The sequence below is a fragment of the Gopherus flavomarginatus genome, chromosome 9 (genome assembly GCF_025201925.1).
Source record: "Gopherus flavomarginatus isolate rGopFla2 chromosome 9, rGopFla2.mat.asm, whole genome shotgun sequence".
Lineage (NCBI taxonomy): Eukaryota > Metazoa > Chordata > Testudines > Testudinidae > Gopherus > Gopherus flavomarginatus.
The window spans coordinates 70,490,872-70,562,960 of record NC_066625.1 but is presented as its reverse complement, the minus strand read 5'-3'; the positions used below and the strand labels follow the sequence as shown (position 1 = coordinate 70,562,960).

Here is a 72,089-nt window from a genome sequence, read left to right as displayed (position 1 = left end):
CTAGATAGGCAGGATGGAATTTGTTTTGTACGATATACATAGCCTGTCCCTGTTGTGCGGCACACGTGATACAGCTCTCCAAAAGAACACCCTGTCCCCAACTCTGAAATAAACACTGCTCTTGAGTTACTGTGTGTAGTCAGTTGAAATGGTCTGAAAAGCTAAACTTGTGCAAGGAGCCTAGCAGGAGGAAAAATATCCAGATTGCCAGCTCCAGATACTGCTTTTTGCGTTTCACTGTTTGCATTTAAAAAAAAAAAATCCCATTTTTCTCTAATCTAGCAGGTGCAATGTGAACTGAGGTTTCTCCCTTTAAATCATCAGAAAGACATGCCTTATTTTACAATCCTTGACTTGTGAAGTTATCCTTCAGAGGCAATTTTATTGCATAATGCCAGTAAACAAATGTCAGTCTCTAAGGCAGCAATAAAACAAATAATTAAATAAATCAGGGATTTGGAGCAATAAATAAATTTGGAGCTCCAGGCAAAAACCTACTGCTCTGCACTCCAGCTCTGGGCTTCGCACCAAAGCCCTGAAATAAATAATTTGCAGTATTTTGGCTTTGCTTGAAGGATCTCAAAGCATACTGCAAGCACTAATTAAACCTCATAACACAAAGGTCCATTACGAATAATAAATTTGTATTAGGTATATTGGGTAAGTGGCATACAGAGGTGTTGTGATTTCTCAAGGTCAAATGGAAAGTCAGGGGCAGTTGCAAGGGTAAAACTCATTAGTACAGAGAATTCACTCTCTCCATTTTGTGAGACAGACTCCATGTTGGGGCACTAGGGAGGCAGAGAGATCCCAACCTTTAACAAACATTAGGTGTCTTGGGGGATTTTCAAAAATGCCTAGGTATTTAACTCCCTTCAGGGAGCCTACTCCCTTCACTAGGCACCAAGCTGTATGTTTAGGCATATAAATACCTTTTAAAAAAATATGGCCTGAAATGCTTACTGCTGCGGACAAATAACGGTACTACTTACAGAAATAAGTATTTTACCTGGGAAAAAATTATTTGCAGGACTGGACCCTAAATTTGTAACAGTCACCTGATTCCCCGGAAGGAGAATATATTACAATCCAGCAGCAGAGTAAAGGTTGCTGGACAGCTGGATGGGATGACTGATACTTAGCTACTGAAAGCTCCTTACTTTTCTGTGTCTATTGAGCTAAATGAAATCTTTCTTTTCTCTTTGGATCTGCTTAGCTGAGGTAGATTTCCTTGTTTGAAGTAAGCCAGGGTGATAGCTAATTAACCTAACTGCATCTCTCATTACCATTAAAACTAGCTGCTACATTGAACTGTCTATCTTGCTAGTCTTAAATATATAACTAGATATAAAATCTATTTGAAAACCCTCTTTCTTTTGGATCATGTTCTAACAAACTAGCACCTCTTGCACTTGTAAAAGTGATTTGTTTTATTTTGAACAGATATATGTTGTCCTAAACAAAGGGTAATTTGAAATTACTAATTTCTTATGGGTCAATTTAGTCACATGGGAAGACATCTTGTTTCACTCAGTAAGTTTTATCAGCCGAAGAGTGTAACATTGGCAAAAGAAAGGCTCCTTCAGTCACTGCAAGAAACATGTTTAAAGAAACAGAGCATTAAGAGTCAGACTCTGATAGTTGTACATATTTTCTTAGTCCACATGTAAAACATCTAAAATAAATGCCTGTTATTTTTCATAAGGGATTATGATGTTCCTATGTATTTTTAATTTCTAATTAGCTAGTGCCTTATATCCAATGTAGATTTTCCCCAAGAGAATTACAGAAACCTACTAAGACATTGGTTTATATTCCAAATATATGCAAGTCAGTCAAAAAAGAACTTCACATACTGTACTGGTAGGTTTTGTTATGAATGCCCAGAATAAGCCTTTAAACTCAGCTCTGAGAAAGGACTAGTGCAGAGTTGAACTGCCCCAGGAAGGATCTTGATTCAGAGAGTCACAATTCCTCCCCTGCTCCCCTCTTGCTCTAGAGCCAGGGCTGGCTCCAGGGGTTTTGCCGCCCCAAGCAGCCAAAAAAAAAAAAAAGCCGTGATCCTGATCCGCAGCAAGTACTTCTCTCTGAGTGGGAGTGAGGGACCCTCCGCCAAATTGCCGCAGAATACCTGAACGTGCCACCCCGCTCCAGAGTGGCCGCCCCAAGCCCCTGCTTGCTAAACTGGTGCCTGGAGCCAGCCCTGTCTAGAACAGGTGCAGGATATAATTTATTACAGTCCTGAAAAGGGAGCAGTTTCCTTCGCATTCAGTTCTGGTAGCTGGTGAAGATGGGAAGGTAGAGTCATGGCTCCATTCTCTCACTTCTTACCGAGAAGAAAGCAAGATTTGCACTCCACAGGGGCACTAATGCAGCCACACAGAGGAAGGCGTGGGGCGCACTCCTACGCACCTAAATGGCTACATTAACATTAGTGACAATTTAGCATTACAAAGGTATTTTGTACTCTGAAGCTGGATACAATGTTATGACAGTGATTGCCAAGTCAATGATGCTTGAGGAAGACAAAAATTCTAACTGATTTAAAGTTTCCTGAGAGTCAATTCTATAAAGTAATTCCTGAGCAATAATGCCCATAATCATTTTAGATTAGGCTGGGATTAAATGCAATGGTTTCTAATTGTGCCCCATGTTCTCTTCCATACAAGTACATCATGCCCTGATCACATTTCCCAGAGAGACACTAATACATACACTCGAGTGCCAGCTGTTGATAGCTATAAGAAATAAAATTGCTGTTAAAATGAAACACAACTCTTGGTGTAAAAGGATGACAGCTCTTCCACTGCTCAGCTAGAATGAATTTAACAAGTTTTTCAAGTATCACATTTATACAACTGGCTGAATGCTAAGCAGACTTCACATGAAGATTTAACTAATATTTTAATCAAAATATAAGGATACTTGTAATGAATGTTAGTCATAGAAGTTGCAGATATGATTGCATAAAGCATTGCTAATCACAAAATTTAAAAGTCATAATTCCTTTGGATTGTGACTCTTATATTGTGTCACAATGGCATTTTTTACTCATATATTCAATCAGATTTTGACATGAGTTTGCATTGTTCACTCATTCCTTTTGTCTTCATTTCAGGAAACATTTCTCTTTTAGGGTGTGTCTGGACTAGAGTTTTTAACCAGTGTTTTAACTTGAGTTAGTTGATTGCCAGTTAACACGAGTTAGTGAACGTTTTGGTGAATGCTGATTCATAGATTTCAAGGCCAGAAGAGACCACTGCCATTCTAGTCTGACCTTCTATAGGACACAGGCCAAAGAAATTCCCCAAATTAATTCCTAGATCAGATTTTTATTAAAACATCCAATCTTGAGTTAAAAATTGTCAGTGATGGAGAAACCACCATGACCCTTGGTAATTTTTTCCAACGGTTAATGACTCTTACCATTAAAAATGTACGCCTTGTTTCAAGTCTGGATTTTTCTAGCTTCCATTTACAGCCCCTGCATCATGTTATACCATTCTCTGCTAGATTGAAGAGCTCACTATTAAATATTTGTTCCCTGTGTAGATACCTATATGCAATAATCAAGTCACCGCTTAATCTTCTCTATGTTAAGCTAAATAAATTGAGCTCTTTGAATCTATCACTATAAGGCACGTTTTCTAATCTTTTAAACATTCTCGTGATGCTTCTATGAAACCTCTCCAAATTATCAACATCCTTCTTGAATTATGGACACCAGAACTGGACACATCTGTAAAATAATCTCTCTACTCCTACTCAAGATTTCCTTGCTCATGCATGCCAGGATCACATTAACTCTTTTGGCCACCGCATCATAGTGGTAGCTCATATTCAGCTGAGTATCCACCGTGACCCCCAACCTTATTTAGATTCACTGCTTTCTAGGATAGAGTTCCCCATCTGCTAAGAATGGCCTGTGTTCTTTGTTCCGGTCTAAGGCTTGTCTTCACTGCATTGTTAGCTCAAGGTAGAACCTGAGTATGGCCCCTAACCTGACTTGTCTATAACACTACAATATCTAGTTTAGGTAAAGTGGTGCTTTAAACTCAAGCTAATTTTCCCATCAGGGGATGTGTGCTGAAGCTTGAGAGCTGCCGATCCTCAAGCTAATAGTGCAGTGGGGCTGCAGTTACAGACTACAGTTTGAGTCAGCACAACTCATCAGCTACTTAGCTAATCACTTTGCCAAGCCAATCACTGTGTGTATCTGAAATGCTTCACGGTGTGGCCTCTCATACTTGAGCTAGCTGTTGCAATGAAGACAAGCCACTAGACGCTCCACAAACATTTGTTCCAGGCTGAACCCTAGGAAAACCACACACATTTGTGCGCTGGGATAAATGAGTGGAGGGTGTCTAATGAGCATTTACAAACCTGTTCACTAACTCAAGTTAAACAGCAATCAGATAACTTGAGTTAAAATGAGAGCAGAACCTCTAGTCTGACCAGTGGTTCCCAAACTTGTTCCATCGCTTGTGCAGGGAAAGCCCCTGGCGGGCTGGGCCGGTTTGTTTACCTGCCACGTCCACAGGTTCGGCCAATTGCAGCTCCCAGTGGCCATGGTTCGCTGCTCCAATGGGAGCCTTCCATTGGCCTGGAGCAGCAAACCTCGGCCGCTGGGAGCCGCAATCAGCCGAACCTGCAGTCACGGCAGGTAAACAAACCGGCCCAGCCCGCCAGGGGCTTTCCCTGCACAAGCGGCAAAACAAGTTTGGGAATCACTGGTCTAGAATACCCTACATTTCAACTTAAATTTGAGTGATCAAGTTAACATTGCTGCAGGACTTAACCTTTGCACTTCCCGACTTTTTCTTATTTTAAATGTGCACCACTTCTCTTGCATTGACATCTTTTCTTTTTCTGAATTCAATTTCTCTTTTGTTTAGAAAAAAGAAAAGAAACTACAAGGACATACTTAATAACTAGACTTTGAAGTTGCATTGAAATAACTATAATGAAATTCTATCTACAAGTCAATTAAGCATGGAGGAGACAAAAGCAGGAGATGAAAAATCAAAATGTCAAGATTCTTGGATGAGAAGAGAACTGGATGATGGTTCAGGGGATGACAATGGGATACAGAACCTGTCACTTCTAGGTCATGACTGTAGAGCTGGTGCAGCTTAGACTGAGGCCAAAAGTTCTTACAGCCTAACATTTGTTCAGCGGCCTATGTAAAATGAGTTGGCAGCTCCAGTCAAGTTCAATAGACAGGTGTCCACATGACAAAATGCACTACTGTAATTGGCACTGATTAGCATCTCTGTTGGCAGTTTCACCAGAGAAACCAAGGAATGAATAGGCACAGAGTCAAAATCCTGCCTTCTCTCCCCTGCAGGTTGTCTTTCCACATCAGAATTGAGGTAGATCGGAAGAGTGGTGCAGGCAAATTCACACAACTGCTTCCTAAGTTGTTCTTGTTTTATGGGAAAAGAGGAGGCTCTGAATTTTCTTTTATTTTTTGAGGGTTGGTCTATTTTCTAAGCTGTTTGTATATAAATTCAGAAGAAGATATCTAATCTGGAAGTGAGCTGTAATTTGTTCTGAAATACTGAGAAGTACATTAGAGACAAGGAAGATATCGTGTAGATTTAGGGAGGCAAGATTTCATAACAACTATAACTCACATGTGAAATAGAATAAATAATTTGACACAAATGTTGCCTTGTTTATGTTCACAGATTGTCTGAAAACCAAACAGAGTTTTCTCATTGGAAAGGAGGGCAGGAGGCTGAGATGCCAGAGTGTAATGCACTCCAGCCAATCCTAATCACCCCTCGGGGCCATTACAAACTGACATAGATCTTAAATTGCTCTAACTTGTGCCCATAGACAGTTTGGCTCCTAGCAAACTCCAGGACCAGGAAGGCAGAAAAGTGTCTCACTTCTTCATCCAAGGACTAAGATTTAGTTATTTCAGACCCAATGTTTAGACCTTTGTCCTTGCAACTACCATCTTGGACAAGTCAAAGCAAGAAAAGTCCACCAAAATACTTCTGAAATTTTGTCTGAGAAAACAGATTTTTGCAGATTACTCTTCTGGAGTATAAATGTCTGTAGAGTGGCCAGACAGCAAATGTGAAAAATTGGGACAGGGGGTGAGGGGTAATAGGAGCCTATCTAAGAAAAAGACCCAAAAATTGGGACTGTCCCTATAAAATCAGGACATCTGGTCACCCTAAATGTCTAACAGTGCATGCACATGCTAATCATTTAAAAAAGCGAGGTGGGGGTGTAAAGACTTACTGGAAAGAGGAAAAGTGCAGGTTGAAAAACATAATGGATACCAAATTAAAATAGTTGTTCAGAACCAGCACTCAGGAACCAGAAGGGCTGATTTTATGCAAAATCGAAGCCATATGAAAGATATCCATCCCAAGTATTGAATAAAGATGGGAGGAGATGGGTACAAGTGGATTTTCTGCAAACGCTAAACTGGATTTATTGTATATGGCTTGGAGTCAGAAGAGGACATCTTCACATAAGTGGTGCTCTTAGAATAACTGTAAGGAAATTGCATATGCTACAGATTACAACAATGGAGCTTTTATCTGAGTGTTGTACCCCATGAATGGATAAGTAGAGAACTTTATTTCCAAGTGTTGGCACTTTCCATGAGCAATATAAATTTACTGTTAAATTACAAAACAGACAGTATTTAAGCATAGAGATACAAGAAGCAATTTACATTTTTCTAATGGTATCTGACACCTAATAACTTTAGCGTAACAGTAAAATATCGGTCCCAGAAATTTGAGATGGAAGTCGATAATGGTATAATTTATTCATTTTACTGCTGAAAGTAATTTAAAGGAAATGTTTGATTTTGATATATGTGAAAAAATAATCTAGAAGGCCAATTTCACTGAATTCATTTCCACAGCTCTTAGCACTGAGGTGCTTTCCTCAAATCTTTTATAAGATGTCTGAGGCTAGTTTTTAGGCTGAATAGTACATGAATAATATCTCCTTTTTGAAGAAGGTATGAAGGTTCTTTGCTAATTCAATTCCTTATACATACTGTATGTTATAGATGGGGCCTATCTCACTTAAAATAGGATGGCAGTGGGGCTTATTTTACACACACTGATGGCTCCATCTGGACATAAATGTCTTAAACTTGTATTAGACATTGCATTGGGCATTGCATTAGGTCCTCCATGAGTAACTGGACTCCATTGATACAAGACAGAGTGCTTTCAAGAGAACAAGAAACTTGATTGTCCTATAAAGCTCAGAGATGCACCCTGGCAGAAGCTTCCAGAGGAACACAGTTGGAATAGAGAGACAGCTGTTGAGCTGAGTAACTTAATGTACTTTTTTCCAGACACACCAGAAATAGCAGGTGAAATCCTGACGTACTGAAGTTAGTGGGAGTTTTGCCATTGACTTCAGTGGGTTCAGGATTTCACCCAATACTTTCTGCCTAGCAATATTAGTCTTTGTTTAGCTACCTCTAATTTTATATTTTCCTCAAATAAACTTTCTTTGTATTTAAGATACTCTCCCTGGAGTTCTGTCATATACAGTTAGGCCCTGATTTTGCAAAACATTCCTCATAAAAGGAACTTCAAACTGACGCCAATGTGACTACTTGTGTGATTAAGATTTTGTAGGATCAGTCAGTGAGGCACTATCACAGCCAGGTACCTCCAAGATAAAGAAGCAGAAGTGAAGTGATTGAACACCTGATCAAAGACATAATGCTTCTTCCCAAAAGGTGCATGAAAGAAGCAGGCTAAAGTCAATGTAGACATGGGAAGAAGAATAGGAGATGCTCGGTCAAGCAATGGTTACACCATAGAGCTATCTCAGCTCTAGAAGATTCCACTCTAGAAAAGCATGGGGCAAAGAGGACAATGCATCAAAAGAAAGACTCCTATTGACCTCAATGAACTTTGTATCAGGTCCATAAAACATCAACGCTGGGTTCTAATCTCACACTAATGAGTCTAACGCTCAGGAGTTTTAACTCCACTGATTTGAATCAAGTTACTCCTGATCTACACTGGAGTGAGATGAGAACTAGGACTCTGCTGTTAAAACAAACCCTCATGCATCAAAAGTTAGGTTTCTATTTTATCATTATTTTGAGGCATACTGTCAGGGAGGAAAATGTCCTCCTGTTACAATTACAGAAAACCTTTTGCATCTTGTTTTCACAAAAGTCTATTGTCAAATATTTAGAAGTGATCTGCATTATTTTTAATGTTATAAAAAGAACTTTGTTAATTCACTGAATGCCTACTCAGACTGAAGAATTTTTAGTGTTCAGCCAGAGAGTTTTGTAGTGAACAACAAGTCCAATTATTCTGGTTGCATTATACAAAGTTCCGGGAATTCTTTGGCATGAAAGAACTACAATACATTTTCTCTGGCACATTGTAACAACATTTGATTTCAAGATATATCCCACACAAGTAACTCTTGCCTAAACCTAGTTGCATTAAGAAATTTCACATTATTTAACCTCTTCTGTGCTGACCTTTTACAACTAATTCATAGCGGTTCTTGTCCCCTGTGTCATCACAGTTCATATATAAAATACTTTTCATCAATTAGTAAATACAGGGCTCAGATAATATGGAAAGAAAAATCAACATTATTTATGTCACCAAAAAGTTCTATGTCCTGTTTAAAAGACTGTTGGGCTGTCCATTTTTAGAAAATAATTTGACATCTGTGACACTATCCTTTCAATCAAGCAATTCTCAGTAAATCACTATTGATATTTATTTACTCAAGATGACAGTAATGTGTTCTTAGCAATATTCATGCATTCTGCCACAGCCTGAAAGACATTGTCATTTTTAGCAGCCTTTTCAAACACAAGTCCCAAGAGGGCACATGAAGATAATAGGCTAGTTCATGTAAGTGTTATGCATAAAAGCAGCTGCAGGGTTGTGCCTAGGAGTATGTTTAGGAAGAGATATGGCCATAGGGCACTTAAAAATCAGATAGGCCTGCATGTATGCAAAAGTGACTTGGAGTCACTCTTGGATTTCCCTAATCCAGAGCCAACTGGGTACTAGCTAGTCCTGTTCCCCAATGTACAACATTTGCTTTTCCTATTATACTCTTCTATTTCTGCTCCCTTGAAATATACTTATACCAAGGGAAAGTCCCTTAGATTCAGTGGGGGAAACTGAGGTGAGTTTTAAGAGGTTTCATTTACACTCATACCCACTTGCTGATGTATAATTGAATCATAGTCTCTGGAACTCGCTGTGGGTGTAAATTATATGCCGAGGGAAACAAAAGAAGGGGGAACTCCACCAGTTTAGTCTCCCTTGCATTCACCTCTGGATTTGGCCCAATAGCTTTTCATTTTGATGCTGTTCATGTAGCAAGAATAGCTAAGTAGCTTATTTCCAAATGCTTACCATTCTGGTATACTGGAAGTTAAAACCCCATCCATTATTACTATTACTATACTTGTTTGTATGTTAAGACAATCATGGTGTCCTTTAAGGGCTGGTCTACACTATGGGGGAAAATCGATCTTAGATATGCAACTTCAGCTACGTGAATAACATAGCTGAAGTTGAAGTATCTAAGATTGAATTACTCACCGTCCTCATGGCGTGGGATCAGTGTCCGCAGCTCCCCCTGTTGATTCTGCAACTCCGTTCGGGTTGGTGGAGTTACGGAATGGATATAAGCGCGTTAGGGGATCGATATATCGCGTCTAGATGAGACGCGATATATCGATCCCCGAGCAATCGATTGCTACCCGCCGATACAGCGGGTAGTGAAGACGTACTCTAAGATTCAACAATAGAGAAGCTGATACTTCACAGTGTTCCCCTTTCTAATAAGTACTATTACACTTACAAAATATTAGAGATTGCTCCAGGATCGATAAAATAATGTAGTCACTCTTAAAAAGTCAGCAATTGCCAATAGTAACCACACAATGGTATCTGAGATCACGTAATTTCCCCCTACACTCAGAATAGAAAATAACCATAATAAATGTGTATTACCTATCAGCAAATGGTGACTTTTTAATGGTGATTATGACATATGGAACATTCAGAGAAGAAGAAGAAAATGGAAAAAGAGAGAACTAGCAGCTGGCAAAGTCCAAGATAAAATATATTAAAGCTACACAGTCCTGCTGACAACAATTCCAGGCCCCAGGGCAGAACAGGCACTGGCCCCCTAGAAAGGTATGTGTCCATTCGGCTGCCTTCGCTGCCGGTACCACCCCATATGTGCCTAGGAGCCAGGGCCGGATTAACCTTTTCTGGGCCTGGCGCCAAACATTTTGTGGGCCCCCCTGGGGGCAATTGAGCATGGTGCGGGGAGATCAGTACCCGGAGCGAGGAGCCACTAAGGGGCAATGGGGCATGGCATGGAGGGGGCACTCTGCTGTGCCCAGCCCAGTGCAAGGGCACTGTTTATAAACTGGCAGCCACCAGATGCACGCAGGCCCACCTAGCTGTGTGCTGCCAGCATGCCCCTTGCCCTCTGGGGTGGCCCATGCCACACCACACAGCCCTCACACCCAACACCCCCCAACTCCCTATGCCCAGTCCCCCCCGGACCTGCTATGCTGAGTGCCCCCCTGCCCACAACCCCACCACAACTGCCCAGCGCCCTACACATCACCATCCCTGCCCAGCACTCCCCCCACTCACAGCCCCATCACTACCACTACATAGCACTCCACACAGACCCCCCACTGCCCAGCACCCAACACACACAGATCTCCCCCACTCTGCACTACCTAATGCCCTTCCCCACAGCCCCACCACTACAACTACACAGCACTCCACACAGACCCCCCCACTGCCCAGCACCCCAACACACACAGATCTCCCCCACCCTGCACTACCCAATGCCCTTTCCCCACAGCCCCACCACTACAACTACACAGCACTCCACACGGACCCCCCCACTGCCCAGCACCCCAACACACAAACCTCCCGCACTGCCCAGAGCCCCCACCGCCTCACAGCCCAGCACCCCCCCACACACAAACCCATTCCCCCATGCCTTGCCCCCCGGCTGCACTCACCGGCCCTGCTGAGCCAGCGCAGAGCAGGGATCCCCCCTCCCAGCACAGTCCTAAGGGGCAGAACAGCTGAAGCTTGGGAGCAAAGAGCAGTCTCATCCCCCAGGGCCCCACCCATCGCTACCTGCCTGGCACTGGAGGAGGTGTTTCCTTGCAGGGCTGGGGCAGCTACCGACATCCTCAGCCTGCTGTTTCTGCAGAGCGGGCCCTGTGGCCCGCCTGAGCAATTTAAAAGGGCCTGGGGTTCCCAGTCACCAGGCCCTTTTAAATCACCTGGGCGCCTGACAATTTCCCCCTTTACCCATCACAGTATAAGGATCATAGTTCTACCCTTATTTTTAGAAGCTAGTTTATAGCTGTAATGATATTCTGCATATAGATGCCCACTTCTTTCCAAGAATCTGAAGCAGAAAGCCTGCCAAACAGGCAGTGGGGGCACTAGATGACAAATGTGTTAAAGGAGAACTCAAGGCAGACAATGCTATTGCAGAGAAGCTAAATGAATTCCTTGTATCAGTCTTCACTTCAGAGGATGTGGGAGAGATGCCCAAAAAAGATAGCTCTGATGTAGGCAACAGAGCTGAAGTACTGTACCACACTGATATGTCAGTAGAAAAGGTTTTTTAGAACAAATTGATAAATTAAACTGTAATAAGTCCTCAGCACCAGATGGTATTCACCAAGAGTTCTGAAAGGAACTCAACTAAAAAATTGCAGAACTACTAACTGTCATATGTAACTGTTGCTGAAACAAGCCTCTGTACCAGATGACTGTAAAGTAGCTAACAGACCGTTAGTTTTTAAAAAGGACTCTGGGATAATCCTGGCAATTTCAGGGCAGTGAACCTAAATTCAGTACCGGGCAAGCTGGTAGAAACTACTACTACCATGCCTCACTAGTCAATTAAAATTATTTGCAGGTGTCAACAAGCAATTGGATAAGGGTAATCCAGTTGATATAGTGCACCTGGATTTTCAAAAGGCCTTTGACAAGGTTCCTTAGCCAACACTCTTCAGGAAACGGAATGGTCATGGAATAACAGGGAAGGTCCTCTCATGGACTGGTAACTGGTTAAAAGATAGGAAACAAAGGGTAGGAATAAATGATCAGCTTTCACAATGGAGAGAGGTAAAACAGCAGGGTCCTTCAGGGATCTGCACTGGTATCAGTGGTGTTCAACATACAGCAGAACCACAACAATGGAGGTTGTTCGTAACTCTGAAACATTCATAACTCTGAACAAAATGTTACGGTTGTTCTTTTAACTGAACATTGACTTAATACAGCTTTGAAACTTTGCTATGCAGAAGAAAAATGCTGTTTTCCCTTCATTTTTGTAGTAGTTTACATTTAATACAGTACTGCATTGTATTTGCTTTTTGGTCTCTGCTGCTGCCTGATTGCATACTTCCAGTTCCAAATGAGGTGGGTGGTTGATTGATCACATCATAACTCTGGTGTTCATAATTCTGAGGTTCTACTTTATTCATTAATGATCTGGAAAATGGAGCTTCCTGTAAAGTGGCATGAACAGCAGTGGCAAAGTTTGCAGATGATTATTATTCAAGATAGTTAAGTCCAAAGCTGACTGCGAAGAGTTACAAGGGAGATCTCAAGGGTGACTGTGCAACAAAATGGCAGAAGAGATTCAACACTGATAAGTGCAAAGTAACGCACATTGGAAAAAAATAATATCAACTACACAAATACAGTGATAGTTTCTAAATTAGCTGTTACCATTTAAGAAAAAGATCTTGGAATCACCATGGATAGTTCTCTGAAAACTTCCACTCACTGCACAGCAGCGATCAAAAAGGCTAACAGAATGTTAGGAACTATAAGGAAAGGGATAGAAAATAAGACAGAAAATATCATAATGTCACTACATAAACCATGGTAATCCCATATTTTGAACACTGTGGTTGCCTCTTCTCTGAAAAGGTATAGTAGAACTGGAAAAGGTTCGCAGAAGGGAAACAAAGAAGATCAAGGTTACGAAACAGCTTCCATACAAGGAAGATTAAAAAGATTAGGGCTGTTCATCTTAGAAACAAATTACAAAGGGGGGATATGATGGAGATCTATAAAATCACAAATGGTGTGGAAAAAGTGAATAGAGAAACATTATTTACTTTTTCCCACAATATAAATACCGGGGAGTCACCTGATGAAATTAATAGGCAGTAGGTTTAATACAAAGAAGAGGAAGTACCTTTTCACCCAGAGTATAATTCACCTGCGGAATTTATTGCTTTGGGATGTTGTGATGGCCAGACATATAACTGGATTAAAAACAATAGATAAATTCATGGAGGATAGGTCTATCAATGGCTATTAGCCAAGGTGGTCAGGGACGCAACCACTTGCTCAGGGTGACCCCAAGCCTCCAACTGCCAGACACTGGGAGAGGAAGACAACTGTAGTATTCTAAATGACCTGTTCTACACGCTCCCCCTGAAGCTCTGGTACTGGCCTGTCAAACCTTAGTCCCAGATTTGGACCTCAGCGTCCAAAATATGAGGGTTAGCATGAAAACCTCCAAGGACCTGGTACTTGCTGCCACCACCCAAAAAATTAGAGTGTTTTGGGGCACTCTGGTCCCCCCTGAAAAACCTTCCCTGGGGACCCCAAGACCCAAATCCCTTGAGTCTCACAACAAAGGGAAATAATCCTTTTTCCCTTCCCCCCTCCAGGTGCTCCTGGAGAGATACACAGACACAAGCTCTGCGAATCCAAACAGAGTGACTCCCCCTCTCCGTTCCCAGTCCTGGAAACAAAAGCACTTTCCTCTTCACCCAGAGGGAATGCAAAATCAGGCTAGCAAATCCAACACACACAGATCTCCCCTGATTTCTTCCTCCCACCAATTCCCTGGTGAGTACAGACTCAATTTCCCTGAAATTTCCCAGAAAAGAAAACTCCAACAGGTCTTAAAAGAAAGCTTTATATAAAAAAGAAAGAAAAATACATACAAATGGTCTCTCTGTATTAAGGTGACAAAATACAGGGTTAATTGCTTAAACGAATATTGAATAAACAGCCTTATTCAAAAAGAATACAAATCAAAGCACTCCAGCACTTATATTCATGCAAATACCAAAGAAAAGAAACCATATAACTTACTATCTGATCTCTTTGTCCTTACACTTAGAAACAGAAGATTAGAAAGCAGAAACTACTTCTCCAAAGCTCAGAGAAAGCAGGCAGACAGAAAAAGACCTGTAACAGCTCCTTAATGGCTTCTTGCTTAATATGCAAGCCACAAACTGCCAGAGAGAGCAGAAAAAAAAATTCTCTCTGGTTTCTTTTTAAAACCAAACTCTCTCTGCTAAAAAGTCCCTAGCAGAGAAAGAAAAATATAATATTCCTACTGGCTTCTGGATTCTATCTCACCACTGCACACCATGTCAAACCTTACCCCCATATTTTGGACGCTAAGGTCCAAATCTGGGACTAAGGTTTGACATGGCCACTGTCAGAGACAGGATACTGGGCTAGATGGACCATCGGTTGTGACCAATGTTGAAGTTCTTATGTTCTGAAACAGCATTATAAAGATGGTTATGTTTTCATATCTTCCTAGATGGATAAAACTAGGTGGAGAAAGTTTAAGGGCTGCATTTTCAAAATTGGCCTTACTTTGGGTGTCACCATGTTTAGGTGCCCAACCTACGATGTTTATAGCCTGACTCTAAGTTGCCGAACACACTTGCTCTTCATTGATCCAACTGGAGACACCCAGCACATCTGAAAATGGGCTCTAGTGGCTTGATTTTCAGAGGTTTTGAACACTAGAAGCTCCTACTGGGGACCAGAGTAAATTGGCCCATTGTATGTAATAACATAGTAGGACTGAAAGGGAACGCGAGAAGTCATCTAGTCCAGCCCCCTGCACTCAAGGCAGGACTAAGTATTATCTAGACCATCCCTGACAGGTGTTTGTCTAACCTGCTCTAAATTAATCTGGAGAGGTTATAGGTAAACTGGCTGAAAGCCCAAGTCGTGTGAAGCAACAGTGTCTGCTGGAAGAAAATATTATGCAACAAACAGAAAGAAAATATGCACATTGTCAAATTGCAATGTATATGTGACAACATTATTTCATACAACCTAACCCAAAACAGGCCCACTCTCCTCCCAGTTCTTTGATTTGAATATGAAATGTATTTATTACCAAGGTACGTTTTGCCAGTCTTAGTATACCACTGTACTGATGACGTACTCAAGTATGTTTTCACCATCGCCTGTCTCTGGACTTTTTAACTAGGGTGACCAGATGTCTCAATCTTATAGGGACAGTCCCGATTTTGGGGTCTTTTTCTTATATAGGATCCTATTACCGCCCAGCCCCATCCTGATTTTTCACACTTGCTGTCTGTTCACCCTATTTTTAACTGCCCTCTATTCCTCTCTGAATGTATGTGTGATAATTTCAGGTTGAAATGTCAACCTTTAATGCACACAAAAAGTGCATGCCTCTCCCTGGAGACTTTACTTACCCTCTCCCTCACCCCAGTGATAGGGAAACTACCTATTACAGTCTTGACTCAGCAGAAACACTTGCCTACTTTTTACCGCCTCAGCACTTCTCTGCCCGATACCTAGCAGCCCCACTCCCCAACTCACCTACCTCCTGCTGCCCAAGGGCTTCTCTTCTGCCTGGATCCCACTTCCCCATATTCACCCTCCCCTGCTTCCCACTGTCCCAGGACCCTCTCTCTGTTATAGGGTCACGAATGAAGGGAGGGAGCAGTAGCAGGGCAGATCTAGGTCCTCAGCCCTGAAGCTCTCTCACACAGCTCTGAATCTCATGAGTTTGAAGGCGCTTCTTGCATCATCAAACAGCTCCCCCCTGAAGACACCAAAATCCCACCACTTATGATCAGCTCATGAGAGCTGGCAACACTGATTCCTGTAGCTGTTTCGTGCTGACTCCCCTTACCCAGGCTGGGGGGAGCTGCCATTTTATTCCCTCCACATCCTACCCCCATAACTGTCCTCTGCATCCCCCTCAGCCTCCCTCCTGTTCCCACATCATCTGCACCCACCTCAGCCTCTCCCTTGCTCCCTTATCTCCCTGTACTCCCCCAGCCTCCTTCCTAGCCTTCAGCCTCCCCTGCCCCCCATAACTCCCTGGAACTCCTAACTCGGATTCCTGCTCCAACATTCCCGAAACCTCCCTCCTTCCTCAGGCTCCTCTTGGTCCCCACGTCCCCCTCCAGCCCCTAAATCTGTCTTCTGCTCCCTCCACTGTCTGCTCCCCCTCACTCTTCCACCTTTCACAGTGTCGCTGCTGCTCATCAAGTCCCTGTGTTCTGTCTAGATCCCTGAACCATAACAGGACAGTGGGCACGGCTTCAATCTTACTGAAAACAGTGGGAGGTGGCAGCCAACTTTATTAAGGGCAGCCTCACTTCTACATGGAGATAGACTATACGGCAATGGCTGCCATCTTGCTGGCTTCAGTCCCCTTGTCAGTAATAAGGAAAACCAATGAGTTGAAAATGGCTCACAGCAAAGACTGGGCAGTCACAGAGCACAAATCCCAGTGATGATTGAACCTGGTGATATTTTGAACAAAAAGAATCATGCTTGTAGTTGTTTCCATTACTTCACACTGACTATACAGACACTCTAGGCTTCATAGTGATACACTACACAAAGTGACAATCCTGGAGTCTTCTTATATAGATCACTGGCAGCGGCCACTAATTGACTAAGGATTTGCCATTCTTATACAGTCTGAGTAGAAGTTGGGAGGGTGACCTCTGCGTTGGATTTGAGAATAATTAATTGCTGTAGGTATATTATCCTCAGGTATTATTTTTAATCTTGCCCTCTAACAAAGCTGCAAATCTTTTTCCAAAGCAAATTGGGCTTGTAGCAACATCTTAAGCAACTGCAAAATAACTCATTTGTATTTCCATAGGGTAAATTAGAGTTACAAAGTTGGCCGCAGCTATACAAGTAACTAGGAGCACTATAAAACAGAAGTTAAAAGAAACAAGCAGCGTATGCAATTCCTCAAAAGAATCATTATGACAGTGTAACCCGTGTGTGTCGTTATGTGTATTGTATCTGTAGACAGTCAGAAACAGGATAGATCTTTAAAAGACCCATTAGTTATCCAACTGCCAATTCAGGATTGCTCCATACAACACATTTTATATTGTTTTGTCCATTCCAGTTTTAAATATCCAAAGTACTGCAGCTTCCATTTCTTCGCATTTATGCAGGAAATTATTTGATTGCTTAATACATCTCAGTGTGAGGAAGCTTTGTTTCTAAAACTCTCCCATTTTCAAGGAATTAACATCATCTCATTATTCCTCATTCTGCTACCCTTTTTAACACACTTTCTTCCCCAACCTATTGCAAAACACACAAAAACCAAAAAACCTTCATCTCTAAGCAACTGATCTCTTAGCAACAAGAAGCACCTTCATAAGAGATGCCACACAGAATGGTCATCAGAAAACCTGTTCTGATCTTTAAAAGGAGTGCACCCGTTAACACAGGTAGCTCTCATCAGGAGCTGAACAAAGTGATAACAAAAGGACACAGGTAATTTATTTAACATTCATATTTTAGCATTTTTTCCTTAAAAAATGAAGCCAGAACAACTGTGAAAGAGAAATAGATTCTTTTTGATGAATTTTAGAGTTGCTTTGATCTTAGTTTATTCTGGCTAACTTTCTGTAAATGATATAATGTCTAACTAGCTTTTTACATAAAGAGCATAAAGCATTTTTACTCAAATATGTCTTGCAATTTAAAACAAAATAATAGAAACTCATTTTGTAAGTATTTATTATGGGATGTTTCACTTTTTTAAAAAAAAAAAAGAGCACATTTTGGCAGAACTATTGCAATATGAAATTGTTCATTTCACTCAACTTTTGAAACCATTTAGACAGTACGAAAAGTATTTAATTACAAACTTCTTGCATTTTTGGTGCAAATTCCATGGGCAAGAAATATGCTCTCTGTCTAATGTTTCAGTGCCTTCTGGGTTCCTTCTACCTAGAATAACCTTTTCTCTGTCCATATGCACTGCTGGAGAGAAAAATTTGCTCCATAACTAGAAATGGGAGAGAATGGATATTGTCAACTGTTAGCCGGATTCTCGAAGTAAAGCTAAGCAGAAAGTGACTGGAATTGGGCAAAGTATGGTTTCCAAGTAACACAGCCATAGCAGGGAGAAATCAACTCTCAGAATTATGAAAATTGAGGTGAACAAGAAGGCATTGGGTAGAACAGTACACATCTAAAACTGATCTGGAGAGTTGGTTAATTGTCTCATGGCCACTGGTGTTTTCTGTGGTAAGGATCTGTCTTTACTTAAACGGCTAGAATTTCCTCCTTGTCCACTTCTGATACATACAGTTGTTTGAACAGAAAATTATGTCTGGAAAAACTGTAGTCTAAATGAGTTTTGTTATTTCCAAACCAAAGTTGTTTTTGCTTCTCTAAACTTTATTAACATACTCATTGGAATATATGCAGTGGTTTTCATATTCGAGGTAACATTTGGTGAGGTTACAGACAGAAAAGTCACTATGTGAAAAGTGATGCCACTTAAAAAAATAGCTCCCTCTATCTTTATAAGTCATATCTGTTTACCAACAAAAACAGGTTTCTACTACTATTAGCATTGCCATGGTAGACATATAATCATGACAAAGAGATCTGGATTCTGTTCTCTCTATATATGATAAAATAAATTGTCTGCTCAGTTATAATTGTATAATCTATATTACTAGTATGAAGTAAGAGGCAAAAAGAACACAGCTGGATTTTCAGATAACAGGCAGAGTTTTCAGGGCTGCTGGCAGTTAAGAAAAACAGTTGTTGACATGTAAACTGAGCAAATTTGATACAGAAATTAGAGATATAAATACTGATCATCCATTCGCCACTAATTTTTCTGTCACTTTTGAAGGTATAATTGACTTTAAGTTGTCCTAAAAGTTTCTTTTGGACAAGATATGGGAATAATATTGTTTACAAGACTCTCAAACCAGAAATAAAAAAAAACAAAACAAAAACTTGCAAATGTCCCTACAAATTAGACCATTGTTAGTATATATGTTTGAATCTGCTTTGTCTGTTAGTATATCTGTCTCAATCTGATGGCTAGCATGAATTGATATACTCTCATTCTGCATCAGCCAGTGTTTTGGATTAAAAGGTACAATGCAAAAATCATCATCTATCTTCAATAGGGGATGCTACTTTTCATGAACACTACTTTGGTCTCTAAGCAACAAAAAAGTCCTATTGTAAAAGCGACACAATTGGCAAGGTATTTTTCAGATCATACGTCAGAATGTAATTAAAATCTCAGGAAGGGCCATTGTCCAAATTCTAATTTCAGAACCTTCTTATTTTTCATGGAAATTGTAATTTAATCAATCACGGATCATTGTGGAAATGAAGACCCCTATTGTGCAGTCACTGGGACACCATATAGTGTACCTTCCCTCGTATTTTCATCTAATGTAAATAACAGCCCCCAAGGTACCATGATGATTGGCATGAAAGAAAGGTGGATGCAACGCTCCCTATAAAGTTACACAAAGCAGGTGTGTTTTCTAGTCTCATTTACTATGGGCAACTAACATCACTCTATAACTGAGTAGGTCTATTAATACATTAAGGCAAAATTTGCAGAAGTTACTAGTGATTTTGGGTGCCTCTGTTTTTGGGTGCACAACTTGGGTCTTGAATTTCAGAAACCACTGAGCAACCACGCTCTGAAAAATGAAGTTGGCCACCCAAGAACTGAGGCATCCAAAATCACTGGTGACTTTTGAAAGTGTTGGCTTAAGTTCATACTGGTGTAATACTGAGCCTGCCATTTTATACCACCACAACTAAACAAGGCATCCACATGGCCTTGGTCATGTTTTGACACTGTCCTCTAGGTCATAGTGATTGTGCTGTAATGTTAAGAGATTCTATTATCCTGTTGCGTCATCCCGAAAGATATTTGGGACCATTTTAATACCTTGCAGGGTACAGGACTGTCCTGTCAAAGTGAGACTGCTCTTTCGGCAGGGGGAGGTGGGTGGAGAAGAGATGAGTGACGATTTGCACAGTATTCCAGGAGAGAATACACTGAAAGGATCATGACAAAATGTCCTTAAAATAAGAGCATTGTGCAAAAATATGCCTGTTCTGGAGAAATCATTGCATAGATTTGTACCCATCCAAAAGGTAGAATATATATCGACTCAGATACAGGAAACATTGCCTGTAGTACTCTACCCCAAAGGGGTATTGTGAGGATACATATATTAAAGATTGTGAGGTGCTCAGATACTACAGAAAGGGGGTCACATAAATGCATTAGATAAACCTGTATTACTTAAGAAAATATATCATAGACATAAAAATGATAAGAATTGTGAGGAAGGAGGGAGCACTGCTGTGTTTGGGGACATTGGTTAATTGGAATATGGTGACCTGCTCTGACCAAAGATGCATACTAACTACATACACTAAATAGAGCACAGTAGTGTGCTGAAGCTCTGTCAGGTAAGCCTGAAGGAGGGGTGCTGCTAGGCTAGGCACCCACCCAAACAGAGATTATAATTATCCCCCCTACAAGGGCAGTTTTCTTGCTCTTTTTTAGTGATGTTTGTAACCTGAAGCTCTTATTGGCATTTCCATAATCCGACAAGAAGCCAGGTATAAGCAGTAGCCAAAAGTACAACCTTTCCTCTTGGAAGTGGACCTCCTTGTAGACAATCCCACTGCTGTCACTCCAAGACTAGATTTTGGGTAATGCTCTCAACATGGGGCTACACCAACAGACCATTTGGATACTTCAGGTGGTACGGTGACCACATTACTCCAATACTCTCATCTGTACTGGCCTCCAATTCATTTCTGGTCTCATTTAGAGGTGTGAGTTTTGATCTTTTAAGAGTGGTAAGTAGTTTGAGGATTCTCTGTGACACAGATGCAGCAATAGCTCAAGCAGCTTTGCTGATCACAAACAGCCATTTGGAATAAACAGGAAAGGGATGGCAGAAGCACATTTTCCCCAAGAGGTCTTCAGTTATGGAACTGTCTCCTTGCTCCTACGGCTTTCATCTATCAGAGACCTAATGTGCTGATCTCCAGGTCATATTGCAATGCATAGCCAACGTGACGTTGCAGTCTATACAATTTTATAAAAATATGCTAATGAGTGAATATAATGTAACTGAAATATGCTTCATGCAAAAGGTCTCTGGTAAGGTATCAATACAAAGCTTACAATCTACTGAGTGTGTTCATCCTATTAGTATAAATGTACCACTCTTGTATCTGAAACTAGAAATATGAAATATAACTCTGAGGGCCTATTGTAATTATACAAAGTGTGGGCCATTAATGGTGGTTTGGAATCTCTCATTAACCAGGACAGTTGTTTGCAGATGGCTGTGTTTTACCTGTAAGTCTTCCCTGTACATGTGAGTGCTGGCAAGTGGGTAATGAAGTCTTGCAGTAACATGTGATCATGTCACCTGAACTGGAATCCATCTTTAACCTGTTGTCTTTCCATTGAGAAGCAGGGGGTGGGAACCCAGAGAGGGACAAAGGATTCTTGCCTTATGCAAAAGATATATAAAGGGGTGGAACAGAACAAAGGGAGGAGAGCAAGCCATCATGAAGAATCCCCTAGCTACCACCTGAGCTGGAACAAGAGCTGTACCAGGGGAAAGAATTGTGCCCAGGCCTGGAAGGTGTCCATTTAGAGGGGAAAAAACTTACTGAAGCACCTCTGAGGGTCAGATTATCTGTATTCAGTTTGATTAGACATAGATTTGCGTGTTTTATTTTATTTTGCTTGGTGACTTACTTTGTTCTGTCTGTTACTACTTGGAACCACTTAAATCCTACTTTCTGTATTTTAATAAAATCACTCTTTACCTATTAATTGACCCAGAGTATGTTATTAATACCTGGGGGATCAAACAGCTGTGCATATCTCTCTATCAGTATTATAGAGGGTGAACAATTTATGAATTTACCCTACCTAAGCTTTATACAGGGTAAAACGGATTTATTTGAGGTTAGACCCCATTGGGAATTGGGCATCTGAGTGTTAAAAACAGGAACACTTCTGTGACCTGTTTTCAGGTAAACCTGCAGCTTTGGGGCAAGTAATTCAGACCCTGGGTCTTCGTTGGAGCAGACGGGAGTGTCTGGCTCAGTAAAACAGGGTATTGGGGTCCCAAGCTGGCAGGGAAAGCAGGGCCAGAAGTAGTCTTGGCACATCGGGTGGCAGCTTCCAAGGTGGATTCTGTGATCCAACATGTCACAGTGGCGTAGATTGTTCCAGCTCAGGTGGCAGCTAGGGGATTCTTCAAGATGGGTCCTCTCCTCCCTTTGTTCTGTTCCACCCCTTTATATATCTTTTGCATAAGGCAAGAATCCTTTGTCCCTCTCTGGGTTCCCACCCCCTCCTTCTCAATGGAAAGACACCAGGTTAAAGATGGATTCCAGGTCAGGTGACATGATCACTGCAAGACTTCATTGCCCACTTGCCAGCACACACGTATACAGGAAGACTTACAGGTAAAACACTGTACCTTGCAGATGGCTGTACTTACAGCCATCTGCAAACAATTGTCCTGGTTAATGGGAGTCATCAAGATTCCAAACCACCATTAATGGCCCACACTTTGTATAATTACAATAGGCCCTCAGAGTTGTATTTCATATTTCTAGTTTCAGATACAAGAGTGGTACATTTATACAAATAGGATGATCACACTCAGTAGATTCTAACCTTTGTAATGATACCTTACAAGAGACCTTTTGCATGAAGCATATTCCAGTTACATTATATTCACTCATTAGAATATTTTTATAAAATCATATAGACTGCAATGTCACAGCTAATTTCTCAAATTTTCACTGACATAGGAATAGAGGGGCTGATTGTGTAGACTGAGGTTGAAGGTTTCATTTCTATGGGGTATTTCTTTTTTCTGTATTGATACAGGAATATATTCATACTATAATTACTGTACTGGTACATAGCATTTTAGATAGGCGCCATTCAGACATCTAACTAAATAATGCACATTTGATGTATAGCTACAAATCAACAAGATGCATCATCAAAGTAGCAATCCCAATGACCCAGGAACAGCTGGTAACCTTTAATAGGCTGCACATGGCCCCTGCAACCACCAGTGGAGACCAGGATGGGATACAATTGTGGATCTTGCTCTTCCCAGGCTGTAAGTAAAGCTTTATATTATTTCAGGTGTGATAATCAGTATCTTGTTTGATCATTAGTCATGGTGTAGAGGAGTTTTGCTAAGATGTGCTATGGTAGAATTTCTTGCAAAACATCTGTGTACTGTAGGTAGGCTTTTTATCTAGCTGTTCTTTATGTGCGCAGACAAAGCCCTTACTTTATGAACAATAAAATAACCATAACTGTTGAGTCAATGTCCAACTGTCACACCAGCATGGCATAACCTTCCCTTCTCTTTCAGATTTGCAGTGTTCCCATACTCACTCATGTTGCAAAGATAGAAGAAGGAAGAGCTGAGGGGCAACAGGCAAGCTGAAGTGCTGTACCAGGATATTATTACATAATTTCAAGGACAGAAAGGGACACTGCTTCCCAATCTAACAGACCTGCATCCTGGAATGTGATTGAAATCTTGGAGATGAGAGAAATTGCATGGTGGAGGGTGAAGAAGGAGTTTGGAAAAAGACTGGAGGACACAGAAGTAGTGGGTCAAATCTTCTCTTGGCAATGGAGAGAGTGTAGCCCGTTATTTTCCTTGTGCTGATTGTTTATTCATACTTTTCCATTCTGATTGTATTTCATAGTGTTCTTTTGTTTAAGTTTTCCTTATGTTTCTAATGTTTATTGGTGTTTAATAGTAACCACTTATATTTAAATTCTTTTTTTCATAGATTTAAAATGTGCATGTGGTCGGGGAGCGATGACTAACATGATATTTTATTTTAAACGAAGGGTTTCAAAATGCTCGTGCAAATAAAATAAAATTAACAGATGGCTTTTGGTTGGTTTGTTCATGTATTTATTTCTATGGGTTTGGAAGGGTGCTTGTATCTCTGTGTTTGTGGTATATAGGCAGGGTACTGATGATAAACTTAATCATACAGTGAATTTAAGGCCAGACCTCTCATCTTCTGTTTTCTAGATATCCTCTGAAAAAAAGATTTACTACTAATAGTGCTATATAGAGTGTGGATTTATAAGGCCGTGGATAAGCATCCTTTGACTCTGTTGCTTCAGCTGGTGAAATATTTTTAATAGACTTCTATTGTTCACCTATAATTCTCTGCATTCATGAGCAATAAGACTTTTTAAATTATCCAGTATAATGAAAAGGAACCTAACACTGGGAAAAAAGATACTTCCCAATCCACTACTCTGAAATGGCCTCTGAGTTAATTGAGAAGACTCGTTGACTACTTGGAGGGTCAATAAACTTGAGCTCCAATGGGAGGGAAATGACTTCACTGGAAAAGCCTAACCCCTACCCTTTGATGTCTAAAGCTAGGGATCATTAGCTCAAACATGCAGGACCGGTGCAAGGGGTTTTAGCGCCCTAGGCGCAGGGCAATTTCACCGCCCCGCACACTGGTCCCGTGGCTCCGGTGGAGCTGCTGCAGTTGTGCCTGCGGAGGGTCCGCTGGTCCGCGGCTCCAGTGGAGCTTCCACAGTGGTGCCTGCGGGAGGTCCACCGGAGCCGCGGGAGCAGCCGACCGTCCGCAGGCATGACTGCGGCAGCTCCACCGGAGCCGCGGACCAGTGGACCCTCTGCAGGCATGACTGCGGCAGCTCCACCGGAGCCACCTGCTACCCCCTCTGGCAAAATGCCGCCCACCAATAATCCTGGCGCCCTAGGCAATTGCCTAGGCTGCCTAAATGGAAGCGCCGGCCCTGCAAACATGATACTAATTATTATGACCAAAATCTTGCAGGATACTGCAGCTCAAAACTATCATTGTTAATATCATGCAGAGGCAAATCAGAAGCCAGCACATCTCTGGGACGTGGATATAACACATTCCCTGAAGAACAGGTGGCAACTGCATTTTGCATTAAAGTTTCTGAATGGTCTTCTGGTGTAACCCAATGTACATAACAGTAATCAGAACAGGAGATGACAAAAGCACCGATAATAATGGCAAGGTCACAACCACTCTGCTAAGCAAAGATGGAAAATATATTCTTATCTACAGCTTTTACCTGGACACACAAAAGAGCCAAGAATCCAATAAGACTTCTACATTACCTGTCACAAAAGGGTGAATCCACTCAACTGAAAGGGCAGAATGCTTCCTTTTGCTTTGGTTGCCCCCAATCCCAACATCACCCCACTCTTATTAATTAACTAACTAGTTCAGCATGGTGCCCCAATCTTAGCCCGACACTCAAAGGTAAGTGATCGAATTAAAAACATGTCACCATGAGGGACAGTACCGAAACCCAAACTGCCTCCCCATCTCCAGCACCACCTTCTAGTATACTCTGAACAGAAGTGACAGCAGATCCTTGCTCATCCCAATACTGCTCTCAGGGTCCTATCAGAAGAGAGAATAGACCCATTCAAGTGCAATTCTCTCTCTCTCTCTGCCAGGATTGACTGACATGGTGGTTGATTATATGGTGGTTGATTATAGTACATGGATTGGGATTTAGGAGTCCTGGGTTCAATTGCTAGGTATGCCACAGACTTCCTGTGTGACCTTGGTTAAGTCACTTAAAACCTACCCTGAGTGCCTGCTCCTCATCTGTAAAGTGGGGATAATCTTTTTCTCATTACAGTTTCTTCAAGGCAGGAGTTGTCTCTTGCTAGATCTTTGTGCAGTGCTTGGCACAATGTTCTGACTATAGCTCTAGATATCATTAGGGAAGAGCTAACTGTAAGTTTTAGGTATTAATTATGGTTAAATATGCAGATTAGGAAACGGTGTTTCTTTTTCTGATGTGCAGTGAAGCCTTTTTAAAAAGAACACTATATGGACAAAAATAGAAGTATTTTTTCCTGGAGTAGAAAAATGTAAACAAAAATGGAAGGCAGCACTCCACATCCTATTACAAAATGCAAGAAAATGCAGATGGCATCATTTATGGCAAGGTGTATGCTTTGTCATAATGGAGTCATAATTAAGCAAGTAAAAAGGGAAATAAGAAATCATGGAACTCCTGAAAATGAAAAAAAAATATCAGGAAGGAGTGATAGATGGATATTAGGTGCATGGTACATCCTGAAGGAACTCTTTTAGTGCCATTCCTTCATATCCTGTAAGAATTACAGCATTAGAGAAAAACTATGCATATGGCACCAGAGGAATTTCTGATAGACCCAGGCCAGCTGGGTACAGCAGAGTTGTCGGAAGCTGAGATACTGACCTCTGGAGAAGCAGTTTCTGTTCCCTGACTGACCAGAGCAGGGGCTGCTCCAGGCAAAGGTGGACACCTGATGCAGTGGCCAGGTAAACAGGAAAAGCCCCGCGAAATTTTGATTTTCATTTCCTGTTTGCCCAGCGTGGAGCTCTGATCAGCACGGTTGGCAATGCAGTCCCAAATCCAAAAAGAGCTCCAGCATGGACCGTATGGGAGATACTGGATCTGATTGCTGTATGGGGAGAAAAATCTGTTCTATCAGAGCTCCGTTACAGAAGACGAAATGCCAAAGAATTTGAAAAAAAAAATCTACAGGCTACACAGTGCTGCATGACAAGCGTAAGGGGAAGCCAGAGACTCAAATGGACACTCATGGAGGGAGGGAGGGGGTACTGAGAACTCCAGCTATCCCACAGTCCCCAGCAGTCTCCAAAAAGTATTTGCATTCTTGGCTGAGCTCTCAATGCCTGTAGGTTCAAACACATTGTCCGGCGTGGTTCAGGGAATAGCTCGTCAATTTACTCCCCTCCCCCCCATGAAAGAAAAGGGAAAGAAATCGTTTCTTGACTTCTTTCAATGTCACCCTATGTCTACTGAATGCTGCTGGTAGACGCGATGCTGCAGCAGTGAAGAGCAGTATCCACTCCTCTCCCCTGCCCGGTGGCAGACAGTGCAGTAGGACTGGTAATCGTCCTTGTTATCAACCCGTGAGTGCTCCTGGCTGGCTTCAGGTGAGGCTGGCTGGGGGCACGTGGGTGAAAATAGGAATGATTCCCGGTCATTCCCAGTAGATGGTACAGAACGGCTGGTAACCGTCCTCATCATAGCAACTGGGGGCTGAGCTCCATCAGCCCCCTCCCTTTCCTGTGTAAAGAAAAGATTCTGTCCTGCCTGGACTATCATAGCAGCGGCATGCTGGGCTTCTCTCCCCCGCACCACTTAATGTCCTGCCAGGACTGTCATAGCACCGGGAGGCTGCCTCCCCCTCATTTTATCTCACTAACAAGTCATTGTTTCTTATTCCTGCATTCTTCATAACTTCATGACACAAATACGGGGGACACTGCCATGGTAGCCCAGGAAGGTTGGGGGAGGAGGGAAGCAACAGGTGGGGTTGTTGCAGCGGCACCCCCCTGTGAATGGCATGTAGCTCATCATTTCTGCGGGATCTGACACGGAGCAGCTGTGCTCTCTGATACACTGCTTCTCTACTACACTTGCCCCATATTCTAGGCAGGACTGACTCTATTTTTAGAAACCATAAAGGAGGGATTGACTCAGTGAGTCATTCCCAGTTTTGCCTTTGCGCCTCCGGCCAATCTCAGCCAGGGGCACCCATGATAGCAGCAGACAGTACAGAAGGACGGATAACCGTCATCTCTTTGTCAATTTACACCGGCAGCAGAAGGTACAGAACAACTGGTAATCGTCTCTGCTATCATGCAAAAGCAAATGAATGCTGCTGTGTAGTGCTGGAGTATCGCCTCTGTCCGCGGCAACCAGTACACATACGGTGACTGTAAAAAAAAAAGCTGAACGAGCTCCATGGTTGCCGTGCTATGGCGTCTGCCAGGGCAATCCAGGGAGAAAGGGCGCAAAATGATTGTCTGCCGTTGCTTTCCCGGAGGAAGGAATGAGTGACGACATTTACCCAGAACCACCCGCGACAATGATTTTTGCCCCATCAGCCATTGGGCTCTCAACCCCGAATTCTAAGGGGCGGGGGAGACTGCGGGAACTATGGGATAGCTACGGAATAGCTACCCACAGTGCAACACTCCGGAAATCGACGCTAGCCTCGGACCATGGATGCACACCACCGAATTAATGTGCTTAGTGTGGCTGCATGCACTCGACTTTATACAATCTGTTTTATAAAACCGGTTTATGTAAAATCGGAATAATCCCGTAGTGTAGACGTACCCTAAGGTAAGAGTGAAGAAGAGACAAGCAGGAGAGCTGTGGGGAAGTGGCCCAGGGAAATGTAGCAACTCTGGCAGTGAAATGTCAACTGCCAACAGCTGCTGCCATTAGGGTCCCTAGGCTAGACCCTGGAGTAGAAGGTGGGCCTGGGTTTCCCCCCAACCTGTCACTACAGAAGCACTACTTGGGAGAGGAAGTCAGGCCCCTGTCAGGATAGGAAGCTAAACTGTTCTGGAATAAGCCTGTAGGGACAACAGAGACTGTGGTTGTTCTTTCACCAATCCCTTGCTAGCTTATGATGAAAAGGACACAGTAGACTGTAACCCTGGCCCTAGAGAGAGAAGGACTATGTGGAAGGTTGCAGTGAGCCTCTGAGGCTAGCATAAACTGCCTGGAAGCGCGGGACCCACAGGGACAAGGTCGGAGCTCTGCCGCACCATATTCAATATACTTTTGCAATCAGAAGGGCAAAGCTATGGGACTTGATCCTGCAAGGTGCTGAGCACTCTATGTCAATCTAGCAAAACACTTAAGCACATGCTTAAACTTTGAGCATGTGAAGAGTCCCACTGACTTCAGTGTGATTATTCATGTGCTTAGTTTCCAGAGTGATTGTTTTTCTGGTTTTGGCTACAATGCTCAGCACCTGGCAAGATCATGCCCATAACGAGCTAAATTATAATCATATTGTTCACATCAGAACACTAAGGCTGAAGGAGTTCTGCACAAGTCTGGTAGACAAAATATAATCTAAATAAATACTTTCTTCAAGCTATGGATTTTATTGCAGAAAAACACATCACAGCTTTCTTATTAAAAAACATGTTTAGAATATTCATCAAATTCACTGCAACTGTGTGGAATCTGTTGCTACTGCAATAAAAAAAATCTTCTTTGTGTAAATAGTCACATTCCTTATGGATAGCCTGCACTGGACTATTATTGGTTAGAGTACAACAGAAGTTGAGCTAGAAACATTTTATATGGGGATTGTCTATCCACTTCCCAATGTATGAAATTAACTTCTTTTTTCCCCATCCAGGTGTACTCCATTTTCCCTGCTTCCTCTCCACTTTAGCGCTTTCTTTATATCACATTTAAGCAGCATCCACAGAATAAATAGAATGTAACTTGATGTGCAACACGCAGCTTTTGGCAGGTGTCTATTCACAAGTGTATGGCTGAACCTTTGCCATTTGAATGAGACCTTCAACCTTAAACTAGCAATGAAAGCCGGCAATAGGTAGGATTTACCCCTAGAATAAGGAAAGGAAGGTACAACACAATTAACACCTGATAGTCCCCTCACTTACACCAAGGTAAATCAGCAGTGAAGTCAGTGGAGTTACATGTTTGTAAAACCTGTGTACAGTTAAATAAACATATCTGAATTTGTTATCCACAGTTGTTCAAAGAAAATACTCTGTCCTGAGTTAAGCCAGAGTCATTTGTGAGGATGATGTTACTCTGCAAAACTCTTGATGCTTTATAATTTTAATTAGGTAGCTATACTTCCTCAAGGAGGCTTTAAACCTTTCCTGGAGTAAAGGATGGAACGTTCTCCTCCCCTGAACCATTGATTCCACTATTAGTAGTGGAAGAAAATTCCTACAGGCAAGACTGATTCTGTGAAGAACCTTCTGGGATCAGTTAGCCTACGTCTCAATGGGGAAATCATAAACTCCTGCATACTTAGTGTACCACACTGAGCTCTGATCTCATGCCCTGTGCCATCAGGTATTCTGTGAGCCAGGTGGGAAGGATTATTGTTCACTACTTTTATTTTAAAACTTATACAGTTACAATGTTGATAACCTGAGAGGAAAAAACAAAAAATCATTTAAATGTGGACATTCTTATGCTTGACTGCAGTCCATCTAATCACTCACAGCAACATCTATTCTAAGGAATTCAGCTCAGTCTAGAAGTTTCCTAATATACTTGATTGCAGACCTTTTAGACTTATAATCTACAGTGACCTCTGGTGGCAAATACGTTAGCCGCAGTTGAAACTTGCAGTAAATACTCATAGCTCCGCAATGACAGAAACATTCTGACTCACAAAACTCGCTCTCTTGAATAGAGATGGGCTTCCCCCCAGTATTTGACTTTTACAATTTTTCCTTACTAGGCTTTCTCCTAGTCAGTATATGGGCAAAGTTAATTAACATGTTTGAAGCATCTTCTAATCAAAATGCAAATCAAGATGCGAAAACAATAACTTTTTTTTGCTAATTTCACCATTGCTTCCCCTTTCACTTCACTAATTATTTGATCTACAATATACCACCTGCCTCCCTGAAAATATAAAATCTATTAATTTTCTCCTTAAAGTAAGTAAAGATACAGTCCATTAGCAAGAATCTAACCAAATGCACAAATCAGCCTACTTATTCATGAAAGAAATAATATACACAAGGTACATTCCAGGAAGAAATTACTAGCAACAGCTAAGTCTCTGTCACTAATTCAGTTGTCATTCCTTGTTTTGTTAAGTTTCTAAGCATTTTATCAAAAGATTCAAAGGATGTGTAATAGAAATTCAAGAAATAAGAGTTTTTGCAGCAAGATCTATTATCTAGGCAAGTTTGTCTGTCAATAAACTCTTGTGCATCAGATCCATATTATTTCCTAGAATAACATTGAAGTGGGGTCACGTATGACTGTTATCAGGAGAAGCAGATACATGAAGGAGTATAAGCAGTTTGGCAGGTAGGATGGCTCAGCTGAAGTGATTCTCTGTGGGAAAAGGTCCTCCCACTCCCTCCTCACAAGATTTTTTTTTCATTAAAGTAAATAGATATAAAAAATAGAAACCTGAACATTTGGGCACTTAACACTCACTGAAACTAGGACCAACAGTTTTTCTGTGCAAGAGCAAATACATTTAAGAAAGGTAAGTGAAATCTGTTCTCTTTATAAAAGAGTTTGAGGCCGATTGTTACCTACACTGAGGGTATGTCTTTTCCCTGCAAAGACCAGGTGTGCTTTTAACTCAGGCTAGCTAACTTAGGTTAAAATAGCAGTGAAGACAAAGCAATTTGGGTTTTAACTCAGATTAGCAGCTCAAGTTCAACCAAGGCTCCCTTAAAAACTATAACGCAAGCTGTTAGCAGTGAAGAGGAGGTAACTCAGCTTGTTTTAATCCAAGTTAGCTAACCTGAGTTAACAACACATTGTTGTTGTTGCTGCTGCTTTTTGGTTTTAGTTTTGTGTTTACAGTGAAGATGTACCCTAAGACGTACCCTAGTCCAAGAAGGCAATGCACAAAGGGAACTTGTATTCCCTTGAACACTCTAGTAGTTGGTCTAGAGTGAAGATGTGGTCTATTTTGCTGTAATTTCTTCGAAAACTGGCCTGCTGTCTAGGTTGCTGTTTATCCAGGTTTCACGACAGTTGATTTGTTATTATTTTGATGAACAACTTATAGACATGCAAAAGCAAGGCAGATCGGATGATAGTTCTTTAGATTTTCTCAATCGCCTTTCTTATGCAGCAAGATGGTATTGGACTCTTTCCAACCAGACAGTATCTTCTGGATTTCCAGGTAATGGCTGAACTTTTGGGCGAGAGCTTTCCAGAGTTCCTGACCTCCCGCTTTAAGCACTTCGCTGTCAGACTGTCCTTGCCTGGAGCCTTCCTGAAGTATAATACTTAAAAGAAAAGCTGTAATTTTCCATTTTATTTCTCAAGCCACTCTGAAATACATTGTGTCTTAGTAAAGTAAAAAATATCAATGCTCACCCATCCAAAATAAGTTAGTCCTCAGAGTAAAACTCAAACTAATGACAAAGTATAACTGAGTTGGTTTCATGCCACAGCACAAAGTATCAGAGGTGCAATTTTTATTTTGACAGAAGAATAAGTGTTAAAATTAGAAGTAGTCTGAGCTTAAACCCCCATAGTCCTTGATTTTTGGAGGGGTTTGAAGTCTGAATCCATTTCTTGGTCTGAATTTTGCAGCTGGCCCATAACTTTACAATGGGACACAATCCCAGCTGTGAACACCCCTAGAAATGATCGTGTTCAAAATCTAGGACTGCCTGGAAGATACTTTGGGGTTCAGCTTTGCAAGAAGTTGAGTATCTCCTGCTAGGTGCTCAGAACCCTCACATGGCATTTGACCCTGCAGTTGAAATATTTGTTTGTATGGGTCTTTGCACAGCTGTTATTCCATGCTGTAACATCCAAATGTGCTGTCACTTATTTCTGTTTGTCTTTAGTAGTCCATGGCAATAAAGGCAGCAGAAGCAAAGGATGAACCCACCACAAGACCAAAAATAATGGAATGTTTTGCATTGCTGAGAGAATGTAGCATTATTAATTACCACTGGCAGGTTAACCAAGAATCTGCAGTTCACTGGCTGCCAAAGGTCAGAAGGAGAGACCAACAGCCCTTGAAAAACAAGGTCGCAGGGCTTGAATTTGTAATTAACATATGGCCTATATGTGGCTAAAATTATGGCACTTCTGAGAAGAAACACCTTCATTTCCTCCCTCTCTAATCCACACAGAGGTGCTATTTTTGTTTTGGTACATACCACCCTCTGGCTCATGAAGTGATTTAGCAGGTGGAAAGGGATGGAAACTAGGTGAAAAATGGAAGAAACTCATCCATTTGTACACAGTCCATTCAAGCATGCTGGCATCCAGATATTGTGGAAACACACACAGAGCACCTAAGCTTGTTTCTAATTAATCTCTCAATTTCACGTAAGAGTGCTAGGTGTTTCTATTTGTTTTTAGTTTACAATAATGCACTACTGTCATTAATATAAATACCATTGCACAGTGAAAACAACTGAATTTTTTTTAAAATTATTTGTTCAATTGCTAGCCACTTCCTCCATTCAAATTTTTCAGATCCCACACAACTGTAGTCACTCCAGCTGCATTTCACAAATTGATAGCTCCATTCTCTGCACACAAACCTCCAGAAGCCAACTCTTAACAGCTTCATTAGGGCTTGAAACCCAGGGAGACCACTCTAAAAAATGTACCTTCATTAAGCCTTGTTTTCCTCTTTATTCCTTACTCCTACCTCTTACCACTATCCATACTGCCCCTCACTTTGCCTATCCTTTGGCTCAGGTCACAATAGTGACACAAGCCTAAACCTTCGTCTGGGAGATGAGCCTCTCATCTGCATCATGCACTGGACCAACAACTTGGAGTGAAAAAGTGAGCCCAGAGTAGGTCTATTGTTTGGTAGCACACAGAACTGCCTCTAGGCTGTTGAGCTGGTCCCATATTTTGTTTTTTAAACAATAGATATACTACAAGGAAATATTTAGATACTTGTTATTTCACTGTCTGGGTGGTGGCTGTGGCCAATGGTGTTTCTAGGACTTAGTATTTGGGATAGCAGATAGATTTGGAAAACATATATCTATGGATGGAGGAACTGAACAAAGTCATTCTCCTATACAGGGGACTTTTAACTTAAAAGTACAGTAACTCCTCACTTAGTCATCCTGGTTAACATTGTTTCATTATTAGGCTGCTGATTTATTTCAGAACATACTTGTTTAAAGACACACAATATTCCATTATCAAGTTTTTGGCTTGCCCCGCTCCACCAACCTGGTTGGGGTGGGGTTGGTGAACAGGGTTTTGCCCCGTTCCGCTCGACCAGCATCTCAGCCAGGGAGCAGGCAAGCCCCTGACCCTGCTCCCCAGTAGGAGTGCCAAGCGGTGGAATGGGGCAAGCCCCCGCATCCTGACCTCGCTATGCCCCTGCCTCAACCAAGCTTCACAGTCATCATTGGTGAGTACAGTATAAAATTGTTGTTTTAAAATTATTTAAAACTTATACTGTATATGTATGTTTTTGTCTGGCAAAAAAAAAAAAAAGCCCTGGAACCTAACCCACCACCCCCAATTTACATTAATTCTTATAGGGAAATTAGATTCGCTTTACATCATTTCACTTAAAGTAGCATTTTTTAGTAACATAACTATAACGTTAAGCAAGGAGTTACTGTACTAAAGATGATACAACTGAGCTGCATATTACACCATAGAGCTGCATATTACTGCACATTCTATGGCATTCCAGAAATAGAAAGCCAGCAATGATAGCTCAATGCACTTCTCTTCTGTGATTTAAGGATGGGAAAGGAGGGAAAGAAACTGCACTGATGGAAAGAACTCACACTGCAGCCTTTCTTATGGCCCAGTACCCAAACCTTTACTCACACCAAGCAGAAATTATTAGTCTATTTGCATACAAGGGTGAGTAAGGGCAGCTAAATTGGGTCTTTAACAGCACTACCTACCTACTTGGCTTGAGACTAGCCCCTGCCTCAGATTCCCTTCACTTATGTAGAGTTGCCAACTTTCTAACTGAACAAAACCAAAAACCCTTGCTCTGGCCCTTTTCTGAGGCCCCAACCCTCTCACTCCATCCCCACTCACTCCGCTACTCGCTCTCCCCCACCCTCACTCACTCGTTCATTTTCACCAGGCTGGAGAGGGTTCCTTTCGACCAGGTGTTGGGTCTCTCAAACTTCCCACATGGTTTGGGTGCTGCAGAAACTTGGCCCTCCAGCTAAGTTATAAAAGAAAAAGTCCACCTTTTCCATCATATCAAACTCCAAACCAACATAAAACCTGAGAGGGCCTTTCACTCCAGTCTCAAGCTTGACAGAGCTCTTCCTTTTTGAGGGTCTATCTCCTCTTCGAAAAGGGTCATCTACCCTTCCTGGGATCTACTCAGTTTCTTTCATGCTTTTATAGACCCCTGACTCTCTAGGCAGCTGCCCCCATAGTCCCTCCTCAATATGGCTCTCCATAGGCCGGGTTCTCTCCAGTTCTCCCCCAGGCCATCTGCCTGGGAGTCATCCTGTGTCTAAGGCCTACCACCGAAGCCTAACCTGCTTCCGATAGTTCCCACCCTGTTCTCTTCAACCAAGCTCGCACTGACTTTTACAGGAGCAAGATGTTCTTCATCAAGCCCTACAAGGAGTCAGCTAATCAGTCACAGGTGGGGCTGGGCCCATCTCTTCTTAGCTGGGTCAATCACCCTATGATGGGCTCACCATCAAAGATACAGGGATGTAAATGAAGTTTCCAGTTTTGACTCTCAGAGAAACTGACACCCTAATATTCTTGATGAATTTTCGAGCTGAATTTCACAAATTGTGTACCTCTCTAATTAACATGATATATGAGCCAAATCCTGAATTTCATATTCAGGTAAAACTCCCACTGGAGTCAGCATTTGGGCCTATGTTTTGGTAATAAGATAAGCCTACTGCAAATCTTTGCATTAAGTTCACTCCTAGAGAGCTACTGCTATTGATCTCTCAGCTGGAACTGGGCTGCTCCATGGCACTCAACTGGCATCAAACCTGGGTTTGGGGGCATTGACCTCCAGTGACCTTTCTGATTCCTGTTAAACTTAACATATAAACTGCAATTCAAACACTCATTTAATACTAACCACTGTAATACAAGGGTCACCAGAACAAGCGAGCCTGTATGGATGGCCAGATTTTCAAAAGAGCTCAGCATTCAATTGCATCCCTTTGTGCTGAGCGATTTTGAAAATCTAGTCCCTAGAGTTAGGTTCTGGGAAGGTGATAACAACACTCATGGGATTCATATTAATCCAGGATTTAATCTATCACATCCCATACATGTCCTGGACACACATTGGAGACTGAATGTCTTACACAGTTGGGATTGGATTTTAGGAGATGAAGGTTCCAGAGGAGAGGACTTGGGGATCAGAAAGGACACTAGGGATTACTTTGGATCTTCATCCTTTGTTTCTACATCTCCATTGCATTCTTAAAATTCAGTTGCTGTCTTCATCTTCTGCAGCAGATATATGGGTATGTCAATGGTACTTATTTTAAATCACAGTCCATTACATTTATCAGAGAGCAAAGATACACAGTGATGATACACACACCCTGTACTCAGGGTATATTTTCTTGAATTGTAGAAGAAAGCAAACTTTTCCATAGGCAGCATTTTCTCTGCTTCTCTTTTACTGTCATATGAAAGCAGACATCTCCATTACCATATATGAAATCCATAATCTCTAAGGCAGTCACCTTCATGCTACTATGGGGCGACATATTGTTAACATCAGAATAACTGATGTCAGAACAACAATTATACCACGATTTCTATTGCATACCATCTCAGGATTTTAAAACGCTTTACAGACATTCATTAATTAGGCTTAATAGTACCTTGTGGATAATTATAGTATAATTACCTGCATTTTGCAGAGGTGAAGCAACTTGACCAGACTCACCTGGTAAGGCTGTGACAAAGCAGTGAATAGAGCTCTGATCTCCTGTGCTTTTATCCACAAAGCCTTCCCAGCATGCAAGAGGACAACAATAAAGCAACATAAGATACCAGAGCATTCATAGGTACAAAAGACATCCAGGGATCCAACTACCTACCAGTGTAGTACACACATTTCCAAAGGGTCATTTGACATTTTGTTTTACAGCAAGATCTTTTCTTTAAAAAGTGCGACAAGTATTTCACAGTAATGATCCAAAACACTACGGTAACACTTGAATTCATAAGGTTGAATTCATAATCATTACTTTCCTGCCCCATCATTTGTTTGTATTCTGTATATCTTCTACTTAGACTGTAAGCTCATCTTCTTGTTTTCTGTAAAGCAGCAAGCACATTCTGTGCACTACATAAATATAATAATACTATTACTGCTAACTGAGTACGGTAGTACATTCTTCTACAGTACGAGACAAAAACACACAATGAACGAAAGCACAATATGAGAGAAAGTTTCAAGATAAACATTAAGAAAACACAAAATATTGGGAAGAAATAGCTACAACAGCTGTACCTGGACATGCTGAGTACCTATACCCTAGAACTTACGTATTAAGTGATTAGGGAACAAAGCAAATACACATTTAGTTATTGAAAGAACAGAGTTAAAAGGGTGTTTTACTCATCTAATCTAATGTATTGTACAGTAACAAGCTGTGAAACATCTCTTGTCTGGCTGTAGCAAAAGGAGGACAGGAGACACTTGATAGGTTTTAATCAGACCTCGACTTTATTATTAAATGTTTGGGACTATCTGGCAGATAAAAGTGTACAGTGCAGGTAACTCCATGTTCATTCAATATCTACCGGGCAGGTTTCATCAGCGCCCCTTCTTTTTCCATCCAGGTCCCCCAGCTACCCCATTGCTGGGACCTTAACACTCCCCAGCCCTCCCACAAATGAGGGTTAAGATGAGCTATAAGAAAGAGGGGTTGGCTTCCTGCTGTACCAGTCATAGGAGCCCTGAATTCCCCCATTCCGCTCCTTTAACCAACACCTCCTTTTTAAGTCCTTTACAAAACCATTTTATCAGGTCACCATATCCCTTCCCTGCACTGCACATCCACCCCACATTTACATAATGAGTTAAAACATCATAACCTAACTCCCTTCCCTACTTGCTGTAAAAAAGCTCTCCCTGAACCCACTGTGGGGAAGACAAACTCCAGCCCCCTACTCCACCTAGGCTAATCTGGTGGTCAGGGAAAAATTATTTCATAGACTTAAGATCAGAAGGGACCATTATGGTCATCTAGTCTGACCTCCTGCACAATGCAGGCCACAAAGTCTCACCCACCCACTCCTGTAACAAACCCCTAACCTATGTCTGAGTTATTGAAGTTCTCAAATTGTGGTTTAAAGACCTCAAGGTGCAGAGAATCCTCCAGCAAGTGACCTGTGCCCCATGCTGCAGAGGAAGGCGAAAAACCTCCAGGGTCTCTGCCGATCTTCCCTGGAGGAAAATTCCTTCCCGACCTCAAATACTGTGATCAGTTAAACCCTGAGCATATGGGCAAGACTCACCAGCCAGCACCCAGGAAAGAATTCTCTGCAGTAACTCAGATCCCACCCCATCTAACATCCCATCACAAACCATTGGGCATATTTACCTGCTAATAATCAACAATCAATTAATTGCCAAAATTAGGCTGGCCCATCATATCATCCCCTCCATAAACTTATCAAGCTTAATCTTGAAGCCAGATATGTCCTTTGCCCCCACTACTCCCCTTGGAAGGCTGTTCCAGAACTTCACTCCTCTAATGGTTAGGAACCTTCGTCTAATTTCAAGTTTAAACTTCCTACTGTCCAGTTATCTCCCAGTCTCCCTAGGAAGGAGCGGCTAGCATGATACCCACAGCAGGTCCTGACCAAACCTAGTATTTCACCACTTCAAGCGGAGGGAGAGTGTATGGGTACTGCACCACATGGTCCAGGGAAAAAGGGGCTTCTCTCGCCGTGCTTGTCCCTTTTCAACTATCCAACCCTTCTGGTCTCTGGGGATAAGTCAGTGTCACCACGCTGACCCACCCCCCCTTTTTGCAGCACACACACACGCACACACACACACACACACACACACACACACACACACACCTTTAAAGGAATATTCCCTCTTCTCCGGCAAGTTGGACAATGCTCCCCCACCCCGCCGCACGGCCATCATACAAATAACAGTATCTGCCTCCACAGGGACAAGCAAATCCCATGGTTTATGGCATAACTTAACATCTGCAGGGACCAGCAAGGAACCCTTCTCCCTCTTTTACAACATGGTTGTCTGTTATGTTTTTGCCTTCTTTTGAAGAGTCAAGTATTGGTCACTGTCAAAGAGAAAAGATGGCACTAGACCTGATGAATCTATAGTCTGGTCTGACAAGTACTATGCTCTTCTGCTAAATATTTTGAAAAAGGTAAAAGGCAAAGCATTACGACACTCAGTGTCAGATAAAATAAAGTACAATATAATTTTTACCCAGATGCCTGGGGCAAGCTACATTTGTGTACTAGGAAATATACTTGGTTGTTTTGGAAATCCAAGGACATTCACAAATGCTAGTGACATGGAAGGAAAAAAGGGTAGGTATCTTAGATAAAAGACTACAAGTGAGTTCATTCAACCCTTCCACATGTGTTGAGAGTTTAATTTCTTTTATTATGGTTAGAAATTTGGCACTCTGTCTGGAGTTAACGTCATTGTTGGCCAGCCAAGGGCAATATCAAAGATAAAAGGTCTATTGGCCAAAGCATCCAAAGGAACCTGAGCTTCAATACCAAGGTCAGAAATGCTTTGTTATTTCTGGGCAAAAAGTAAATCTGCTGTACATCTGTTTTGACTTGTGGTTGAGCTTGTCTTGTCTAAGCAGCCAGTCTCATTATAAAACAAAGCTACTACTGGTATGAATTTGCTCAGTTACAGGACCGGCAAAAGGGTTGCAAGGTACCGATTAAAGGTGTCTTAGCATTTTGAAACTTTCTGCCTCTTTTCATATTTTCCCCCCTAAAGGCAAAGTAGACGCTCTTAGAAAAGATGATACTGGAAACCTTGAATCTGATGCATTGCAATATCACCAGTGTGGTGCCAGAAGTGATGCCAACTGCCACCGTGCCCATACTCCTCCTCGTGTGCTTTCTCTTCCTAATCTGGAATTATGAAGAAACATCATCAATACCAGGTAAATTGATTTTAGACACGGTATCCTCCAAAATGCTACAAAGGGGTTCTTTTGTTGTTCACACAATGGTAAAAAGGGGAATGAAGGGTAATAAGTGCATATCTAGGAAACACAGAAGGAATATGTTGTATAAAATATAGTAGGGATATAATGATAGGAAAAACAAAAATCTGAAGTGCCCTATTTGCCCCCAAACTTTGTGCATTAAAGTTTGTTTGGTCAGCTAAAAGTATCACATTATTAATTTTCTTTAGAGCTCTCCTTGTGTGCGTCTGATAGTATGTAATTTTAAGCAGGGTCTCTAGATATTTATAGTCTGGATTATTTTCATGGATGTTTTAGAGCTTCTCATTTTGTTACTGTTGCAAATGTTAGAGCTTTGAAAGATGATTTCTGCTCAAACAAGCCTAATTTAGGAGAGAGGGTCATTTTGGAGCTCTTTGGTTACCCACCTTTTCCCATGTATCTGACACTAAAGAACCACCCTTTATGGACCAACATCAAAAGGTCTCCCATTCAGATGACCCTTGTTGCTAGGTTTTCAGGAACATATGTAGATGTCACTTGTTCAGTTTATTCTCCATTAGGTACAGGATAATAAATTTCCATAAACTGGAACATAGTGCACTGGTGTAAATAAGGAATAGCTATTCAAATTAATGGGATTACACCTGAGTAAAGTTAATTGAGAGGAGACCCAGGCAAACTATCTTTGAATAACCCTTATTCATGGAGAGTTCAGAGAATACTGGAAAAGCATTTGCAGAAGGTTATGTAGTCCAGCCTGAATGCTTTATAGGATTAACCAGGAGAGATAACAGCATTCATTTGCCTTAAATTTACAGTTAAATAATCCTGGCTTCTGATTCCTGTTCATAAAGGTTGGCGTCTTGAGGTATTTGTACATATTGTGAACATAATATGTGAAACTTTTCTCTAAGTACTTTCCTTGCTTTCTTTCATGTCTCTGAACAAATCCCAAGATATTACAGCAGGCAAGCCAGTCTGACCAGGTAGAACAGAGGGGGCTCCCTTTAGAACAGGTTCCTTTAGCCATTCTAAGACTCTTTCCCCACTCTTTTTCCCCCAAGGGGACAAATTTTGCTTTAAATTACACTAGTGCATCTCTGGAATCACTCTACTGAAGTCAATGGAGTTATTCTAGATTTACACCAGTGGAACTCAGTTCAGAATCTTAACCATTGACTAAATTTAGATGATTCCATTCTGAGCTCTTACATTAGAATGTTGCTTTCCGTAAACTCATGAAGTAGAATGCTCTTATACAGACCCATCCTCTAAAACTGTATTTTCCTCATTTACTATTCTTTATATTAAAAGAAAGCTTGGAAATTGACTTTTGTAGGTGATATTACAGTCTAACAAAGGACCTTGTCACTAGAACTATTTGTTAAATTTGCAAGTGCATAAACAATAGTATGATGTCGTTGTTCTTTGAACTATTTCTTATTCCTTTGCCTTGATACTCACCCACTATACCTCTAAATGAAAACCACCCCATAGTCATCTGCTTGAAGCATCAGAAAAAGGTTCAGAGTCTAGTTTATTACATGCACACAGAATGTATATCAGACTCAGGATCAAGCTGCTGTGGATATAAAACTGTCAACTCTGCAGATACAGGTTTTCCTATGTCAGGTTTGCATGAGCCAATTTTATGTGAAATCAAGTGTCCAATAGGCTCTGTGACTTGGTGTTAAAGATCCTTCGCATACTGATATATTTTCTAATCTGCTGTTAAAATTTATATTTTTTAACCTTTTCCTTAGGGCCTGGTTTCTGTATGGGAATTGGTCCCCTCATTTCACATGGGAGATTCCTCTGGATGGGAGTGGGCAATGCCTGCAACTATTACAATAAGATGTATGGAGAATTTATGAGAGTCTGGATCAGTGGAGAGGAAACACTCATTATTAGCAAGTAAATCTTTGTTCTCTCTCTCTCTCTAATAATATAAAGAGTATTTTGCAACTTTTTGCCAGGCACTTTGTTATATTAGAATTATTTCATGATTTTCAAAATTGTTTCTCACTAACAGGAATCACATGTCTTGTGCTGCTTGCTGACCTCTCTTTTTTTGGGTGCAGCTTCTAAATGTCAATTCTTATATATTACAGGCTTGACCCTGCGCCACTGAAGTACATGGGACTTTTACCATGTATTTCAATGGAACACGGATCAGGCCCAATCCTGTAAGCACTTACTCTCACTTGTCCTGCCATTGATTGTAATAGGACTACTGAGTATAAGACACTATAGAAGAACATTGATAGCTTGCAGGATCAAACCAAAAATTAATTTCATAAAGCCCCATGGAGATCTTTCTCAAAATGGGAGTAAAAACTGAAGATTATGGCCCCAATTCAGCAAGATACTTAAGCATATTCCTGAAGTTTTGCATAATCTCATTGGAATCAATGGGACTACGCATGTGCTCCAATTAAATATTCTTAAACACATTGCTGAATTGGAGCGTGTAGTTTTACTAGCTGCAGTAGAGGTGGGGTTTTTGCTTTTTGGGGGGTGTTTTTTTTTTATTGGACATTCTGTGCACTCATAATAAGGATGAGGATTTTTCCATATTTGAAAACTCTAACAAAGTCTTCCACACACAAACAACAACAAAAACAACTGTTGGATTAGCTGCTCTAACTACTCTGGATCCAGATATGTCAATCATGTAGAAGTCAGAGCCAGTTTGTTGCAAGACATTGTAGTCCAGGGAAATGAGCTCTAATGCTGGTGCTATCACTGACTTTGTACAGATCTGGGAAAGTCATTTCACTTTTCTGTCTTTGTCATTACCAGGAGGTAGAAACTATGAGAATGCTACCCACCCTCCTGACCAGATATAGGGGTAGTGAGGATTCATTACTTTATGTCCATACAATGCTTAAAACATGTCAGACCAGGGGCGGCTCTAGACATTTAGCCACCCCAAGCCTGCAGGAGGTCCACCAGAGCCGCGGGACCTACGGCCCCTCCGCAGGCATGCTGCCGAAGGCACCCTGCCTGCCACCCTCCTGGCGACCGGCAGAGCGTCCCCCGCGGCATGCCGCCCCAAGCACGTGCTTGGCGTGCTGGGGCCTGGAGCCGCCCCTGTGTCAGACTGTGTAAATGAAAAGTGTTCTTATTGTTCTCTTTCACTATTTGATTCAAGTCTATAAGAAATAATCAGATACAAAATCAATGCAGTAGATGAATCAGACTGCACAGTCATTACCTCAGCTTTGGTCAGGATTGCCTCTCACTTAAAAACCCTGACAGGACTTTGAAAACTAATATTTACAAATCCTTTACAATGTCAATAGAGCATTTGCAGTGGTTCTTATGGCCTGTCACAGTTAAAGAGCAAGATCTGAGCTCTGTAAAAATGCAGGTACAGTCCTGCTCCCTTTAAGGCAAATGAACTTTTGCCATCAACTTCACTTAGATTAAGAGCAGATGCACAGAGGGATTTGCAGAGTCTGCAATACAATTTACATAGTTTCCTCCAGGCCTTGACTGCATAATTTTGTAATGAAATATGATTTTATAGCTTCCATCAGCAAAATCCAGCCCAATGTTAATAGCTACCTTTCACTCTCTCTCTCTGCTCAGACAGGAGCAAATCCTGAAATCCTCACTTTGGGCCACTCTGTGATTGGCCCTTAGGTGAGTCTACAGGTTGGAAAAGAGCATAGGGGAGCCTCTCCGCATGATTGAACATTTGTGATGGGCCTGTCATCATTCCACTCCCTGAGCACATGGAAGTACAGGGACTCTTCCTTCCCTGCACAATCCACCACAATGGATGCCCAGGAGCGATGAGGAGGAAGGGAAAGAGAGCAGGGCAGAAGGGACAAGGGGAATATGCTGCACTCCCTGAAGGGCTGTAGCTCTGAGCACAATCTCCTGGCAGAATCCTTGAGGCAGAATTCCTCTCTGATTATGTTCCTCTGCTCTACCCCATACTTTAATCCTTGCTCAATCTTTACTCAGGCAAAACTCCCAGAGTGAAATCCTGGCCCCATTAAAGGCAATAGCAAAAGTCCATTGTCTTCACTCAGGCCATGATTTGCAGTGAGAGTTTTGTCTTAGTTAACACTGCATAAGGATTTCAGAATTTGGTCTCTGAAGCGTGCGTGGCATGAAAAGTGGCTGGCTGTTTGATCTCTGCCAGTTTCACTCTTCCTTTCTTTGGCGTCTTTGATCTGATCATTTTGTGCCACTGGATCAGCATTTCTAAGCAGCTAGCTCCCTCTACAGGAAATCAGGTTCTAAAGTAGTAATGCTGATCAAGCCCAGTTTGTCAGAACATGATAACTGAATAAGCAAGGTAACAGAAAAAGAGAAGGGTATGTTCTAGTGGTGGTAGGTTTTTTTATTATTTAGGGTTGGTTTGACACATACTTTGTTTTTGTAATATTTCTTCTTTGGTTTTACGTATATGAGCAATTCTAATCTCTGCTAATTAATTAGTAATTTTATAGGCATTATATTAAACATATGAAAGCAAAGAATTGTAATGTAGTTAACTACCATATACTGGTAAAGCAAGGTTCTTGTTATATTGTGCATTCACTGTGGCTACATAGTTAGATCAGGCACTGAACCAAGTGATACACGTTGTGCACTATGGGCTGCATCTTGCAAGGCAATGAGCATTCTGGCTCTGGTCCAGGAAAGCAGCTAAAGGTCCGCAGGGCTCAGAACCTTGCTGAATTGAGCCCTATGAAACTGAAAGACTAAGGTCACGTTTATTGCTCTCTAAGGAGCACCCTTGTGAGAGACTCTCCTTATTCTCCGATGGGTAGTGTTTATGTTCAGATAGCAGAATTTTATTACACACGAATATTTGTGTTTTCATCATGGGTTTGCCAATGATCAAAGATCTATAAAATGTGTAGGTGGCAGTATATGCCTGCCATGACTGATGGGATCTAACATCTGTGCATTTTAATCCATCAAAGACAGGCTATGCAGTGTTGCAGTCCCATAGCTTTTGGCTGAGCCTGTCAAAATGATCAGAATATGACTGTGGTCCTAAGAGCTGGGTGAAAAGTAGAGAGAAAATTCAGAACCATCATGCTGAATTCCAAATCACATTAAAATATGGACATAAAAGGAAACTTCAGTTTGGACAATTATCTGTGGCAAGTCATAGCTCCGATAGGGTCAATAGTTCAAAATCGTTACATTCATCACAACATTTGTGTTTTCACAAGAGTACGGTACATTAATTTTGGATGGAAGCAGCAGTAGTTTATAAAGGCTGGATCATCTACTCAGAAAACAAATAAATACCATGTGATTTAGGTGACCAAACAGAGATTCCTTAGCAATACTCATTACTTTGGTTTGTTCCTAACCCACATTAATGGAGATTGGTTTATGCTCTAAAGCATGAGAATTTATACCCCTTCCAAAACTTTGGGGTATGTTAGTTTTGGTTGTCTTTAATCTTTCCTATTGCCAATTAGTGCTAATGGTGCTGGTAGTTTTAAGATGTGAAAGCCTGTCCACTAGGGAACACCAGCTCATTTCATTTAAGTCACCGAGAAGCTGTTAGATGATAACAATTTCCAGTTATTTGGACTGGATTTCAACTGATGACCAAGAAAATCTCACTCTATTAATGTGTCTGGGGCTAGTGAACAGATGCAGGGGGTTGTATTTTCAGTACCAGACACAACCTTCCCAAACACAATACTCTGCATGAATAAAACACACCGCCACATTCCAAGGGTAATTAGTGTGTGTATATATATAAGGTTTCCAATTCTGTACTCCCATGCAATCCCTTGTGGAACTCACTGCCGTACGAGATTATTGTGGAACAGATCTTAAGAGAAATCATTCAAGGATGAGACACATAAGAATAATTAGAACATCATTCTCAATTACATTGACCAGTAACAAAATTAAACATGTACAAAGGTTATCAGTTCTCTTGATTCAATATGAAAGGCAACCAAAAACTGTCTAGGGTAAAGAAACAACTTCCTCTATAGACATGTTATTGCATAACTGCCATCAAATGTTTTACATCTGCTTTTGAAGAATCTGATGCTGGCCATTGTCAGAGACAGTATGGCAAAGTCTATGTTCCTATAGATTTCTATGCATCTTCACTCTTTACTCCAGCTGAATTTCTGAGGCAGTCAATTGGCATTTTACTGAGAAAACAGTGCATGCCTAGCCTCATGTATAAAAAAAAATGTACTTATAAAAATAATGCCATGCATCATACTTTCAATCAGATCATGGCTTTTAAAGAATCGCATATATAAGAAATAACATCAATGTTGCATGCACAGTATGTTTGAGTTGAAAGTGCTTTGTCTCTCTCAAGTGATCAACACCTCAGAAGACTGGGCCTGAAGTAGAGTAAGTCAAATTAAAGAGATAATATTTACAAAAGGATCTTTTTTTTCCTTTCCCAGATCCTCCAGTATCTTCCATGTAATGAAACATGGGCAATATAGCTGTAGATTTGGAAGCAAGCTTGGGTTACAGTGCATTGGCATGCATGAAAATGGTATTATATTTAATAATAATCCAGCACTCTGGAAAGAAATTCGACCTTTTTTCACCAAAGGTAAATTATTATGTATTTCTATATTTACCACATCTACTGTACCATATATTTTGTGCTTCTGAAAATCTGGGATTGGAATTTTGTGTAAGTACAAGGAGCCATTTTTCCTTCTCTGACCCTCCCCCCCAAATATTTCAGTCTTCTTTCCTCACTCATCTTGATTCTCATGACTCTAGAGAAGGACTTGCAATAACTTTGCAAATTCTTAATTTCCTCTAAGCAAATCCTAATTATGTCCCACAAGCCAGATTTGAATATTTTTACATTTGTGGCCCAGTATTCATCTCAGTTCAAGTGGCAATTTTGTAAGAATATTTATTTAACTAAAAGGTTCTATATCCCAACTTCAATTGATTTCAAAGAAACTTCACTCCTACCATGAACATATTTTAAATTATCATTTCAAAATTAATTTAAGAGCGCCGTGCAGCAGGAATCATTAATTGTTTTAGAACGTTGAAAATCAGGGCAGTAACAGGGTCAACTGAGAATATCAACTTACTTGCTCTGTAACCCGGCCCAAACTCAAAAAGGAAATCTGAGGTGCTATGACAGTACTAAACGATGGGGCCCAGATCTGCAGCAGTATTTAGATGCTTAACTCCCATTGAAATGAATGGATGTTAAGTGCCTAAATTCCTTTGAGAATCTGGGCCTGAAGCTTTATTTTAAGGCTGTACAACCTTTGTCATTTTGGGCTCATATGGTGTCAACAATCCTAAACTATCAGTTTTCAATTGTAGACTTTTTATAACCTTTGGGGGTCAATTGAACCTAACAACTTTAATGATTCCAACAAAACTTGCAGGTTTCTTAACAAAACTACTGAGTTTCAGTAGTTCCCTCATTACTTTGTCCTTCTGCAACCCCCCATAATTCAAGAAAGGCTGTGTGCTCACAGCTACTGTACAGCTCCTTGTGGTGATTTTGGGGCCTGATTTAAGAAGCTGAAAAGACGTGAAGTGTTAAAGTATTAATGTGCCATCATGTGCCATCATTCTAAGTTTTCTATACTATTATTTTTCTTCTACCCCCTATTTTGTGTTTTTGTTCCACATCTGCACCCTAGTGGACACTGTTGCCGAAAAATATCAGCTGGTTCCAATTGGTGTAAGATTTAGGTTCAGTTGGTCTACTCAGTCCTAGTATACATCTAATTACACAAATGTTCACCAACTGAGTTACAGTGGGGACCTCCTCCCCTCCCATTCACCACTGTGTCGATCACCTGTCCCAATATATGATAGCTTATCATCCTTGGGGCAACTACAGACATTGCGTACATCGAAGAGTAGCATAAGAATTTAGTGCATGATTTTCAAACACACTCAGAATTGGCTTAAGTTTACTCCCATTAAATGAACTGTAAAATTCTCATTGACTTCTTGGGAGCAGAGTTGACTAATGCTTTTAAAAATCCCACCTATAACATTTTTAGGTTGGAATAAATGGTCATTTTTCACAGTGGAGAGAGAGATAAATAGTGGGGTTCCCTCAAGGATCTGTACTGGGATCAGTGCTTTTCAACACATTCATTAATGATTAGGGCCCTACCAAATTCATAGTCAATTTTGGTCAATTTCATGGTTGTAGGATTTTTAAAATGGTAAATTTCATGATTTCAGCTATTTAAATCTGAAATGTCATGGTGTTGTAACTGTAGAGGTCCTGACCCAAAAAGGAGTTGGGCAGTGGGGTGTTTCTGCACGGTTATTGTAGGGAGGGTTGTGGTAGTGCTACCCATACTTCTGAACTGCTGCTGGTGGCACTGCCTTCAGAGCTGGGCAGTGGGAGAGTGACGGCTGCTGGCCAGGAGCCCGGCTCTGAAGGCAGAGCCACCACCAGCAGCAGCACAGAAGTAAGGATGCCATGGTATGGTATTGCCACCCTTACTTCTGCGCTGCTTCCTGCAGAGCTTGGCCCTCAGTCAGCAGCCACCACTTTCCGACCACCCAGCTCTGAAGGCAGCAGCACAGAAGTAAGGGTGGCAATACCATGACCCCCCCTAAAATAACCTTGCGACCTCCCTGCAATGCCCGTTTGGGTCAGAACCCTCAATTGGAGAAACCTGGTCTCCACCATGAAATCTGTACAGTATAGGGTAAAAGCACCCACAAGATCACATTTCACAGGGGAAGACCAGATTTCACAGTCCATGATGTGTTTTTCATGGCCATGAATTTGGTAGGGCCCTACTAATCTAGAAAAGGAGGTAAAAAGTGAGGTGGCAAAGTTTGCAGCTGATACAAAATTACTCAAGATAGTAAAGTCCAAAGCTGACAGTGAAGAGTTACAAAGGGATCTCACAAAATTTGGTGACTGGGCAACAAAATGGCACATGATATTCAGTGTTGATAAGTGTAAAGTAATGCACGTTGGAAAACATAATTCCAACTAAACATACAAAACGATGGGGTCTAAATGAGCTGCTACCATTCAATAAAAAGATCTTGGAACTAGTATAGATAGTTCTCTGAAAATATTTGCTCAATGGGCAGTGGCAGTCAAAATGTTAGGAACCATTAGGAAAAGAATAGATAAGACAGAAAATATCGATGCTACTATATAAATCCATGGTATACCCCTACCTAGAGCACTGAATGCAGGTCTGGTCACCTTGTATCAAAGATATGTTAGCACTGGAAAAAGTACAGAGAATGGCAACAAAAATTATTAGGGGAATGGAACAACTTCCATATAAGAGAGATTGAAAAGACTAGGACTGTTCAGCTTACGAAAAAAGAGACAACTAAGGAGGGATATGATAGATGTCTATAAAATCATGAATGGTGTGGAGAGTGTGTTATCTACCCCTTCACATAACACAGGAGCCAGGGGTCACCCAATGAAATTAATAGGCAGCAGGTTTAAAACAAACATAAGAAAGCACTTCACATAACAGTCAACCCGTAGAACTCATTCTCAGTGGATGTTGAAAAGAATAACTGGGTTCAAAAGAGAATTAGATAAGTTCATGAAGGATAGGTCAGGGATGCAACCCCACACTCTGGGTGTCCCTAAGCCTCTGACTACCAGAAACTGCAACTAGATGGATCACTCAATAATTGCCATGTTCATTCCCTCTGAAGCATCTGGTACTTGCCACTGTCAGAAGATGGGGTACTGGGCTAGACAGACCATTGGTCTGAGCCATAATGGCTGTTCTTATGTTCTTTTAATACAATATAGCATCTAGTAGTAAGATAGACAAGCCACCATGTGGCTGGCTAGCTTTCTACAGACCACCAGCAAGTGCTCTGTAGACAACCTATAGTCCATGTGAAAACAACCACCCTGGCAAAAATCAGAAGATACCTTTAGAAACCAATATAGGCTAGATGAAAGTCTACTGGAATTTTATAGAAAGTGGGCAGATGACAAGGTAAACGTTATTACTAGAGCTTTGTTAAAATTAGAAAATGGAGAAGAATTGAATAGAATTTGGTTTATGTAGCATCTTTCATACTCAGGATATTCCAAGTTGTTTTACTAAATCATGACAGGTGCTGACCACCACAGCTACTGAAGTCAATGTGAATTGTTGCCCAGCTCCTTTCTAAATCTGGTCATTTACTCAGGTGCATAAATATGGATCCAGGTACCTAACAACGGCACCAAGGATTGAAAATTCCAGCTTAATTAAGCCTCACCACTGTGTTAACTATTATAATAGTAATGGCCGGGGAATGGGAAAATATATTTGCTTTGATTTTACATTTTGCTATTTTAATCAATATGTCCAAAGTGGGATTTTTTTTAAAATCAGAGGATAGGTTACAAAGCTAAAAATTATAAAAATATTGTATTCCAATTATTTTGGTAACATCATCTGTTACAATTTTATTGCCAATGGGTGAATAATACAGATAACATGAAAGTTAAACAATCTTCTGACTATTTTATATGTACATTTCAGCTTTGTCTGGTCCAGGTCTCGTGCGTATGATAGCAATTTGTGTTGAATCAACAAAAAACCATCTGGACAGATTGGAGAATGTGACTGATGGACTGGGAAACATCAATGCGCTGAATTTTATGAGACAGATCACACTGGACACTTCTAACACACTCTTTCTAGGGATCCCTTTGGATGGTACAAATACAATTCTTATATCATAATGGGTCCACTTTTAAGGTGCATATTCATGCAAAATTTCCCATTGCCATGAACGGGGAGTTTTGCTTGAGTAAGTACATCAGGGTCTGGGTCTAATATTCAGTTTTTAATAACACTGTCAGATTTGATTGCAATTAATTCTAATCATGAGCAAGAGCTTAAAATGGTGTTTAAATACCTGTATTCAGTTTTTAACCCTGACAAGACCCCTGTATCGAGAAGTAACATCTGCATCTTGACAGTTTGGCTAGTTTTCCAGTATTCCTAGCAATCACAATATAGTCAACAAAGTAATCTACTCTTTATGTTTGCAGCATGCCCACAATAGAGGAAGTACCAAATTGCCAGCTGCAGAATGTTTGTTGGCAGACAAAAGGTTACGAAATCTGCAAAACAAGATTTCCATGTACATAGCAGGCACCTATCCCAAGATAGATGCAGTTAAGAATCAGAATAAACTTTCCACTGAGCTAAACTTTCACCTGCAAGTTTTCCACTCATTTGTATTCGTCCACGCACCATCACTCCACTTGTGTGGGAGATGACCTGGTATTGGTTATCACATTGCAGTCTCCTTTCAGCTGAAGAGCCTTGTTCTTTACAAAGAACTGCACAATCTGCACAGGATTCTAAAAATATTTCATGCTGCTATTTACCACATATTAAAACAAAGTATTTGAATGTCAGTAATGATAATGCCATGGCAGTAAAAGAGAAATATGATATTGAAACCCTATTTTTAAGGCCTGATCAGGCTCCCATTGACTTCAGCAGGAACAGGCCTTTATTGTGCAGTTTTGGGTGACATTTATGTGAACTAGCTATTGAAGTTTACATTTTACATTGCTGTTCATTTATTTTTAATTTTCAGAAAATGCCATTGTGCTTAAAATCCAGAACTACTTTGATGCTTGGCAAGCACTTTTGCTGAAACCTGACATCTTCTTTAAAATTTCTTGGCTGTACAAGAAATATGAAAAGTCAGCGTAAGTATCAACGGTTTTACAAATCACCTGAATAACATAGATCCTTCCTTCCTAGGGTCACTCTTACTTGTCAGTCTTCTCTGTTTTTAAAAATGAATGAGAGGGACCATTCAGTTTAATTCAATTTAGTCTTGGTTTCTCTGCTGAGACACACATTAGTGCTAACTCAGGTGTAAAACTCAACATCATCCGTTCACTTCACACAGGCAATGACATGCCATTTTATGATATCCACTTTCACTTACTACCTAAGCAACCAGGGCTCCAATAGTAACCTAGAAGGCTGGCAATTCCTTGAGTCAGCAAGTCCTTTTTATAGTCATGGCAATATAGTGAATGTTAAGTTAGTGAGTCAGTATAATCCTGCTTGTTGGTGCTTTTATCTTTGCCAAAATTCTTCATTTCAGATTTAAACTTAGCATTTATCATGCTGGTTGTCATCTCTGATGGATCTTTTCCCTCAAATAGGAACACATTAGTTTTGCCATCTTTCTTTTTAAAGTCAACAAACACAAAAAACAACCAAAACCTTTTCCACTGAGTTTTCATGGTCTCCTTTGTTTTCCTCTACCAAAAGATGACTGATTATAAAACAAACTTGCAGCACTTCATCCTTACTTGGACTGATGTCCTTGACCAGTCTGATAAAATACTCACTATAAAGCATGTGTAATAAGTACTTTTCATACTATTGTGTCACAAGGACTTAGGGGATTTAAAGGAAGGAAGGCTATCTGCCCTGGTGGAAATCCTGTCCCCAGAGAAGTCAATGGCAAAATTCACATAGAAAGTGAAATCCTGTCTCCAGTCAATTTCTAAAATACCAACATTAGTTGCTACACAATGGTACGTATGATACCAAAGCTTTACTGAATATGTCTTATGGAGATAACTGTGGTGGCTTAGATACTGCTAGATGGCAACTATAGGCAATTGATAAATTTTTAGTGGCCACTACTTCCTACTATGAATGTGACAGACTCCTAAACCTAAAGTGAACTGAATTAGACAACTGTAGCATACCATGGTTTTCCATAGGTTTCTGATTCAACTGGAAGGGAAGACCAGTCATTATCAGGACTTCCCGCATACAGTATTTCTACACACATTGTATCGACTACAGAAATTTTAATCCCTCTACAATGGTTGTTGTTAAAATGGCTCTATCACTATACATAAAATAAGTGTGCCTTTTTGGGGATTCCCCTGGTCACAAAGAGGACAGTCAAATCGCACACTGGAAAACCTCAGATATAGTGCCAGTAAGACACACCCACTCACAATAGAAAGTCATGATTTTGCATCATCATTTTTACTGGGCATATCCTAAATATTTCAAAATTTTTCAAAAATCTAAGAATTCCAACCAATTATACAGCCAGTTAAACCCCCCAAAATAAATTCCATGAAAATATTGCTGTCTTTTACCAGAAAAAAATCCACTAAATTTTGAAAAACTATTATTTAAAATTTAAATTTGGGAAATTTTGACTAACTCTACCAAATATGGACCATTTCCTGTAACTGTCTAACCCTAACCAGCATCAGTCCTTATATATTCCAAATGTGTTATCATGGCCTAATGATTAAAACAATATGGTTCAGCCTTAGAAGAAATCCACCTTTGGGAAATGTTAATAGTAACTTCCTAAACAACAAAAAGAACAGGAGTACTTGTGGCACCATAGAGACTAACAAATTTATTTGAGCATAAGATTAGGGCTATGTCTACACTTGCAGAGTTTTTGCGCTGTTAGTTTCAATGGTGATAGTGAACCTGTGAAAGAAAAGCACTGGTTTGTGTACTCACTTAACACCTTCTCTGACACCTGTGGAAGTTACATTTGCAGCACTTCCATCTCCAATGAGAGCAGCACACTGAAGGCAAGTATCCCACCGTGCAGCTCTCTCCATTTTGACGATAGGTCTTGTGGGAAGGGGAGTGGGTGATCCTGGGGCATCCTGAATCTCTGAACAGCCTCCTGTCCCCAAACACTGATCAGCTTCAGTAGCTCAGCATTGCTCCAAGCAATGGATCATTTGCTCCGTGGAGCAGGCACTCAGCTGGCCAGATAAGTGAGCATTTGCCAAGAAAACAGAAAGAGGAGTTTCAAAGTTCCTGGGACTTTACAGGGGGACAGATGGACGTTTGTTTACCTGGTTGCAGAGCTCCTGACCAGAGTAGTCACCTAGGCACTGTGGGATATCCTGCAGAGGCTAAAAGCTGTGTAAACAGGAAGAACGTGTGTCTTCACTTGCACATCATCATAAAAGCATCACCAGTAAGAGCTGTATGCCTCTCGTGGAGGTGGTGAAACTTCTGAGTTTCACTGCAAAGTCACTGGCAAGTGTAGACGCTACCACAGTTTTTGCACAAAAAAGGGACTTTTCCTGCTTTAAATGGCAAGTGTAGACATGCTCTTAGTCACTCATATGAACAGCAGAGCTTCTTTATGCAATCCCACAGAAAGAATACAAGAGTTCAGTTGAAAGGAGTGAGCAATAAATGTAGAGCAAATAAAAGGCACTACTACTTCATTCAGTATGTAGTCAAGTTGTGAAATTCCTTGCCACGTTTTCATCAAGTCTAATTATGGTCATGAATTTTTTTCCTCTCTCATGTACAGCATTTTACAGTAGGCTACCTGTTCTGTGGGTTTGCCTACCTTCCTCTGGATCAGCCTGTATTGGACACTGCTAGAGACATTCTACCTTACTTGATGGACCAATCTGGTCTGGCAGGGCAAATCTATGCTCATATAGCTTCACTATAAGAACAGCAGTCACTTTTCACTTCTCTAGAGGCAATCTGCCTTGTTTTACTGCTTCACTACAGAATTATCTGAATGTTTTGGGATGTCTGTTTTATTGTTACATTTCTTGTCCAATATAGTCATACATTTCCCATCCTGCATTACTAAGCACTAAAATATCACAGATGTTTATAGATATACTGGGTTCTATCTGTTTTCAGCAAGGATTTGAAAGAAGCAATTGAAATCTTAATAGAACAGAAACGACAGAGACTTTCCACTGTTGAAAAACTGGAAGAGCGCATGGACTTTGCATCACAACTGATTTTTGCACAGGTATTGAGAATATGAACAAAATATGAATTTGTCCAAAATGCTCGTTACCAAGAACAAAATGGGATTTGTAACAGAATTTGACTTAATCTATATAGCAGAAAGTAATATCATTTAAAACTAATGCAAATTAATTAGTGTTTGGAGCACCTTAACAAGGTTCCAGGCTTTGAATAATTGCATCCAAATGTTTGGTTGCTTGTCTGAACCTTTTCAGGTTATATCCACACGCCCAAAGCTCTCAAGCTCATGCCCACATCTCCTCCAGCCTCTCTTTGGCCCATTTATTTTCCATTTATATAAACACCTTTTACTCCAAAGAATCCCAAGTGCTTCAGAAATCATAACTATGCAGAATGTCTGCCAGTCAAGTACACCCTAATGGAGCATAGCAAGTGAATGGTGCACAGTATGCTCCAGCACAGTGAGTGGAGGAGAAATTTGGATTAAGCACAAACCCTTACTTTTCTTAAAAGTGTTATAGGATCATATACACCAGGCAGGACATTGGTTTTCAGTGCTTCATCTGAGACACACATGAATAGGATATTACTCCTCTCTCCCAGTAGCATAAGGACTGAGTAAACTTTGCTAAGACTTGAACCAGTTGTTTCAAGTGAGTCTACATATTCCACATTCTCCCTTTCCTGTTGACCTAAGAATCTTTGCTGGAGCTCAAGTTCAGTATTCAATATTTGCTCCCTTAAATTTTGTAGAGCCGTGGAGATCTGACTGGTGAGAATGTGAACCAGTGTGTGCTGGAGATGATGATAGCTGCACCTGACACACTGTCTGTGACTCTCTTCTTCATGCTAGTACTGATTGCAGAGCACCCTAAAGTGGAAGAAGATATGATGAAGGAAATCCAAGCTGTTATAGGTAAGGGCTGTCTATAAAGACAATGATATTGGAAAATATTTATGCTTGAGTAGTGATCTAATCATTTTCAGGGAGAAAAATCTAAAGTTTATTTACTGTAAAGTGGGTGCAATAATTATCTCGCTGCATAATATTGTAAAAAAGGACTTCTGAAGTAGCATTCAAAACTGAGTGGAAAAAATGATAAAAGATAAACTACTAAGGAAATAATAAATTAGGACCAGAGGCAATCTGCTAGAATGATAGAGCCAAATTCAGCCCTCAGTTACACCACTATAAACCTGCAGTTACTTCACTGACCTCAGTGCAATTATTCTGGATTTACATTGGTGTAACTGAGAGCAAAGCTGGTTCATGGTGCTTTTTAGCCACCGGTACTGAACTATGAAATTAGGTATGATCTCTTCAGGTAAGCTGAGCTAACAACTATTCACATCATATTATCCCTGTATACATAGTACGCACAGGTAAAAAAGGTGTTTAAAAATACTACATTCTGTCTGGAAAATTTGAAATTAAGAAACCTATCATATGAATATTTTCTGCATAGTAGTTAAACCTTTCAAGTAATCAAAAGCATTTGGAAAAATGAGAGTCAGAATTTGCAAGTTGATCTATTAGTGGTAAGCTTAATCTTTTATTTTATTTTGGATATGCAATGTAATTAAGATACATTATATGGACTCTCCAAAGGATGAAACACCTGCCTTATGAAAGTACCTCTCTAAGATAGGTGAAGTCACATTTCTAATACTGAAATGAGGCCCCCATTCTGGGAAGCATCCTTCATCAGAGACCACTTTAGCAAGCACTTAACTTCAGGCCTATACTTAAATCCCAAAGAAGTTAATGGGATTTAAGCATGTGCCTAAATACTTCCCGAATACATATGGATTCAAACATGTGCTTAAGTGCTTTCCGGACTTTGAGCACCTCAGTAGTAGAAAGTTGTAGATCAACTGGAGTAAGTTGAAACAAAAGCAACAAAAATGGTTAAATGGCTGAAGAGAATGACTTGAGAATTTTTAAAACTCTGGTCCATTTTCTGGTCTCCTCTGTGGGTGCTAATGAATGGCAGACCCACAAATTATGATAATATTTTAGTCTTCCCTTTCTTTAATTTCTCTTCCCAGCCTGAACAACAATGTAGATATTCATTGCATTCACTCTCCTCCACCGTTATCCCTATCCTTTATTTTGGTTCATTACATTGCTTTTAAATCAAGTTTCATATCTGAAATAAGTAACACTTGTGCAAAACTATTTTAAGAATATTTTCAATGTTGTCCCAGAGCTTTAGCTAAACGTCACCTGTCACCTTTTTCCCCTCCAGCTAGCAAGCTGCATCTCTCTTCTCTTTCTTTATGTGGATGTGTCTGTCTTTCTAATTGGCCACAAGCCTTGTAACCCAGGTGAATCCAGCAAACTCTGCACTTGTATGTTAAGTCAGCACATTGATATCTAAGTGTTGAATCCCATGGGCCATACAAGAGTAACAACAGTTCTCATTAATATGTAGCTGAAAGGCCTCTTTTCACAACTTATATTTGGCTTCCTAGAAGCAGTCAGCTATAATTTAATGATAAAAGGCGGCCTCATATCTATCAACTACAAAATGCCTCAGCAAAACCTACATGTGCCACAATGTATCAGACTGCTGAGTTTTCTAAAGTAAATTGTCTCCTATAATCTCACACACATTAGTGATTTCCCCAGTCAGCGTTGTGTACCTTGGCAAGATGGTAAGTTTTAATTAATTCTTCTTCTTTTACTAATACAGAGTTTTCCTCTCAAATTAAGATCTAACCCTGTTGCCTTAGGGTCCCGTTTTTCAAAAAGACCTGTAATTTTGAAGGCACTCTCATTTGGGAGAGCAGAAGATAGAGTTAAGACAGCAAGGAAGCTTTTAGAAGTATTTGTTTCCCTTGAACAAGTGACTGAAAGTTTACTTCTCCAAATGCTTAGCTTTCAAACAGTTCCAGTAATTGCCAGGATTTCAAAAAATTCCATGACTGTTTTCAAACCATTCCATTAAAGTTCACTGAAGAGGATAGAGAACTGTAGTGGAACAGTGCAAAGGTGACAAACAGGTTCAACAGTTAGCTAACTTTTTAAAAAATAAATGTTTTAGTATAGGATAATTGTACAATTTGGGCGAGATTCACTGTCCCCTGCACTGAAGGAGTACACATACAGCTGGGTGGAGAAGGATACTTCCATTTTGAGGAGGTTGAGATTTCCAAGTCTGATTTTATTACAATTCAGCCAAAAATTTCAAAATGTTCCATGAAATGTTTTTTGCTCATCTGTACAGGAAGCCCCCACTCTGAGACAGTCTGCCAGGTGGCCTGTTCCAGTGCAGAGCATCCGAGGAGTTTGGGCTGTCAAGGAGTTGAAATACTGGGAACCAAGGATTCCAGGCTCCCAGCTCCCCATCAGGGAGCTGGGAGCCTATAAACCCAGATTCTCAAAGAGCCAGATAGGTGAGCTGGCAGGAAACCAGGAAGTTTTCGGATGGAAACCTGCCTGGCAGGCATGTTTTGAAACCCCTGGTACATAGACTTCCCTCAGAATCCTGCCTGGTTTTCAGTGGAGTTTCGTTTTAATCAACCCATCACCATGAAAGGTTTCAATTTTGTTTTAATCACAATTTGCCAATTCATCATAGTTTTGGGAATTTTTTTCTGACCAGCCATAGCAGGGCTCCTGCAGGTGTCTGGAAGGATCTCACACACTACACTTATTTGGTCCTCATCACTGTAAGGTAGATAGAGAGATCAGTAGACCAGTCTAAGAGTGGATGGCCCAGAAGTGGGTATTGTACTGCCTATGGAACTCCTGGTTCCTGGCAGGAATTAAAGTCCTGATCCAATTTCTGTTTAAACGAATGAATGCCTTTCCATTGACTCCAACAGGAGTTGAACCAGGGCTCACCTACATGGTGCAGCAATGTTTCATAGTTTGAAAATCTTAAACTAGTACTACATTAAAATCCACTAGGAAACTTCTAGAATGATCTACAGGGTCTACACAGACCAATTAGTGCTCAACATGTTAGTGTGCTTTCAAAATCACACCTCTATAGTGATCATTGTCATATTGTGTAGAGAAACCTTCAGGTCTTAGCCCTGTTTTCCTGCCCTCTCCCACTAGTGCAACCCCTAAGAAAGAAAGGCAGTGGAAATGCCAATTGCCTTCCTTGTGTATGTATCCCCATCTTTCAGGAAAGGGCCTTACTGGTGCACTGGAGATGTAATTTACACACACAGCCTGTGCCACATGTCAGTGAATCTGGGCCTTAAGCTTAAGAATCTATGGCATGTTAAATCAGTTTCATACAAGGCCCTGATCCTGCTCCACTGAACTGAAGCAGTTTTTTGCTATTATCATCAATGGCAGCAGGATTAGAGCCAGCTTGTGTGGGAGAGAGGAGATTTGGATTTGGGACAGATCATTTGATTAGTCACTTAGTGTCCATGTGGGTAAACAGTATGGCTGACTTCTGTAATATGAGGCTATACAAAGCCACAAGAACCTATAGACTCCTTGTCACCATGAATCCTGAAAGGAGACAGTATTTTTACTGAATGGCGGGATTTTCAAAACCATTCTGGCATCAACTGCAACATTTCAAATAGCAATCAGGTAAAATTACAATAGCAAAATCAACTTCTTTTGTCTGCTTTATTCCTCAAGGTGACAGAGACATACAGAGCAATGACATGCCGAACTTAAGGGTTGTGGAGAATTTTATTAATGAGAGTATGAGATACCAGCCAGTTGTGGATTTGGTCATGCGCAAGGCATTACAGGATGATGTAATTGATGGCTATCCTGTGAAAAGTGGGACAAACATCATTCTGAACATTGGACGTATGCATAAGCTTGAATTCTTCCCAAAGCCTAATGAGTTTACTCTCGAAAATTTTGAGAAAAATGTAAGTTTCCTGTCTTCTTTCTGATAGAGGATAGAGTATTATTTCTAATTAAAATGAGTCTTCCTCTTATTTGGATCAAGTCCTTTTCATAGGTCAATTTCTTGTTGTCCATGTAAGCACCAGGATGTACATCAGTTTTCATAACATATTATAATGATTATGAGGCGCTCAGTCATGCATGATGCTGAGCAATACAGCACCATTCCAGCAAGTGCCTCAGTACAGGTTTAAGTTTAAGCACACAAGTAGTACCATCAGGGCTAGACTCCTCAGTACCTTGCAGGATTGGGCCCAATGTCAACTGCAATATATGAACAGCAAAATTTATTTGCAATCACCTTTTACTATTAAGGGGTCTTACTTGGGCTTTTCTTTTTCTGCTATTCAGAATTTTGGTTTGTCATTAGTTAAATGACTGCTTTCCATAGTTAGAAATTAGATTATCCAATGAGAGCTGTTTCAAGTGGTAAAAATATCTCAAAATAGAGGTGAGGGTTGTATTACTTATAACACAAATTATCTGATTCCTCGATTTTTGATCAAATTAACTGGAAGTAAGCGGAAGACACTGCAATGCATTCAGTGGTAAAGGACATGGACTATGAAATGTTAAGATCAATTTAGCACTTCTCAGGAGGCACTTAGCATTATCAGGCTTTAATGGTTTGATGCAAGTCTTTTGAGTTCCTTAACTTCAAGAAGTAGCAGGCGCCAAAGCCATGCAACCTTGGAGGGCCTGATACGCTCTTCTCCTACAACAGGTACAGCCCCATCTTGATCATATAGAGCAAACCTCCTTGCACTGGTTTTGTGGGTTTTTCCACTATGCAAACATTAATATTAGAATTATGTTTTCCACAGTTTTAGTAGCACCTGTTATATACTCAACTCTGTGTGTGTGTGTGTGTGTGTGTGTGTGTGTGTGTGTGTGTGTGTGTGTGTGTGTGTGTGTGTGTGTGTGTGTGTGTGTGTGTGTGTGTGTGTGTGTGTACTGTTTTGTTACCTATTCAAACCTTTTATTAACTCTTGGCAAATACCTCCAGAAACATCCACACATAATATTCAAATAAAAAAGTGAACAGAAGAATTCATTTTGAAACCCATTTTGTACTAATTTTTAGTGAATGTTTTAGGAAACATGTTTACAGGTAGGGATCTTTGCAGAAACAATTAAGAAAATATAAGAGGATATTTGTCATAAATTAATGTTGAACTCACAAACATTAAGTCTGAACCAGAAAAGAGATCCTATGATTTATATTCATCCAGTCAGAGAATAAATAGTATTATGTACTCTATCCAACCAATCAAAACTAACCAACAAGGTGAATATTTTCATGTTGATAGTCAACTACCAACAATGAACTTTGCACACAATCTTCAGTCCAAGAATTAATCATTGTAGAAAATTCACAAAAAGAAAAAGTGGCTAAATTTATTAAGTTAATTATTCGCTCTAGACTATTTCATCAATTTTACCCATTAATTCCATTCTAGCCATTTCTCTCGGTAGATTTCTTGATTGCTTTCTAAGCTCATTTTGCTGCTAAAAATATTCCCCTTTGACCAAGTATTTAAAGCAGACTCATTTTCTTGGGATTCATAACTAATATAATGTGAGCAAAACAATCTGACTTGATGCATTCTGTTTGCCACATAACACACATTGTTCTAATCTAAATGAACAGCAACCCACACCAATCAATAAATTAACTGAGATATCATCATTGGAATCCAGACACACATTTCCAGATTCCAAGACCAGCTCCTGCCCTCATTCACACCTCATGCAAGACCACTGTAGTCAATGGGATCTACTGGCCCTCATTTATGGGCAGAATTTGGCTCCATCACTTTTGCAGTTCCTGAGATCACAGAATGAGAATGCAATTTTAAATGTTATTTCCACAAGTTTTTTTTATTTGATAATTTTTTTAAAGAAAAGGATAAAAACAAACAAAATGATATTAAGGCCAGGAAGTCTGCATGTGAAAAAAATATTTAATCCAAAAAGAGTCTGTCTAAAGGTTCCTCATAAAATGCTTAGAGATTTCAATGATATTCTTAATTTAATGATGGAAATTGTTCTACGTGCCTTCAATGGACCTTTCTCATTGTTTCACATAGGTTCCTTCTCGCTACTTTCAACCATTTGGATTTGGCCCTCGTGGCTGTGTTGGAAAGTTCATTGCCATGGTAATGATGAAGGCAATCCTGGTTACTCTTTTGAGACGGTATAGAGTACAGACACCGAAAGGAAGAGGCCTTAAGAACATCCAGAAAAGCAATGACTTATCCATGCACCCAAATGAAAGACAGCCCTTACTGGAGATGTTTTTCATGCCAAGAAGAAATGTAGACAAGTGTCAGGATGACTAACAACAGATCAGTAGTGGTCTGAGAGATCTAAGGTTTCTGCTGTTTTAGTCACATTCTGAGAAATGTCCACCCCTCCTAGGTGCTGTCACACATACTCTGAACTAAACATTCTGTTGCTCTTAATGCATTGCTGCTTTAAGTGATTACTTGTTCTGCTGCAAAGCACGACCAGGTTCTGGTCACGATTCAAAACTGATAAATAAGTTTCAAGTATATAGACAAGTGCTGTCTTCAGTTGATGAGATGTTGCATGCAGAAACTGTCATTACTTTTTTTAAAGCATCCAATTCAAACAGAATTCTGTTCTGCTTCTCACACTGTGCAAGTCCTGAGTGCTCCATGCCTGCAGGATTGCGTGATATGGTTGGGGTTGGTTTGGGGTGGGGATTGTTTTGTTTTGGCAGAGCTGGGCCCCTCAAGAAAAATCATCAGCAGTTATAACAGCTCTAATTTATCTGTCATCCAAAAACATTTTAGTGAACACTACTAATGTTCATGTAAAGTATGAGAAACACTGAGAAATGTATCAACTCTATCTATCTGTACACATCTATAGCAATTACTAAATTCCTCTAAAGGTAATGAGGATATAGCCAGTTTATCAATATATTGTCTATAACATGAGAAGTTTTGAAACAATTTTCCCTCTATAATGTTTTTCTTTCTGGTATATTAAACAGATAAGATCAAAGAATGATTAGGTTAGATAATATTTTATTGATTATATTAAATTCTAAAGGTATCAAGAAATAGATAGCATTTGAGACAACTGCAGTAGGTTTCCAAGGTCTCTATTCCCAAAGTCATAGCCACAGCAGCTCCATAAGTGTCTTCACCTCACATCATTAATGCCCAATCATGACTGAAAAGGATGGAGCCCGACACCCAGGTGCTAAGGGAAGAGGGAACAGGTGGAGCACAGCATTCCCCAACCCTGAGGGAAAGCTTTCTCACCTCTCCCGGCTTGTGGGGAGTAGTTCTCCTTCCTCCTCAGCTGTTGCAATGAAAACATATCCTCCTATTTCAACGGTTATTATTTATTACATACATTACCATAGCACAGGGGTCAGCAACCTTTCAGAAGTGCTGTGCCAAGTCTTCATTTATTCACTCTGATTTAAGGTTTTGTGTGCCGGTAATACATTTTAACCTTTTTAGAAGGTCTCTTTCTATAAGTCTAATATATAACTAAAGTATTGTTGTATGTAAAGTAAATAAGGTTTTTAAAATGTTTACGAAACTTCATTTAAAATTAAATTAAAATGCAGAGCCCCCTGGACCGGTGGCCAGTACCCAGGCAGTGTGAGTGCCACTGAAAATCAGCTCACCTGCCGCCTTCGGCACCTGTGCCATAGGTTGCCTACCCCTGCCATAGCACCTTCTATCTTAAAGGGTAAGATTGTGGGTTGTTCCTCCAAAAGAGGCCCCAGCAGGAGGGAGAATTTCTTCCAAATCCCACACAACCCTCATCGCTCCTTTTTCAAGACAATGGGGCCAAATGCTGCTCTCAAGTACCTGAGTGCTCTCCCATTGACTTCAATAGGGCTACACTTATGTAAATGAGAACAGTAGTTGGCTCAGGCTGTGGATGCTGGTCACTCTTGATGATGACAAATGGGCTTCATTCATCCACTCCAAGCAGGGGTGAAGCTCAGGGGTTGACTGATAAGAGGTTTTCTGCATCAGTCAGGAAATATCCTGAAACAGTAAGCAGACATGTACAGAGCACTGTAAAGGGGATTTTTCACACCCTTTATCAGGATTAGCTTTAAGAACAGGTCTGAAACCAGTTTTTGACCTTCCAGAAATCAGATATATGAAGGTCCGTTAACAGGAGTTCTACATGCAGAGCAACATTTCCCACAGAAAATGTGGCTAGGTGCAGAAGAATCTTTCATTGTACATTCCTATAGAATAGCACCCCAAGATCCTTTTTATCAAAAGATGCCTGTTTTCAGTTCAATGGGTCAGTAGCAACTGTCATAAAAATATCCTTTAATTTTTTATTTAATTTTTAGTTTAATAAGAACCAGTGGTTCAGCAAGAAAATTCCAGTTTTTATGCATATGTATTGCAAAGAAAGGGAGCCCTCAAAATTAATTTCTTGATAAAGGCCAAACAATCAATCAGAAGCCTTCTTATTTAGCCCTTTCCTCACAGGTTAGTTAGTCTGTACACAAATGGTCAAACAAAGTACATCATTCTATACCTAGGACAAACTTGTTTTATGCCACTTAGGAGAACAGCAAAGCGAGGTCCGCAACATCTTTCTCTGGCTGGTATTCTTTTGCAAGGAATACACCAAGCAGTTCACTGCTCTTTCATAGCTTTGTCAAGAGCAAGATTTATCCAGTACTGAATATTAAAAGAAGAATATGACAATCACAGAAACAAATAAGTGTTTTCAGCCATGTGTAATGAAACAGTTTCAGTAGTGAATAATGATCAAGTAGAGAAGCTGCATATTTTGGGGACTTACAAAATTATCAAAAAGTAGAACTGGAAGGGACCTCAAGAGGTCATCAAGTCCAGCCCCCTATGCTGAGACCGGACCAAGTTATTCTAGACCAGTGGTGGGCAAACTACAGCCCAGGGGCTGCATCCAGCCCTTAAGACATTTTAATCCGGCCCTCGAGCACCCACTGGGGAGCATGGTCTGGGGCTTGCTCCACTCCAGCACTCTGGTCAGGGAGTGGGGTCAGGGGTTTGCTCTGCTCCGTGCATATTGTTGCTCCATGTGGCTCTTGGGAGCAGCAACATGTCCTGCCTCCGGCTTCTACATGTAGGGGCAGCCAAGGGACTCCGCACACTGCCCCTGCCCCTGCCCCAAGCACTGCCCCTGCAGCTCCCATTGGCTGGGAACTATGGCCAATGGGAGCTACAGGAGCAGTGCCTGTGTATGGGGCAGCATGCAGAGCTGCCTGGCCGTGCCTCCACAGAGGAGCCAGAGGGGGATATGACGCTGCTTCTGGAAGCTGCCTGAGGTAAGCACCATGTGGAGCCTGCACCCCTGACCCCCTCCCACTGCCCAACCCCCTGCCCCAGCCCTGATCCTTCTCCTGCCCTCCGAACCCCGCAATCACAGCCTGGAGCACTTCCTGCACCCCAAACACTCATCCCCAGAGCCCATACACCCACACGGAGCCCCCACTCCACCTCCTGCACCCCAACTCTGTGCCCCAGCCCGCGCACTTAACTCATCATTTCTGTACCCACAGAGCCTACAAACCCAGCTGGAGTCCTCACCCCCTCCCGCACCCCATCCCCCAATTTTGTGAGCATTCATGGCCCGCCATACAATTTCCATACCCACATGTGGCCCTTGGGCCAAAAAGTTTGCCCACACTTGGCCTAGACCATCCCTGAAAGGTGTTTGTCCAACCTGCTCTTAAAAACCATTGATGGGGATTAGACAACTTCCTTTGGAAGCCTATTCCAGAGCTTAAGTACTCTGATAGGTAGAAAATTTAACTAACCTAAATCTTCTTCAAGCCCATAACTTCTTGTCCTACCTTTGGTGGACATAGAGAACACCATACTCTTTATTACAGCCTTAAACATGTTTGAGAAATGTTATCAGATCCCCCTGATAGTCTTTAGTCTTTAGTCTTTTCTGAAGACTAAACATGCCAAGATTTTTTAAAACCAGACCTGGGGGAGGGTTATCATTTTTTGTTGCTCCCCTTCAGGTTACTCTCCAATTTTATCCACACTGTTTCTGAATTGTGGCACCAGACTTGGACACAGTACTCCAGCTGAGGTCTCAAGTGCTAAGTAGAACAGGAAGAAAAGGAAAAAAGGAGATCTTCCAGGGAAGATGGTGTTACAAGGGAGTTCAAAGATGAAAATGGCAGCAGATTAATTTACTACTGCTAGCTAGCTAAGGCTTTTCCAAAGTGCCTTCCTTATAACCACTGGCATGTTATCTAAGTATTATATCTTAATGAAGTGCAGCCCCTAGATCATTCTGTCAACTAAGGGTATAGGCAGTCCTAGGTAACTGTTTAGTAATGCTGACATTGTGTTAAATATAAGACCCAGGAAAATATTTTTACTGAAGCCTTATAGAAAAACAGGATATGATTTTCAAAAGAGCCTAAGTGACTTCAGAGCATCAATACTATTGACTTCCACTGGGATTTGTGTGCCTATGTCACTCAGGAACTTTAGAAAAAGTCATGCCCAAAGAGTTGGATAGGAAAAAAGAAGAGGAAGTGGCAATGAACTAGTTAAACTCCCCATCTTACACTACTAAGACACACCAGATAACTTGATGTAGAAATCAGCATGGAATGACTAGAAGAAAAGCAACAACAAAATTCAGGTCCCATTAATTAGTAGCTGATGTGTTCACCAGATTTGCCTATAGATTGGTTCAGTTGTAAATTGTTTGTAAGTTATTTCAGATCCCTAGGTTAAGAAAGCTGCCTAAACAGAACATTAATGTATAGACAGTCTTGGTAGAGAATAGATAAATTATTACAAAGACTCCGCAGATTACATATTGTAACAGTTCTCACTGGAGTGGCTTTATTCTCTTTGGGTTTCTGCACAGATGTGGTGACCCTTATGTAGCATGAACAAAAGCATTTTTAATAGGGCTGTCAAGCGATTAAAAAAATAATTGTGATTAATCACATTGTTAATAATAGAATACCATTTATTTAAATATGTTGGATGTTTTCTACATTTTCAAATATATTTATTTCAATTACAACACAGAATACAAAGCATACAGTGCTCACTTTCTATTTATTTTTGGTTACAAATATTTGCACTGTAAAAAACAAAATAAATGGTATTTGTCAATTCCCCCATTACAAGCACTACAGTGCAATCTCTTTATTATGAAAGTTGAAATTACAAATGTAGAATTATGTACAAAAAAACCTGCATTCAGAAACAAAATAATGTAAAACTTTAGAGCCTACAGGTCCACTCGGTCCTACTTCTTGTTCAGCCAATTGCTCAGACAAACAAGTTTGCTTACATTTTCTGGAGATAATATTGCCCACTTCTTGTTTACAATGTCACCTGAAAGCGAGAACAGGCGTTTGCACAGCACTGTTGTAGATGGTTTTGCAAGGTTTTTATGTGCCAGATGCACTAAAGATTCATATGTCCCTACATGTTCAAACACCATTCCAGATAGGAAATCAGCATGGATGCATGTCCTCTGGAATGGTGGTTCAGGTTCGGTAGTTTCCTCATCAGAATGTTGCTCTTTTAAGACTTCTGAAAGCATGTTCCACACCTCGTCCCTTTCAGATTTTGGAAGGCATTTCAGATTCTTAAACTTTGGGTCGAGTGCTGTATCTATGTTTAGAAATCTCACATTGGTACCTTCTTTATGTTTTGTCAAATCTGCAGTGAAAGTGTTCTTAAAACAAACATCATCTGCTAGGTCATCATCCGAGACTGCTATAACATGAAATGTATGGCAGAATGCAGATAAAACAGAGCAGGAGACCTGCAATTCTCCCCTGAGGAGTTCAGTCACAAACTTAATTAATGCATTTTTTTGACGAGTTTCATCAGCATGGAAGCGTGCCTTCTGGAATGGTGGCTGAAGCACGAAGGGGCATACCAATGTTTAGCATATCTGGCACGTAAATATCTTACAATGCTGGCTACAAAAAAGTTTATCTTAGTGATTGGCTGAACAAAAAGTAGGACTGAGTGGACTTGTAGGCTCCGAAGTTTTACATTTTTTTTTGTTTTTTGAGTAGAATTTTGTAATTAAAAAATCTCCATTTGTAAGTTGCACTTTCACAATAAGGAGATTGCACTACAGTATTTGAATGAGGTGAATTGAAAAATACTCTCTCTTGTTTATCATTTTTAAAGTGCAAATATTTATAATTAATAATATAAAGTGAGCATTGTAAACTTTGTATTTTGTGTTGTAATTGAAATCAATATATTTGAAAATGTAGAAAAACATCCAAAAATATTTAATACATTTCAATTGGTATTCTGTTGTTTAACAGTGTGGTTAAAACTGCAATTAAATCGCTATTAATTTTTTAAATTGCAATTAATTTTTTGAGTTACTCGCTTGAGTTAACTGCAATTAATCAACAGCCCTAGTTTTTGATCGAGTACTCTGGAGAAACAGAAAGCTAAAAGTGGGGAAATTAATCTTTTTTCTTCTTACTGTAGCTACACAATATTAAATCTAATTTTTCATGACATTTTGCAGATAGAGACTTGTATGGAAGGCATAGAATATAATTGTTTACCTCTGTTTTAACACCTTTCTTTGAAGGCATTCAAAAACGTAATAGGAACATGTTGATGTCATTGTGTCAGCCAGTGGATCGGACAGATACCCGAGTTTACAACTGAAGGATGAGAGTTCAAATGCTACTGGTTTGTTAATTCCACATATGTTATATGATCAGACTATTTTTCTCTCACTATAACATACTTTTTTTTGTTCAATTTTCTTAAAAACTGGATATCAAAAATCTGACATTCTAATTAAAGTAGAAAAGAGAATAGTTCTAAAAGCCTTATGATATTAATATTATAAAACCTAACTTAAAAATTGAAACAATGCATATAAATGGGCAAGTTATAGAAGACAAAGGGTCCTTAAATCCCATCTTCCTTCCCAGGACCTCTTAAATGTAGTATTAATGTTACTTAGCACTTTACAAACACTAACAAATACATTTTCACATGAGGAAAGTAAGTACTAGTAGTCACATTTTACAGATGGGAAAACAGAAACACATGCTGAATTCTTGGCCCTATTTGAGTCACTTGGAGTTTTGCCATTGACTTCAGTAGGACTAAAATTTCACACTCAAGGTGAAATTGACTCATATGGAGTTACTTTAGTACAACTAAGATCAAAATTGTGCTCAGAGAAGTTAAGAATCTTGCCCAAGGCCACTTAGCACTTCAGTTGCAAAGCCAGGAAAAGAACTGAGAAATTCTTGATTACCATGTCCATGCCTGTTCCCCTAAATGACAGTACCTCCATTCTAGACTAAGATGCCTCCATGAATATAGATTTAGAAAACAAAAGGAGAACATTTTGCCCTGATTGTGTCTCCTTTAACTTGATCATTTACTGATTTGGATCTTTCTGTCAATAACATGCCCTGATATCTTAAAATGTTAAATACAGTATTTTGCTGGCCACGTATTTTACACTGGTACAAAAACTTGTAAAAATCATGGTGCCTTCATTTTCTTGGAGAACAAACTATATACTATTTCTCTTTCTGTTCACTCTGCACACACACAAAAAGGAAACAGACTTTAGTTTTCTAGAGGTACTTTAGTTTCTAATTTTCCATTTAATAATAATAATTATTCTCTAATAGATAACGCTTTTCTCAGTAATTGAATTAATACATTATATTTGAATTAAATAAGGATTATATGAAACCTTGTAGATAACTGGAAAATGAATGGCAATGATTCTTTTAATACCTTATTTATTTGAGAGTTTGGGGCCTGGAATTTAGAAACATCACAAAAGTAATATTGTCGAATGAAGAGAGTTTTGTTTTGTTATTTGTAAAGAAACTTGTAAATTTATTTTCCATAAATATTTTGAATTAGCCTTGTCCCTATGTGCTTTGATAATAGTGGGCTTGATCCTGCAGTCATTATTCCTATTGTTATGTACCTACGAAAGGACTACAGGATTGGATCCATAAACAGTTAATCCGGGCTCCAATCTTCCAAAACATTTCTCAAGCCAGCTGTTGGTATATATGTATATGGCTACTTGTAAGGGTATTTGCAGGATCAGCCCATATTCTTCTCTTGTGCTTTCCTTCATCCCCACAAGATCTGCAAATAGTGAAAACACTTTTCAAAGTTTGCAGTGTGAATGTAAGCAAATTCGTTGTTTTAGATATGAATGGGCTATTGTACCTTGTTATTGCTCTGAATTTAAATGATGTTTCATTATCAGGTATTGTGAAAATTTTATTGACCTTCAGAATGACGTTGGGTCTACTATTGTGCAGTAACTACTTCATTAGTGTTAAATCTATTCATAAGATCAAAACTGTTCACAGTATTTTATGAGTTAGTGTCAATATAGATGAACAGACCTTAAATATGGAAAAGGTATTTGACAAATAAAGTACAAATAAAAGTACTGTGCATAAAAAAAAGTTTTAAATTGTCCATTTTACTTCATGATCTCAAACTACAAAAAATAAAATAAAGTGTGTATATTTACACAGTCAGTACTTAAAATATTGGATACATTGGGTGAAGTCCTGGCCCTATGGAGGTCCATAACAAAGCTCCCATTGAGTTCAATGAGGCCAGAATTTCTCTCAATGGTTTTCAATTCAAGCAGTGAGAGATTAAATCATTTAAATTCAAACATGAGTTTGTCTGTTTACTCCGGAATACACTGTGAAATTATGTCACAAGTCTTCAATGGAAAGAAAGTGGGCCAAATTCGCCTCATTTATACCAGTGACACTACGCTGAAATCAACACAGTTGCACGGGAATAACAAGGAAGAATTTGGTCTAGCACTACAAATCGAGAAGAGCGCACTAGCCTAGGTCTGAAGGAAAGAACTAAGATTTGATGCCTTAAAGGCTTAAATGTATATTTTATTATTTATTAACCAAATACAAATACCAAAAGTCAGAGTGGACTAACTAACATTAGAAGAATAGCATTCAGATTGTTCACTCTTTGGATTCTCAATTAGTTTTAATGTTATGCTTTCAGTTACTATTCCACTAGATTGAAACGTTAAATCTTAAATTATTGCCTTTATTAAAATTACAATTTTGTGGAAGGAAAGGAATTTAACATTGTAATGGGCAAGAAAAAAATATATAGCTAGAGGGCCACATTCTGCTCTTAGTTACACTAGTAAAGATCTGGAGCAACTCCATTGTGTAGCAGAGTAGAATTTGGTACTGGAGGAATTCATTTTCAGAATGCCTACATTTTCCAGGACTTCAGGGCTTTTGAAACTATTACAGCTGAAAATAATATAACCCAGCTACTATTTGCATTAGCCTTAAATTTGATACTAAAGGACTTCAAAACAAATATTGTTTACTTATGTGATAGGCATCTGCCCTGCACTGGCCCTGATAGGGTTAAAACGCAGCTTAGAGGGCTGCAATGAAGCAGCTAATTAAGGCAGCAGTTAGACCAGGCAATCAGGATCCAGCTGACCCATATGAAAGGAAGCTGCAAGCTAGAGCAAGTCAGTATGCTGCAGGAAGCCCAGTGGAGAGGACCGGCTTCATAGAGGACTGCAGAAACTAGCACCGTGAACAGGGCTGCTAGGGCTTCCAGGCTCGAGGCCCTGGGAAGATGGTGAAGGAGTCAGAGGCAGGAGCTGAAGGTGCTGGGGCTGTTGGGAAGTGGCCCAGTGGCTTGACACAGATGTGTGGAGCTGGAAGGAAGAGGCAGCAGGAAGCTACTATGTGTAGGGTCCCTGCATCGGGGCCTGGAGTAGTGGGTGGGCCTTGGCTCCTCCCACTAGCCGCTGAAGGAGTGGCCCTGCTTCGACTGCCAAGCCACTGTGAGGAGTGGCTGGACTCCTGTTGGAGGAGTTAGGGTTGTCAGCTTTCTAACTGCACAAAACTGAACACCATAGCCCAGCTCCCCCATTCACTACATCCCCCCTGCTCTCAGTGGCTTGCTCTCCCCAACCCTCACTCACTTTCACTGGGCTGGGGCACAGCGCCCTAACCCAGAGAAAAGGGGGCCCAACCGGAGTGAACCACAAAATCCGTCTCAGGGCCCGGAGCCCTGACCCCTAGCTGCCGAGGTCCCAGTTCAACAAACCCCAGCACCTCAACCAGATGCCCAAGGGACCAACCGAAGCCTCCACGGGGCCAGGCGGGAACACTGTCCTGGCCTGGGTGCTCGGATATTGGACCCTGTTTTTCCTGTGGGAAATTATGGCCATTTGCAGTGAGACTGCACTGGGATGGATTGCAGCTTCGGCCAGGTCTGCACAGGAGAAGCCTGCACCTGACGCCCACAAGCCGCCAAGATTACGGTGCCAGTGGTTGTCGAGGATTGCCCAACCTGGGCCCTAATTGACTCAGGCTGTGACCAGATGCTGGCTCACCAAAGCCTAGGCCTCCAGGCTGACCCATGCCTTGGTGCAATCCATCTACAGTGCATTCACGGCAACGTACAACCCTACCCCAGTGCACAAGTCCGACTGACCGTGGATGAGGTCACATGATCAATGGTGGTTGGCCTGGCTCCTCGGCTTGCCTACCCGGTAATC

The 72,089-nt window shown here is 40.7% G+C and overlaps 1 protein-coding gene across 1 annotated transcript; it reads left to right on the top strand.

Moving 5' to 3' along the window:
• Positions 1-17,532: 17,532 nt before the first annotated feature.
• Positions 17,533-62,526, top strand: LOC127057806 (aromatase). The gene is made up of 10 exons (XM_050966910.1): positions 17,533-17,594; positions 39,686-39,854; positions 41,645-41,795; positions 46,301-46,455; positions 50,372-50,548; positions 51,444-51,558; positions 54,533-54,647; positions 55,361-55,523; positions 59,220-59,461; positions 61,589-62,526. Exons 2-10 carry the CDS (start codon positions 39,710-39,712, stop codon positions 61,838-61,840), a joined length of 1,515 nt encoding a protein of 504 aa, XP_050822867.1. The 5' UTR covers positions 17,533-17,594; positions 39,686-39,709; the 3' UTR covers positions 61,841-62,526.
• Positions 62,527-72,089: the final 9,563 nt, after the last annotated feature.

Bases quoted from the DNA above. Each gene is read 5' to 3' on its own strand.
- LOC127057806 (XM_050966910.1), top strand. From the start codon at position 39,710: ATGATACTGGAAACCTTGAATCTGATGCATTGCAATATCACCAGTGTG. The intron at 39,855-41,644 runs GTAAATTGATTT...CCTTTTCCTTAG, and splicing joins AGAAACATCATCAATACCAG to GGCCTGGTTTCTGTATGGGA. The intron at 51,559-54,532 runs GTAAGTATCAAC...ATCTGTTTTCAG, and splicing joins AAGAAATATGAAAAGTCAGC to CAAGGATTTGAAAGAAGCAA.